At 39.5% G+C, this 72,089-nt stretch overlaps 2 protein-coding genes and 1 pseudogene across 3 annotated transcripts in view; 2 read left to right on the top strand and 1 right to left on the bottom strand.

Moving 5' to 3' along the window:
- The first annotated feature begins 19,075 nt into the window (after window positions 1-19,075).
- LOC309640265 (non-histone chromosomal protein HMG-17 pseudogene) lies at window positions 19,076-40,674 on the top strand (annotated as a pseudogene). The gene is made up of 2 exons: window positions 19,076-19,153; window positions 23,861-40,674. The product of its transcript is annotated as a non-histone chromosomal protein HMG-17 pseudogene (transcript).
- Window positions 40,675-53,275: 12,601 nt separating this feature from the next.
- KLF17 (KLF transcription factor 17) lies at window positions 53,276-59,298 on the top strand. The gene is made up of 2 exons (XM_082455819.1): window positions 53,276-56,393; window positions 56,724-59,298. The coding sequence occupies exons 1-2, from the start codon at window positions 55,547-55,549 to the stop codon at window positions 56,969-56,971; spliced, it is 1,095 nt and encodes a 364-aa protein (XP_082311945.1). The 5' UTR covers window positions 53,276-55,546; the 3' UTR covers window positions 56,972-59,298.
- A 9,900-nt stretch (window positions 59,299-69,198) lies between these two features.
- Window positions 69,199-72,089, bottom strand: part of LOC309642091 (uncharacterized protein) — a 20,648-nt gene continuing 17,757 nt past the window's right edge. Inside the window, exon 4 of the mRNA XM_082423045.1 lies at window positions 69,199-72,089. This exon is cut by the window's right edge and continues 5,596 nt beyond it. The gene's annotated coding sequence lies outside the window, so the exon portion shown is untranslated.

Here is a 72,089-nt window from a genome sequence, read left to right as displayed (position 1 = left end):
ATCTCATAGTCTTGGGAATTATGGGCAGGACAGCTAACCATTTTGGCCAATTTACTTTTTAAAATCTCCTTTTGGCTTTCTACCATTCTGAATTAATTGTGGGTGAGATGTGAACAGTGAAAGCATTAGTGTTGGTAGGCTTTATACATTTCCATTACAATTTGGCCTGAAACCTGAGGGCCCTGATCACTGTTGAAGCATAAAGTTGCCTAAACCTGGAAGTGAAGCTCTTTAGAAGTCTTTGATGAATGGTAACTGTGTAAGTCTTTGCTCATTGCTAAAATTCTCTCTGTTCTAAATACATACATGAGTACCAAGTTCATAATCAAATGAACAACATTTCTTTGCCTGGGTAGAAAAAAATCTAAATATTTACAAACGTCTTTGTGGTAGAGGATGAGCTACTCATATTTATGGGAAGTTGGTGTTACTGTTTTTTTAAAAAAATTACTTTATTGACATATAGTTGATTTACAATGTTGTGTTAATTTCTGCTGTACAACAAAGTGATTCAGTTATACATACACACATATATATATTCTTTTTCATATTCTTTTCCATTATGGTTTATCACAGGATATTGAATATAGTTTCCTGTGCTATATAGTAGGACCTTGTTGTTTAGCCATTCTGTATATAATAGTTTGCATCTGCTAATTCCATATCCCCAATCCATCCCTCCCCCATCCCCCACTTGGCAACCACAAGTCTGTTCTCTGTGTCTGTGAGTCTGTTTCTGTTTCGTAGATAAGTACATTTGTGTCATATTTTAGATTCCACATATAAGTGATATCATTTGATATTTGTCTTTCTCTTTCTAACTTCACTTAGCATGATAATCTCTAGGTCCATCCATGTTTCTGCAAATGGCATTATTTCATTCTTTTTTTATGGCTGAGTAGTATTCCATTGCATGAAACCAGAGTGGTGTTACTGTTTATTCATTCAATGAATATTTATTGAGCACCTACTATATGCCAGGCACTGTTCTGTATGCTGGGGATAAAGTGGTGACCAAAGAAGGCAAAGATTCCTTCCCTCAAAGAGCTCACATTCTAATGGGAAGACAGAAAACAAGGTACGGAAGTAACGTGTATATTATGTTGGTAGTACTTAGTGCTAATGAGAAAAATAAAGTGAAGAAAGGGAATAGAAAGTACATATGTGGTCAGTGGTAAGAGGATTGCAATTTTAGATAGGGCGGCCAGGGCAAGGCTTCACTGGGAAGGGGACATTTGAATAAAGCCAGAAGGAAGTAAAAGGAAGCCATGTGGCTATCTGAGGGATGGAAACTCCAAGATTATGAGTAGTAAATACTATACACCTAAGTTCCGCTTGAAAAGAGAGATGGCTGGGTGCACTCCTGTTACTGGAGGTCTGGGAGATGAGGAGGAACCAGTAAAAATTTCACTGAGGTAGAAGGATGAATAGGAGATTAGGTTGTTCTGGAAGCCCAACGAAAAAAATGCTTTCAAGAAGGAGAGGGTGACCAAGTCTGTCTCTTCTCATCTTGGGTAAGTTGAGGAGAGAGAGTGGGCCAGCTCTGGAGGAGCAACAGGGGTGAGAACCCGATTGAAGTGGCTTCAGATGACGAGAAACTGGAGATGGTGAGCACAGACAATTATTTTGAGGGATTTTGCTTTAAAGGGGAGCAGAGAAACAGTACAATAGCTGGAAGGGGACTTAGGTAAAGGGAAGTCTTTGCCTTTTTGTTTTCTGGTTTTGGGGGTTGGGCGATCATATAGCATCTTTGAATGTTGGTGACGATTATCCACTGGAAAGAGGCTATATCCATGCTATAGGAGAGCTAAGAAAATTACAGGAGCAAAGTGAGGGCACAGATAGCCCAGGAGAGAAGGCAGAGGCCTGTGGAGAGATGCTGGTAGACTGGCGGATTTGATAGTGGGAGCTGTGGAAATTCCCTCTCAGTGGCCTCTGTTAGTGAAATAAGAAGCGAGGTCGTCAGCAGGGAGTGAGAATGAACCTGTATGAAGAGGGAGGAAAGGATGTGAAATAATTAACTGAGAGAGTTAATGGACAAGAAAAATGTAGCATAATTGCTAGGAAGTTAAGTGCCCACTGGAGGTAAGCGGTCATGATTTTAAAGTAGTCTAGTCAACAGAATTGCTTTTCTTCAGCCATATTTGGCAGCATTGACGCAGACATGGAGTAGCTGAGAGAACTGGATTTCATCAAGGTTTGGGTTTTGCTAAGCAAGGGACACAAATTTAGATCTGGCCAAGGGAGTTGAGGGTGTTTGCAGTGGTTGATTTTGATTGATCATGGAATTTAAACTGGGTAAGGAAGTGTCTTAGCTCAGGCTGCCATAACAAGATACCACCGACCAAGGGGCTTAAACAACAGACATTAATTTTCTCACAGTTCTGGAGGCTGAAAGGTCAAGATCAAGGTGTGGACAGATCTGGTTTATGGTGAAGCCTCTCTTCTTGGCTTGTAGGCAGTTGCCTTCTTGCTGTGTTCTCACATGGCTTTTCTTATGCTTGTGGAGAGAGAGAGAGAGACCTCTGGTGTCTCTTCCTTTTCTGATGAAGACACCAACCTCATGACCTCATTTTTTAACAATTGAAGTATAGCTGATTTACAATGTTGTGTTTGTTTCTGATGTACAGCAAAGTGATTTGGATATATATATAGGTAGATAGATATAGATATAGATAGAAAGATAGATATTCTTTTCATATTCTTTTCCATTATGGTCTATCGAATATAACTATATATTCACTATAACTATTGAATATAGTTCCCTGTGCTATATAGCAGGACCTTGTTGTTTATCCATTCTATACATAATAGTTTGCATCTGCTAGTCTCAAACTCCCAATCCAACCCTCCTCCCACCCCCCTTGGCAACCACAAGTCTGTTCTCTATGTCTGTGAGTCTGTTTCTGTTTCATAGATAAGTTCATCTGTGTTACTCTAGATTCCACATGTAAGTGATATCATATGGTACTTGCCTTTCTCCTTCTGACTTACTTCACTTAGTATGATAATCTCTAGGTCCATCCATGTTGCTGCAAATGGCATCATTTCATTCTTTTTTTTAGGGCTGAGTAATATTCCATTGTATATTATGTACCAATCTTCTTTATCCATTCATCTGTTGATGGACATTTAGGTTGTTTCCATGTCTTGGCTATTGTAAATAGTGCTGCTATGAACATAGGTGTGCATGTAACTTTTTGAATTATAGTTTTGTCTAGATATATGTCTAGGATTGGGATTGCTGGATCATATGGCAGCTCTATTTTTAGGTTTTTGAGGAACCTCCATACTGTTCTCCACAGTGGCTGCACCTAGTTACATTTGCACCAACAGTGTAAGAGGGTTCCCTTTTCTCCATACCCTCTCCAGCATTTGTTGTTTGTAGACTTTTTAATGATGGCCATTCTGACCAGTGTGAAGTGTTACCTCATTGTAGTTTTGACTTGCATTTCTCTAATAATTAGCAGTGTTGAGCATCTTTTCATGTGCCTATTGGCCATCTCTATGTCTTCTTTGGAGAAATGTTTATTTAGGTCTTCTGCCCATTTTTTTGATTGGGTTGTTTTTTTTTGCTATGGATCTGCAAGAGATGTTTGTATATTTTGGAATTAAGCCCTTGTCGGCTTATGACCTCATTTAATCTTAATTATCTCCTTAAAGGCCCTATCTCCAAATGCAGTCACATTGGAGGTTGGGGCTTCAAAATATGAAGTTTCTTTTTTGTTTTTTGGTTTTTTTGGCGACACCATGTGGCTTATGGGATCTTAGTTCCCTGACTAGGGATTTAACCTGGGCCCTCGGCAGTGAAAGCACCAAGTCTTAACCACTGGACTGCCAGGGAATTTCCAATATATGAATTTTGGAGGAACACAAATTGTCCATAACAGGAAGGAAAGAAGTATATAAGGGGATCTAGGACAATGAAAAGGTGGTAAGATTAATGGATTGTAGGTAATGGTGAGACCAAAGGATCACTCGAGTTGGAGCATTAGAAGGTGTGAGCTGGAAATACAGGAGGAGTTGACTGGAGAGTGGGATATATGAAATTGAGATGATAGAGGGGTTGCAGTCATTTGTAATGACAAGACCTAGGGTATGACTGTGGGAATGAATGGCTGAGGTAGAGATAGATGAATAAAAAGACCACTGGAGGAGAGGATGCAAAGGAACTGTGAGACCAAGTCATTAGAAGGACCATCTCTGTGCATACTGAAATTACCAGGAATTACCACAGGAGTAGCATTGCAGAGAGAGACAGCAAACCAGGTGTTAAATCTTTAAGGAAGGAGAGAGAACAACTTAAGGTAAATAGATGATAGTGGTAAAGTTGGACTATATTGGGGGGAAATGTAGCATAACCAATCATAAGTCACAGAGGAAGATATTTGCAATCCATATAACCAACAGGGGTGTCACAGATTGGATTTTCCAGAAGCAGATGAGAAGGAATTTGAGGTGCAAGAAGTTTACTAGAGATCAACACTTGTGAAAGGAATGGGGAGGAAGCAGGATTGGGCAGAGAAAGAACTTGAACTATGATGTAGGTCCTACAAAGCCAGCAGGGAGCTCTGGAACATATAATGCACATCAAAGTGTTCAATGTTAGGCCAAATAGCTGGGTCTTTAGATCCCACAGCCCCCTTCAATCACCAGATATGGATTGCACTGGAATGTGTCCGACCTTGGGCAGACAGCCCCCTGCAGATGTGGCAGATCCTGAAATAGCTGACAGCTGGAAGCTGTCTGCTTAATGCATTCCCTGCAGCTGGAAAACAAGTCCTGCCTGAAAGGGCATCTGGGCAGTGCATCTCTATGTCTACCACAGAAAGACTCTTATTTTGCATATGTAAAGAACCCCTATAAAGCAATGTGAACAACTGTGTTGCAAAGGATAATAGTGGCTACCTAAATATGAATCTCTTTACATTCCAGATATCATTATAAAAGAGGAGTCAGCAAATGATGTCCTAGGGGCTGAGCAACTGTCTTTGTAAATAAAGATTTACTGGAACACAGCTATACCCGTTCATTTAGACATTGTCTTTATGGCTGCTGTCATGCTGCAATGGCAGGGTTGAGTGGTTGTGATAGAGATAGTATGGCTTGCAAGCTTAAAATTTTATTATCTGGACCTTTAAGAAAAAGTTTCCTGACTCCTGATATAGAACAAGAAAACAATAAGACAAAACCTATACTCTCAGCATAACTAGATGACAGAGAATGCCCTAACTTCAAATTACCTATAATTAGAAAAGCAAAAGCAAATCCTAGTGAGATCTTTCATGATCCTACTGCAAATCTTTGTGGAGAGCAAGGGCAGCCCAGGAAAAACTGCAGAAGAGGGGACAGATAACAGCAGGTCAAAGATTGATCTAAAATCGCTATTAAGGGGAAAAATACTGAAAAAGAATCCTGGTAGATCAGAGTCCTGACCATGGGAAGGGATATAAAAAGGCATTGCAGGACTAGGGAGACAATCTCAGAGAAGTAATGCTTCCGGGGGAAGAGAGTGCAAAAAAGGAAGGGAGAGGCACCCTTTGAAGATTAGATGTTGAAGAGGAAAATAATCAAAAGAGAAAAATGATGAACCATGCCACACAAAACAGAGCACAAAAAATTGCAGAATAAAAAACTACTATCACACACACACACACACACACACACACATTCAAGTATCTGTTCTCAAATTTTTTGGTCTCAGGACTTTGTTACACTTTTAAAATTTGAGAACCTTGAAGACCTTTTGTATTTGTGGGTTATGTCTACTACTATTTACTATATTTGATATTAAAACTGAGAATTTAAAAATATTTTAGAAATTAATTTAAAAGCAACAGTAATAAACTTATTGTATGTTAACATAACTAATATTTTTATGAAAAACAACTATATTTTTCAAAACAAAAAATTTCATGAGAAGAGTGGCATTGTTTGTTTGTTTGTTTGTTTTTGGCCATACCGTGCAGCATGCGGGATCTTAGTTCCCTGACAAGGGATGGAACAAATGTCCCCTGCATTGGGAGCATGGGGTCTTAACCACTGCACCACCAGGGAAGTCCCAGAGTGGCATTATTTTTACATTAAAAAATCTCTTTAATGGCTGGCTTAAGAGAAGACAGCTGATTCTCTTATCTCTATATCTGCATTCAATCTGTTGAAATATCACATTGTGTAGCTTCTAGAAAACTTCAGATACTAGTGAGAGAATCAGAGTGAAAGAGGCAAATATTTGTACTATTATGGAAATAGTTTTGACTTTGTAGCTACCTGAAAGATATTGAGGACCCTTAGGGGTCCCTGAACCACACTTTGAGAATTGCTACATATAAAAAACTGTACATCACTACTCTGACAGACGGGAGTACCATTGAACTAACAGTCTTAGACCACCCTTAGACCAATCCAAAAAATGAATAGGTGAAGATAGATTAAATTGATCAAAGTATCTGTAAGAAACAAAAAATTAGAATCAAAATAGCTCTGGTGATGAACATTTCCACATCTTTCCCTCCTCACCCTCCAAAGAAAAGCAGCCTTGAAGTAGAAGAAAACTGTAACACCACACACCAAACTGAATTAATTATCTTTGCAGAAGCATTTGAGGATATGAAAAATCACTCTGAAATAGAAATACAAAAATTAAAAACAGAAATGGACACACACCCCTCCAAAGAAATAAATGAAAAGAATTGATTGAACTCAGTAAAGAAGAAAAAGACAAAATCATTTCAAAAATGAAGACTAAATTACAAGGTGCCCAAGGGGAAATAAGCTCAAATGGAAATGTTATAAGAGGCATTGAAGAAAGGAAAAACCAAGAGGGTGAAAATGAAATAGAGAGAGAAGCATTGGAAGGAAAAACTTCTCTACCGACTTAGGTTTGACTAGTCGAGGGCCTGCAAATGAACTGGCAATAGATTAAGAGGGGAAACCTTTATTATGCATGCATGCATACCCTATGGAGAGACTAGCTCCCTGAACAGCTAGAGATAGAGGTTTATATACCAGCCTAATAAGGGGGTAGATGAGAGGGTTAGGCCTTCAAAAGATGGAAGGTTCTAAGTCTTATTTACACAGTTTTTTTTTAGGAATGTCCTGGTGCCCAAGGTCAGTGCCCGCCTGAATGGAGACCTCTCTCTAGGGGGGCTTTGTGGTAGCTGTCTCTCTTAAAGCTCTGCTTTAGTCAGATAAGGGAAGTTCACATAAGATTTCTTTCTGCATCTGCTGTAGCTCAGATGTCTTCACTTGGAGGTAATCTGTATACCAGTTTGGTGGGTTGTTGCTCTCTTTAAAAGTAAAAAGGGTCGGAGAGAAAGTAGTTGAAATGGAAGACAGAAAGGGAAGAAACAATGTACATATAATTAGAATCCTTGAAGAAGAAAATAAATAAAACAGTTGCACAGAGCTAGTGTTTAAAATTATAATCCACAAAAATGTCTGGAAAGAGAAGACCTGATTCTACAAACTGTATAGGCCAGGGAAAATCAACTTAGAATGATCAACTATAGGACATATCCTAGTAAAACTACTATGCTTTCTTTATTTATTTATTTTTAAAATAAATTTATTTATTTATTTATTTTTGGCTGTGTTGTGTCTTCGTTGCTGCATGCGGACTTTCTCTAGTTGCAGTGAGTGGGGGCTACTCTTCGTTGCAGTGCGTGGGCTTCTCATTGTGGTGGCTTCTCTTGTTGTAGAGCATGAGCTCTAGACGTGCAGGCTTCAGTAATTGTGGCATGGGCTCAGTAGTTGTGGCTCACGGGCTCAAGAGTGCAGGCTCAGTAGTTGTGGCGCACAGGCTTAGTTGCTCCACGGCATGTGGGATCTTCCCAGACCAGGGTTTGAACCTGTGTCCCCTGCATTGGCAGGCGGATTCTTAACCACTGAGCCACCAGGGAAGTCCCTACTATGCTTTAAACATAAAGAAAAAAACCTCAAAGACTCCAAGCAAAAAGATAAAATAACATGCAAGCCAATAGAATTAGACTAACATCAGGCTTCTCAAAAACAACATATAAAACAAAGCAACAATAAAGCAAACTCAAGGAAATTGATTATGAAGCAAGAATCTTCTTCCTCATTTTGTTCATATTTTTCCTTGAGCATCTTCATAATGTTTGTAGTACCTCTTTTTACAGTAGTTGTCTGTTAATTCCATCATCTCTGCCACTTCTGGATTTATTCTATTGACTGATTTTTCTCTTGGTCATAGGCCACATTCTTCTGCTTCTTCATATGTCTAAATTTGATTAGTATGACTTTTACATTGTTGAGTAACTGGATTTTGTTATATTCCTTCAAAGAGTCTTGAGTTTTGTTCTGGCAAGTAGAAAAATGATCTGTAGATCATCATAATGCTTCTGAGTCTTATTTTAAACTGTTTTAAGGTGGGTCTAGAGTAAACTTTATTCTAGGGCATACATTCTCAACAGGGATAATATTGCCCCCAAAGGGGCAAAAATTGGTTTGGAGGGGGGTGAAAAAATCTTATTCTTTTTATGTATAAAGCACAGATATACATACTGTACATCACAGTTATACAGCATATCTGTGGTATTAAAATTTCACAGGGTGGGAAAAATAGAAAAAAATGTCTACTTCTTTAGGACAACCAGGTGAAAGGCTCTTTTGGTGGAGGAGGTGGATGGTAATACTAAAAAAAAAACTTGTTCAGACACATTCCTCTAGAGCTCTCTCTGAGAAGCTCCCTCCTCTTCAGTGCTTTGTGCCATGAATTTCATCTGCTTCATTTTTAAAAATTTCAACTCAGCAAGATTATCATGCTTTGTTTGGGCTTACCATCCTTGAAGGTAGAAAACTGGAATGATCATAGTGCTTACTAAGTTTGTTTTTTTCCTCTTAGGGATCACAATCTCATCCTGTCTATTGACTGAAAACCATTGCAAAATATATTTTCTTCAGTTTTCTAGTTGTTTATGGAAAGAGGTCATATCTAGTTACAATTATTCCATTACAGCCAGAAGTGGAAGTTCTAATGGATGTTCTTCTTTAAAAGTGAAGTATAACCTACTGTATAGCACAGTGAACTCTACTCAATACTCTGTAATGACCCATATGGGAAAAGAATCTATGTATAACTGATTCACTTTGCTGTACAGCAGAAACTAACACAATATTGTAAATCAACTATACTCCAATAAAAATTAATTTGAAAAAAAGAAGTATAGTTGATTTACAATATTGTGTTAGTTTCAGGTGTACAGCATAGTGATTTGGTTTTTTTGCAGATTATGTTCCATTATAGATTATTACAAGATATTTGGTATAATTCCTGTGCTGTACAGTAAATCCTTGTTGCTTATCTATTTTATGTATAGTAATTTGTATCTGTTAATCCCATACTCCTAATTTGTCCCTTATCCCCCTTTTGGTAACTATAAGTTTGTTTTCTATGTCTGTGAGTTTGTTTCTGTTTTTTTTTAAATTTTTATTTTATATTAGAGCATAGTTGATTAACAATGTTGTGTTAGTTTCAGGTGTACAGCAAAGTTATTCAATTATACATATACATGTATCTATTCTTTTTCAAATTCTTTTCACATTTAGGATATTACAGAATATTGAGCAGGGTTCCCTGTTATGTTTTGTATATAGATTAATTTCTATTACTTTTTAGATTACACATATAAGTGATATCATATAGTATTTTCCCTTTTCTGTCTCACTTATTTGACTAAGTATAATATTCTCTAGGTTCATCCAGGTTGCTGCAAAGGGCAATATTTCATTCTTTTTTATGGCTGAGTAATATTCCATTATATATATTGGAGTATTATATATATAATTATATAATATATATACCACATCTTCTTAAGCCAATCATCTGTTAATGGACCCTTGGGTTGCTTCCATGTCTTGGCCATTGTAAATAGTGCTGCTGTGAACATTGGGGTGTATGTATCTTTTTGAATTAGAGTTTTTGCTTTTTTCTAGATATATACCTTGTAGTGGATTTGCTGGATCATATGGTAGTTCTGTTTTTGGTTTTTTAAGGAACCTTCATACTATTTTCCATAGTGGCTGCACCACTTTATATTCCCTCCAACAGTGTAGGAGGGTTCTCTTTTTTCCACACCCACTCAAGCATTTATTATTTGTAGACTTTTTGATACTAGCCATTCTGACCGGTGTGAGATGATACCTCATTTTGGTTTTAATTTTCATTTCTCTAGTAGTTAGCAATTTTCAGCATCTTTTCAGGTGCCTGTTAGCCATCTGTTTGTCTTCTCTGGAAAAATGTCTATTTAGGTCTTCTGCCCATTTTTTGATTGGGTTGTTTGTTTTCTCAATATTGAGTTGTATGAGCTGTTTGTATATTTTGGATGTTAACCCTTTTTCAGTTGCATTGTTTGCAAATATTTTCTCCCATTCTGTAGGTTGTCTTTTCGTTTTGTTGATGGTTTTTTTTGCTGTGCAAAAGCTTTTAAGTTTGATTAGTCCCATTTGTTTATTTTTGCTTTTATTTCTTCTGCCTTGGGAGACTGATCTAAGAAAATATTGCTACAATTTATGTCAGAGAATGTTTTGCCTATGTTCTGTTCTAAGAGTTTTATGGTGTCGGGTCTTACATTTAGGTCTTTAGACCATTTTGTGTTTATTTTTGTACATGGTGTGAGGAAATGTTCTAATTTCATTGTTTTACATGTAGTTGCCCAGCTTTCCCAACACCACTTGAAGAGACTGTCTTTTCTCCATATTCTTGCGTCCTTTGTTGTAGATTAATTGACTGTAGGTATGTGGGTTTATTTCTGGGCTCTCTATTCTGTTCCATTGAACTATGTGTCGCTTTTGTGCTAATACCATAGGAGTGGTGAGAGAGAAATCATTGTCTTGTTCTTGATTTTAGAAGGAAGGCTTTCAGCTTTTCAACATTATGTTGGCTGTGGGTTTGTCATAAATGGCCTTTGTTATGTTGAGATATGTTCCCCCTAAACCCACTTTGATGAGAGTTTTTATCCTGGATGGATGTGGAATTTTGTCAAAGGCTTTTTCTGTATCTATTGAATGATTATGTGGTTTTTGTCTTTCCTTTTGTTAATGTGGTGTATCACATTGATTGATTTGTGTATGTTGAACTATCCTTGTGACCCTGGAATGAATTCAGCTTGATCATGGTGAATGATCCTTTTTATATACTGTTGGATTCAGTTTGCTAATATTTTTTTGAAGATTTTTGCATCTATATTCATGAAAGATATTGGCCCAAAATTTCCCTTTTTGGTAGTGTCTTTGTCTTGTTTTGGTATCAGGGTAATGGTGGCCTCCATAGAATGAATTTGGGAGTGTTCCCACTTCAGTTTGGGGGAATAATTTATGAAGGATAGGTATAAGTTCTTTATATGTTTGGTAGAATTTCCCCAGTGAAGCTGTCTGGTCCTGGACTTTTGTTTGCTGTTTTGTTTTGTTTTGTTTTTTAAATTACAGATTTTAAGTATTTCCATGTTTTGACTACTGTGAATAATGCTGTAGAAAACATGCATGTGTAGATATCCCTTCAAGATACTGATTTCAATTCCTTCAGATATATACCCAGGAGTGGGATTGCTGGACCATTTGGTAGTTCGATTTTTAATTTCTTGAGGAACCTCCATACTGTTATCCATAATGGTTGTACCAATTTACATGCCCACCAACAGTGTATAAATGTTCCCTTTTCTCCACGTCCTCACCAATGTTTGTTATCTCTGGTCTTTTTGATAAAAGGCTTCCTAACAGGTGTGAGGAGATATCTCATTGTTTTGATTTGCATTTCCCTGATGATTAGTGATGCTGAGCACCTTTTCATATACCTATTGGCCATTTGTATGTCCTCTTTGGAAAAATTCTATTCAGATCCTTTGCCCATTTAAAAAATGGATTGTTTTCTTTTTTTGCTATTGAGCTGTATGAGTTCTTTACATATAGTTCTATATGTATATATATATATATATAATATATATATAGTATAGTTCTAATATTTTGGATATTAGTCCCTTATGAGATATATGATTTGCAAATATTTTCTCCCATTCTGTAGGTTTTTTCAATTTACTGATTATTTCCTTTGTTGTGCAGAAACTCTTTAATGTAGTCTCACCTGTTTATTTTAGTTTTTGTTGCCTGTGCTGTTGGTGACTTATCCAAGAAATCAGCAATGAGTAATTTTTAAAATCAATAAGATATGTAATTCTTTGACTTATTTTGTATGTGTCTTTCCTAGTGACATTCCTGTGATTTCAAAATATGGGTTTGAGAACCTGACAAGATAGCTTTAGCTTATGTATTTTATTTGCTTGAGCAAATCATTTCTGAATTTTAGTTGTGATAGATAAACCAGAGTTTTATGTGAAATGTCGTAGCATCTGGAGATGTTGAAGTACCACATATAGATGAAATTAATGCAGAGCAACTCCAGTAGATTATTGAGGTAGTCATAGTTTTACCTGTCTGTGCCAAGCATAATTCTTTAAAAGAACAGGCAAAAATCATGTTATCAAAATTTCCAGCTGCTTTGGTAGTCATGTGCAAGTCCTTGTATTAAGTCATTTGTACTATTCTTTGAAAGTATCAAAACACTTAAAGACCATAGCCCGCCCATGACTGACAGTAGGGCACTCACAATATTGGGAGAATTTAGCAAGTCAAGTTGTAAAGAAGACATAAAAGACATTGGCAAACAGCACTGGTTAAGTCTACGAGTTTTCTTTTGAAGCCTTTTGTAATCAAAATGAAGAATAGAAAATTGTTATTAAGGCAGTGTGTGTGCATGTATGTGTATTCTTTTTTTATTTTATTTTTTAACATTTCTCTCTTTCTAATATCTATATATGTATATATATGTTAGATATGCTGTTATTTGAAAGAATGACTGGTTTGCACTAAAGAACTCTCTCACTGCATTGAATGAGTCTTTCAGTGGTCATTACTTTCCAACCGTTTTCCTCCAATCATTTTTAAATGTTTTCTTTTTTTTGGTCACGTGGCTACCATGGATTGAACCTGGGCCCCCTGCAGTGGAAACGCAGAATCCTAACCACTGGACCACCAGGGAATTTCCTTAAAATGGTTTTTTTAATAATGAAATGATTGAGGGAATTTCCTGGCCTTCCAGTGGTTAGGACTCCGAGCTTTCACTGCCAAGGGTGTGGGTACGATCCCTCGCTGGGGAACTAAGATCCCGCAAGCCACAGGGTGCGACCAAAAATTTTTTTAAAAACGAAATATTTGATAGATTTAAGTTGGAAATTGCTATTTTAATTTTGTAAAAACAATTTTCTAAATTTGAAATTTTATATACACTTTCATCTAAAGTGAAATGAAAATGAATCAGAGAAGAAATATTGGTTTAAATGATAGTTGTTATTAACATCTTTTAAAGAAGTATATGCATTTTTTTCTGAAAAAGAATTGAAGGAAATAAGAACAAAACCTGTTAGAAATACGAGCAAAACACACAAAAAGACAATTCACAAAAAATATTAAAATGCCCTTAAACATACGAAAAGATATTCAACCTTACTCATAATAACAGAAAATGCAAAGTAAACCTACTCTGAGATACCATTTCTCACCCATCAGACTGGTCAAAATTAAAACTCATGACACGTTTCTGTTGGTGAGGCTGTAGGGGAACAGACATCCTTATACACTGCTGACGGAAATGCAAATTGGGACAGCCCTACAGAGGGGAATTTGGCAATATCTATCAAAACTGCATATGCATTTATCTCTTGACCCATTTATCTCACTTACAGAAGATATGCCTCAAACAATACAAAGATACTTATGGACTAGTTTATTCATTGCAGGATTGTTTGTAATTGCAAAATATTGAAAGCACCATAAATGCCATAAATTATGGTATATCCACACACACGAATACTATGCTACTGTAAGAAAGAATGTATATGAACAAATACAGAATAATTTCCAGAATATATTGTTAAGTGGAAAAAGCAAAGTGCAAAAGAGTATCTACAGTATACTACCTTTTGTGTAAGAAAGAGTGAAAACAAGAAAATATGCATGCATCTGTTTATTTGTGCGAAAGAAGCATAGCATGGAGAGAACAGAAATAAATGAGACTGGTGACCGACACTCGGTGGGTAGGATGGGGTGGAAAGAATGTGGGGAGGCAAGTAGGGTACAGAGAATGGGAAAGGGGAGAGATGCTTTGCTGAGTGGGCCTATTGGTACAGTTCTGAGTTTTGGAATCATCCTAATGTTTTATATACTAAAAACAGAAACAAACAAACAACCAAAAATAGGGGAAACCTACAATGGAATACAAAGAAACAAATGAAATTAAATGCATTTTAAATGAAAAACATAACCACACTGAAGAAGAAAAATAGAGCTAATTCAGATGGCTTTTGAACACAGAATTATATGTACAAACTCTCCAGTCAAAGAAAAACAGAAATATGGAGTTCTGTTTAATATCGAGATCTGGTTTGTTTTTTTGCAATGGTATGGGCTAGAGATTTTGAAACTTCTCTTTCTGTGTATTCCAGGATTGAATATATAAGCCAGGTTTCTCACTGTTGGAGAAGGAAGTTACAAAGGTGAAAAGAAGAAAGGCTAGAATGAACGCTGTGTTATTGGATTAAAGTTGGAAGTGTTAATATGAATTCACGGTTTGGACATGTGTGTATATATATACATATTTCTTAGCTTGGTCCACTAAGAGGGTCTAAAAACAGTAACACCTTAGTAGCAAGGAGCTCCTCTAGTGTTTAGATCTTGCTTTAGATCCACACTAAGAGAAACCAACACTTGAAGGCTGGGATTGGGAAAACACACATGAACTTGGACAATCTTTTTGTGGCAGAAATTAAGAACGTACTTAAGGAAGGATGGTGACATGTCAAAAGGACACAGGAGCTAGATTAAAGTGGCTCCCTCTGGCCAAATATGGGACATTTCAAGCATCAAAATAAGTGAGAGTATGGATTAGAATGCATTGAGTAAAATAGGAATTCATGAGTTGGTACTGTTATACATAAATAAATAAACAAAGGAGAAGGAGAAACTATTCCTTTCAGTAGAATGCCAACTAATAAATGTAGAAGGATGATTTAATTAGGAATTACTATCTGGCAACCATAATAGTAATAATTGATTCAGGCAAGAATCCTCAAAAGATACTAAAACTAATGGGCAAACTTAACATAGTCTCAAAGATTCTCCCCACAAAGTACTGATTGATCGTGAAAAGAAAAACTGTAACTTTAACCTCCAAGTATTTTGGAATTCTCCAGCTATCTTTCTGTTATTGATTTCTAGTTTAAATCCATTGTTGTCTGAGAGCAGACATTGTATGATCTCTAGTCTCTTACATTTGTTAAGGTGTGTTTTATGGCCCAGAATGTGGTCTGTCTTGTTCCATGTGAGCTTATGAAAAATGTGTTTTGTGTTAATGTTGGATGAAATAGTCTATAGATGTCAATTACATGCAGTTGATTGATGGTGCTATAGAGTTCACCTATGTCCTTACTGATTTGCCTGCTGGATCTGTCCATTTCTAATGGAGAAGTATTGAAGTCTCCAACTATAAAAGTGGATTCATTTATTTCAAACGTTGTAGTTCTATCAGTTTTGACTCACATATTTTGATGCTCTGTTGTTAGGTGCATACACAAGAAGGACTGTTACGTCTTCATGGAGAATTGACCCTTTTATTGTTATGTAATGGCCCTCTTTATGCCTGATAATTTTCCTTGCTTGGAAGTTTGCTATGTCTTAAATTAATACAGCTACTCCAGCTTTCTTTTGATTAGTGTTAGCATGGTATATCTTCCTCTACACCTTTACTTTTAATCTATATGTGTCTTTATATTTAGAGTGGGTTTCTTAATCCCACCCAGTTGGAAAAATCAAGTTGGAGTATGGAACATAACTTCTGATCTCCTTCAAGTGTCTTCATACTCCTTCTCTCTTGCTAAAATGAAAGTATTTTATACCAAGAAAAATTAAAGTGGGTTTCTTGTAGAAACATATAATTATGTTCTTTTATCTATGCTGACAATCTCTATCTCTTAATTGGTGTATTTAGACCATTGAAATTTAAAATGATTATTGATATAGTTGGATTAATATCTACCATATTTATTACTATTTTCTATTTGTTGCCCTTGTTCTTTTTTCCTGTTTTTGCCTTCTCCTCTTTTTCTGCCTTTTGTGGTTTTATTGAGCATTTAATATGATTTCATTTTCTCTTTCTTAGCATATCAATAAAAATATTTTTAGCATATCAATAAAATTATATTTTTATTTTTTATCTTTATAGTGAAGAAATTTGTGGTGAAAGTTAATATCATCAGTAAAAGGACACCAGATATCATACATCTTCTGATACAATGCACTGAGAAGGGCACATCACTTACCCTGTTTTCCTGCCAAAAAATGCATAACCTTAATTAGTCATGAGGAAACATCATAACAAACCCAAATTAAAAGACATTTCAAAATGTACTCTTCAAAAATGTCAAGATCATAAAGGACAAGGAACGACTGAGGAATTGTTCCAGAATAAAGAAGAATTGAGATATGACAACTGAATGTAACTCATGGTCTTAGATTTTCTTTGCTTATAATGAATGTTATTAGTATAATTGGCAAAGAATAAAGCCATTTAGTATTGTATCAGTATTAATTTCCTGATTATGATACTTATATTGCAGTTATAAAAGAGAATGTCCTTGTTTGCAGGAAATCTGCACTATTTAGGGGTAGATAAACAGATAAAGCAAATGTGGTAAAATGTTAACATTTGAGGAGTCTGAAGGGTATAGAGGATTCTTTGTACTATTCTTGCAAATTTTCTGTAAATCTGAAGTTATTTCAAAATAAAAAGTTTAAAAATTGTGATGGTATTTAGATTCTTGGTATTTAGATAGTATTAGAGAAGAGTGCTATAATAGTTTTATTTTTAAATGTCAATGTTTATAGTACTTCAGAAATTAAATCCTTTGCAACTATTCAACCTACAAGGAAAGTTTTAGATATCAACTTAAACATGCGTGACAGTTTTTAGGATAGTGAAACTATTCTGTATACCGTAGTTGGTGGTTACATGTCAATATACATTCATCAAAACTGATAGACTGTGCCATGGGAGGAGTGAACCCTAACGTAAGCTATGGACTGCGGGAGATAATGATGCGTCAGTGTAGGTTCATCAGTCGGAACAAATGCACCACTCTGGTGTGGGATGTTGACTGTAGGGGAGGCTGTGCATGTGTTGGGGGCTGGAGGTATATGGGAACTCTGTACTTTCTGTACAATTTTGCTGGGAACCTAAAACTGCCCTGAAATATGAAGTCTATTTAAAAGAAATGTATGAGATAATATATACTTTTTCAAAGTCTTTTAGGGATAAGTGAGCCAAAAAATTTGAGATAACTTCCCAGGAGGATTTGTGCACGTGTTCACCAGAATAATTGTGTAGGACCAATAATAGCAGCATTTTTACAATAACCTCAGCAATCCTATTGTCCATCCACAGCAGAATAGATAAATATATTGTAACATTTCGTGAGATGGAAAACTATTCAGCAATGAAAATGAATGAACTACAACACCACAAATGAATCCTGTCCCCTGAGTGCATGAAGCAAGATACAAATGATAACATTTGTATAAAGTTCAAAAAAACAAGCCAAAATAACTATATTGTTTAGAGACATATATATGTGATAAAACTACAAAGAAAAACAAACAAGTAATTAACATAAAATTCAGGATCATAGTTACCTCTAGGGATAGAAAGGGCCATGTGATCTGGAGGAAAGTCTTGTATGGGTGAGAGGCTGCCTTGGGGGTGCTAGCTAGTTCTATTTTTTGATCTGGGTGGTGGTTAAATGAATGTTCACATTAGAATTAGTCATTGTATATCAAAAAGACAACAAATAAGAGAAAAGGGACCCCTCATGCACTGTTGGTGGGAAAGTAAATTGGTGGTTGCCCTAGGGAAAACAGTATGGAGGTTCCTCAAAAAATTAAAAATAGAATTACCATATGATCCAGCAATTCCACTTCTGAGTATTTACCCAAAGAAAACAAAAACACTAATTCAAAAAGATACATACAAACCAATGTTCATTGCACCATTATTTACAATAGCCAAGATGTGGAAGCAACCTAAGTGCCCATCAATAGATGAATGGCTAAAGAAGATGTGGTATATATATACAATGGAATATTAGCCATAAAAAATGAAATCTTGCCATTTGTGACAACATGGATGTATCTAGAGGGTATTATGCTAAGTGAAATAAGTCGGACAGAGAAGGACAAATAACACATGATCTCACTTATATGTGGAATCTAAAAAACAAGCAAACAAAACAAAATGAAAGCAGGCTCATAGATACAAAGAACAAATGGCTGGTTGCCAGAGGGGAGGGGTGGAGTGGGGGAGAAATAGGTGACGGGGATTAAGAAATACAAACCTTCAGTTAGAAAATAAATACGCCACAGGGATGTAATAAACAGCATAAGGAATATGGTCAATAATATTGTAATAACTTTGTATGGGGACAGATGGTAACTAGACTTATCCTGGTGACCATTTAATAATGTACAAAAATGTCAAATCACTATGTAGTACACCTGAAACAAATATAATATTGTATATCAACAATATCTCTATTTTAAAAAATGCTGAAAGACTACAAAAATGCATTTTGATTACAAAAAAGAATTAGTTGTACTTTACATTTATATTTTATGCACTTTAACATGTGTTATATTTCACAATAAAAGAGTTCTTAAAATAAATAGTGCTTTTATAAGGGATTAAAAAAAAAACCCACAAAGCACAATGTCAAATTTTCATGACAGCAGTCTCCTGGTGTCCTTTCCTGAATTTGGCAGACAGGATTGTCAGAGGAAAAGCATTGATGGGGGGTGGGGGACAAAAGCAGTAGTATGACCTGGCAAAGGTAAAGGGCCATGGCATCAGCTAAAGCAGCGGTCCGCAACATTTTGGCACCAGGGACCGGTTTCGTGGAAGACAATTTTTCCATGGACGGGGGTGGGAGTGGGGGTGGTTCACGTGGTAACGCGAGCGATGGGGAGCGATGGGGAGCAGCAGATGAATCTTCGCTCGCTCATCCGCCGCTCACCTCCTGCAGTGCGGCTGGTGGAGGTGGGGAGCAGTTGCGGACCCCTGAGCTAGAGCACTTAAACTTTAGTGTGCTCACAGACCCCTGGGCATCTTGCTAAAATGCAGACTCTGAATCCATAGGTCTGGGGATTCTGCATTTCTTATTTATATATTTATTTATTTTTGGCTGCTTTGGATCTTGGTGCTGCGCATGGGCTTTCCCTAGTTACGGTGAGCAGTGGCTACTCTTCATTGCGGTGTGCGGGCTTCTCACTGCAATGGCTTCTCTTGTTGTGGAGCACGGGCTGTAGGCACACAGGCTTCTGTAGTTGTGGCACACGGGCTCAGTAGTTGTGGCGCACAGGCTTAGTTGCTCCGCGGCATGTGGGATCTTCCCAGGCTAGAATCCTTGTCTGCTGCATTGGCAGGCGGATTCTTAACCACGGTGCCACCAGGGAAGTCCATGGGATTCTGCATTTCTAAGAAGCTCCTGGGTAACACCCATGCTGCTGGGTTCACAAACCACATTCTGAGTAGCATTTCTACACAGAAAGTCAGTATAAGATTTTTAAAGAATAGTACATTTTTGGGGTGGGGGCAGAGGGGGTGGCTACAGCAAAAGGTAAGGCATATACAGAGCATAAAGGACCATAGAAAATTTTACTCCTCCAGAGGTGAAAAATTCCTGTTTTTCCACAATGGTCTACAATTATGCCTCACACCAAGTAGAATAAGGAATAAATATAACAGATTCATGAGCAGCAAAGGAATAAGCTGGAACAAGAGCAATAAGTTCATCCTCTTGTGTGCAGTATGTGACAGGCAGAGGGACCCTCTTTACATCCTCCTGCTGAAACCGGAACTTCCTGAGGGGAGCTTTCCTTGAGAATCTCACTGACCTGTTGGTATTTTAGGAGGGGTTAACATAGAGTGGTGTTAGCTTTAATAACTGCAAAGCCATCATGAGCTTCTCTCTTTGTTGGAATTGGAAATAGGCTGGATTTAACAACGACAATAATCATATGACCAGAAGAAGTGACATTTCATATCCGCTTTGCTGGGTGCTAGTGAATATCATTGTTTGTTTTCACAGGATGTGAAAGAGCTGCTGTAGGAGGAATGCTCCATCAGTGCTAACCAAACAGAAGTCAGATGGCAGATTGACTGCCACTGGTCAGTTCCATCCCACATCCAAGGAAGACATGATTCTAATCTCACACAAATGTTTCCAGAGAACTAATGAAGAGGGAACACTTTCCATGTGATTTTATGAGGCCATCATAACCTTGATGCCAAAACCTGACAAGGACACTTTCCAATTTTAGTATATGTGCTGCCGAAGCGAGCACGACAAGGACACTTTGAGGAAGGAAGATTATAGGCTGGCCAATCTTACCCCTAAATATAAATACAAAAATCTTAAACATAGCATTAGCACACTATGTCATTGGTCTCAATTATTTGTTGCCCCATCCTATGGGAGAATTATACTTCTAATTCTCTTTGGGCATCAGGCGTGGTCAAAGGACTTGCTTAAGCCAATAAAATGTGAGCAAAAGTGACCCACGCCCTTTTCAAGCAGAAGCTTTAGGAGCCATTGTGTGGTTCTACCATTGATCCTTCTGTGATATGAGTAGAGTGTCCAAGGTAAGGACTGCTCTACCCTTTTGGGTTCCAGAATGAAGAAAATGTGAATACTGCAGCCAAAATTTAACCTGAGCACAAAATAAACCCTTTTGCTCCAAACCACTGAGATCTGCGCATTGTTTGTTACTGCAGAAATGGAGAAAGTGTAAGAGGATCAGCTGCTTAGCCTGGTGGTCATTGGTCTGGTTGATGATGTCATTGATGGGCCATTTGCTGCTTCTGGGTAATATAAACGAAAGAAGTATGCACAGGTATAAATAGCAGTCTAAAAAGGCTGGCAAATCTTTGTTCACATAATGCGCAGTCTCAGATGACACAAGCAAAGACAGGGAAAAGGAAGTAGTGATCGATATTGACATGATAAAGTAGGAAACCAAATTATGACATTAATGGACACTCCAGGCCATAAGGATTTCACCCCAGATATAATTAGAGGAGCTATCCAGGCTGAGGTAGCTGAGATGTGGATACTGGCAGGAAAGGAGTTTGAAGATGTATCATGACCTCCCGATTCATCCCTTAAAGAAACACAGATCCATCTACCCCAAAGAATCTGTTCAAGCTTACACTCAGCAAAGAGCTCAACTCATCTTTAGTAATGAAACTCCTACCCCTAATGGATTTCCTGTGCTGTTATACTGTTAAGCTGTAAGTGCAGCTGTCATTATTTAAAGATTGAGTAGTGTCTTTTAAAAAAAATACTGATGATGCCACAAAGGAAAAAGAAAACTGATTTGTTAACTAATAGCCAGATGCAATGATACAGATATAGACTCTATGTTTTTTGTTTTGTTTTTATTTTTAATTAGGGTAAAACATAACATAAAATTTACCATTTTCATTATTTTTAAGTGTACAGTTCAGTAGTGTTAAGTATATTCACATTGTTGTGCAAGCGGAACTTTTTCATCTTGCAAAACTGAAACTCTGTACTCATAAAACAACTCCCCATTTCTTCTTCCCACCCAGCCCCTGGCAACCAACATTCTACTTTTTGTCTCTATGGATTTGACTACTCTAGGTGCCTCATAGAAGTGAAATCATGTACTTTTTGTCTTTTTGTGACCAGTTTATTTCACTAGAATAATGTCCTCAAGTTTCGCCCATGTTATAGCACGTGTCAGACTTTCCTTCCTTTTAAAATTTAGTTTAATATTTTGCCCTTTATTGAGATATAATGGACATATAGCACTGAATAAGTTTAAGGTGTACAGCATAATGACTTGACATACATATACTGTGAAATGATCACCACAATAAGTTAGCATCCACTACCTCATATAGTTACCAAAAAAATTTTTTCCTTGTGCTGAGAACTTTTAGGATCTAGTTTCTTAGCAACTTTCAAATATGCCATACAACAGCATTAACTATAGTCACCATGTTGTACATTACATGCCCAGTACTCATTTATCTTATAACTAGAATTTGTACCTTTTGACCACCTTTATTCAATTCCCCCACCCTTTTCCTTCCTTTCTAAGGCTGAACAATAGTCCACTCTATGTATATACCACATTTTATTTACCCCTTCAAAGACTCAAAACTTTTGAGATATACAAAGTCTTTCAAAAGCTAGAGAGATACAGGCTGTTTCAGTGTCTGTGTAACAGCTGCTGGGTGTGGTTGCTGGATATAAGAATGAGAGGTCAGGATTTCTGCCAATTCACCTAAACACCCAGAAGGTTTAATCTCTGCTTGCAAAAATTCTGTTTACTTAAACTAAAGAAACAATGTACACTTGAGATTTTTTTTTAATGAGAGAGGAAAAAAGCTATGATAATTGCTAGAAATTATTAATAACTATTCTTTTAGAAAATTAAAAAGTGCTAACAGATAAAGAAGAAGTAAGATTGACCTTTCTGCTCAAAAACTGGATTTTCCTATGAAATTTTCGTAAGTGGAATTAAGTTGTTGAGATTTATGGAAACTCTGCCAAATATGTATTAAAAGACATTGCATCAAGGTGAAATAAGCTCTATTTCCAACCAAACTGTAAATGGTTCCAGTTTTCTCTTTTGATTTGCAATTTTACTGCATACTTTTAAAGGAAACAACTAAAGTGGATTTAATTGTTAAAGTAGTGGAACATTGACCTGTACCCTTTTGTTCAGGTAACTGTAGGAGAAGACTGGCTGGAGGTTTCAGAAAAGAGATTTTGGTGTTGAATTTAAGAGAGTTCCTCCTCTAACACATACGTTAAAAAAAATTAATCTGAAATTTGTGGACGCTGTTCCAGTAGTAACCAAGATTTAGAATTTCAGATGTGTAAATCCAACTAATAAAATACCTTTAGTTTGAACATTCAAAATATCAATCAACTTGATTCACCACATTCACAAATCATAAGAGAAAAATCATATGACTGTTTCAATAGACATAGAAAAAGCATTTGATAACATTTAATATCTATTCCCAAAAACTCCTAACAAACTAAGAATAGAATGACATTTCCTTAGTCTGATAAAAGCTGTTTACAAAAACCCTGTAGCAAGCAACAAAGCTTTCCTTTTGAGATTGGAACAAGACATGAATGCCTGCAATCATCACTTCTATTCAACGTTGTCCTTGAGGTCATAGCCTGTGATGTATGAAAAGGAAAAAAATTAAAAGATAAAGGACTGGAAAGGAAGAAACAAAACTGGCATTATTTGCAGATCCTATGATTATATGTATTTAAAAACCTTAAGTAATGTAAAGATAAATAATTAAAACTTAGCACAGTTGCTAGATATAAAACCAACACTAAAAAATCAATTGTATTTCTATATACATTCCTGTAAGAAAGCAAAAATTGAAATTAAAAATAAATTCACAATGGCATAAAAAAAAAATGAAGTCCTAGGAATAAGTCTACCAAAATATGTGCAAGACATCTTCAGGGAAAATGATAAAACTTTAATGAGAGACATTATAGAAGACCTAAATAGATGGAAAGATACGTTTATGTATTGGAAGAGTAACATATTTAGTTTCTTCAAATAGATTTATAGATTCAATGCAATACCAAAGAAAATGCCAGCATGACAATAATGTCATAAAATATTTGTGGGAATGTAAGTGGATAAGAATTACCAATTACCGGAGCAGTGAAGAAGAGAGGCAAAAGTGACCCCTGGACTGACTAAAGCTGGTGCACCACTGCATCCCCATGTCCAGAGTCTATGTCCCGTCTCAACCAGGCCCAAGAGAAAGTCTGAAGGGGATGCTAGAGATAAAGCCAAGGTGAAGGACAAACCACAGAGAAGATCTGCAAGGTTATCTGCTAAACCTGTTCCTCCAAAGCCAGAGTCCAAGCCTAAAAAGGCCCCTGCAAAGAAGAGAGAGAAGGTACCCAAAGGGAAAAAAGGGAAAGCTGATATTGGTAAGGATGGGAATAACCCTGCAGAAAATGGAGATGCCAAAACAGACCAGGCACAGAAAGCTGAAGGTGCTGGAGATACCAAGTAAAGTGTGTGCATTTTTGATAACTGTGTACTTCTGGTGAGTGTACACTTTGAAATACTATTTTTTTAAATCAAGTTTTATAAAAATGCAAAACAAAAAAAAAAGAATTACCAATTACCTCCTGAAAAAAACCGAGACAGTAGGACCCACACTACTAGGGAGTAGTATTTATTACAAACCTATCATAATTAAGATAGTGTGGTATTACCAATGTTCATAGCAGCATTATTTACAATTGCCAAGATATGGAAGCAACCTAAGTCTCCATCAGCAGATGAATGGATAAAGAAGATGTGGTATATATACCATGGAATACTACTCAGCCATAAAAAAGAAAGAAATTTTTGCCATTTGCAGCAACATGGATGGACTTGGAGGGCATTATGCTAAGTGAAATAAGTCAGACAGAGAAAGACAAGTACTGTATGATATCACTTATATGCAGAATATAAAAATACAGCAAACTAGTAAATATAACAAAAAAGAAGCAGACTCACAGATGTCGAGGACAAACTGGTGATTACCAATGGGGAGGCGGGAGGGGCAATATAGTGGTGGGGGAGTGGGAGGTACAAATTATTGGGTGTAAGATAGGCTACAAGCATGTATTGTACAACACAGGGAATATAGCCAAAATTTTGTAATAACTGTAAATGGGGTGTAACCTTTCAAAATTGTATAAAAAGTAAAAAGTAATTTTTAAAAAGATAGTGTGGTATTAGTGTAGAAACTGGCCAATGGAAAAGTATGGGTTTGGACAAAGGAAGCCCATACCTACCTGCTATCCAAGAGGACTGTCCAGCCCTGGGTACCTCCTCATATAGACCAGTACCTTCCTTGGAAATGTTATTCTCTAAAGTCTGGAGCCAAAGTCTCCTTCAAGAAGTATGGCAAGGGCTGGAATAAATGCCCATAATGAGAGCAGGAAGACTGCCTCAGGCTACAAGCATTTGGGGACATTCTCCTAGGAGATTTTGTAACTTAGTTTATACAAGGAGCACATTCAAATAGAGTCAATATAGAGCTTCCACCATCCATGATTGTACCTCATAAGAACATACCTTGTTCTGATAATTCTCAGTTCATACTGGGAAAAACCACTCACATCTGTACCTGGAGGAGAGAACAACTTCTCAGTTAAATCTGGTCTGACCCTCTCTTAGCTCGATCAATTCAATGACAATGGTTATAAAAAGGTGTTGAAATGGACTTCTTCCTGTTATTCTAGAAGGTTCATTACGACCAAAGCTGAGAACAAGGCAGCATCAGGTGTTCTGATAATTAAGGGCTGGCCACCCCTTTGAGGACTTAAGAGGTAACCCACTAGCTCTGCTACCCCTAACCACCATTCCAAAACCCCTCTCAAAGAAAGCAGAAAAAAAAGGAGGAAGGAGAGAGGGAATGAGGGGGGTTATTAGACATATGAGTCTTTGGCCTAGGGAGAAGAGCTATGGCTTTTCTTTTCCCTTCATGCTGGGGAGGAGGAGATTTCATGCCCCTCCCCAAGAAAGGGTGGTCCAAGAGAATCACTTGTAGGGATATTGGAGGTAATCACACAAGGAGACTGGCATCTCATGCCCATGCTGGACATGAAATGGACTTGGTCTACCTTCTGTGTCTGGTTGAGCAGGAAGAAAGGAAACTGGATAGAGATGGCAGGGTAGCAAGAGCGTACTACCATGGAGCAGCCTGTACTCCTATGATTTGGAGTTTCCTATAGGTCAGCGGCTACCAGCTGAGTTTACACTATGCTGCCAGTTCCCTACTCAAGAGTACTGGATGAGAAGACCCCACCAACTGGAGGCTATGGAGTGTACTACTCCCATCCTGACTTCATAAGAATCATCATCTCCAACCTGATGCCACACATTTTATGATTCCATCCTATTCCAATTTCCACTCCCATTCTACCTCCACTCGTATCCCCATCTCTATACCCCTCTCCTCATCTCCATTCCCCCATCCCTACAGATCCATCTTCCCATCTTCATTTTCATTCCCATCCTTCTCCTCCTCTATCCCCCTCTCTATCCTCAGATTCTACCCCATCCCCATCCCTATCTGGTCTCCATTCCACCCACATCTCCATCTTCATTTTTATCTTCAGTTTCATCCATCTTTATCACCAGCTCCTGCTTCTTCCAGGGTTCGTTCCTATCCCATTCCAGTACTCATCCTTGGTGAATCTCAATCTTCATTGCTATCTCCATCCAATCTCCAATGCACCCCATCCCTATTCTTACATATTTCCTTTCCATCCTCACTTCATCCAAGGTGACAATTGAGAAAGATTCATGAAGAAGTCTAAAAGTTTGGAGGAATGTTTGGGACTATGAAAGTTGATGATCCCTCCATACAAAATTTCCTCCCCAGATTCCAAGTGAGAAACTTCAAAAGAAATCACTCACATTAGATTTCAGATAGAACTTCTCCACTGTTCATGGTGCGTGTAGGGCAGGGCAGGGATTGGGATAGGAAGTTGGAGGGAGTAGAAGGGAGGTAAGGCAGCCTGAGAGAGATACAAAGACACAAAGAGAGAAGCTAGGATAAGTCAGAGACCAGAAGAGGCAAAAGAGAAAGAAACATATGGAGTAAGAGATCTCAAGTCTGATTTAATCTGAACCTCTTTCCATTCCTTCCCCCTCTTTTCCACAGGTTAGGCTTTGATACAAGGAATTTAGAGAAGGGAAAATTGTGGTCTGCCTTTTCATTCAATCCTTCGTCTGTTCAGCATTTTTGTTGTTGTTGTTTTGTTTTGTTTTTTTCCCAAATGAATATGAAAGGAGCTGGAAATGGACAATTATCTGGCTGCAGAGATGATCCTGTTTGGGATGGAAACGGAGAAGTTGGGGGTGGGGTGGAGATGAGAATAGAAGTGGCACTGTAATGATGATGATGAGTTGACGAACATGCGACTAGAGTTTTAAATTATATTGAATGACTAGAAAGCTAACGAGCCTGCCCAAGACATTAAGGCACTGGAAAGGGAAAGGTGACAAAACCGAGTTGAAGGCAGTGATTAGAGAATAATAACGGTTTTATGTTTGTACCCCAACCGAGTTTTAGACCATTCAACAAGCCAGTTACCTGCTGTGTAGAGTCTCTTCCTCTTCCTAAGACTTTGCTATGAGTTCTCCTGACCTTACCTGATAGTGAGCTGGGAGGTTTCAAAAGACAGATAAACCCATACAAAGAAAGCCTGGCTTAGCGATTCTGAAAGGTTTCTTCCCTTATGTTAGAGCTAGGAATTCAGAAGTGGAAGCTCTGTCCAGTTACCTTCTGATAAGATTCGCGGTAGAATCTCAAGGGTTGTTTAAGCAATGTCTTTTCTTGACTCCTGGAATGAATCTTAAGAAGTACTGGGCCATTACTTCTGCTAACTCTGCTTCTTCCTTTTTCCTTTTGATTCTTTGTTTTGGTTTCTGGTTATTGGTCAGGTCTGTTTGTGACTTGTCTAACTTGTCTTTTGGGCTGTGTCCCTTTCCATAGCCGGTCCATGAAAGGAGGGCACCAGACCACTAGGCCAGGCTGGACTGCATTGGCTGAGAGGGCAGTCTAGGTACACAAGAATTTAACTGGGGTGGTCCAATGGTGGTCCAATGGTTAGGACTCCACGTTCTCGCTGCCTGGGGCCCAGGTTCAAATCCATGGTGGGGGAACTAGCTTCGGTGCAGCCAAAAAAAAAAAAGAACTTAATTGTGCAGGGGTGATGAGTTTTTCCCATGGGTAGCAGCAATGGTCAGGAATCTAGTTTTATGATTTGACATTTGGTGATCTCTGCCAGGTGGATGATGAGATCTCTCTGTTGGGTGAGGAAAGATGACAGAGATTTTTTTTGGTTCATTGGTTCTTTTTATTTGTCTGATTGTTTATTTGTGAGATCAAGTCACTTAAAATATTTTGTGCCCAGCGGAAAGGAGAAGAGCCCTTTGAGATCTGGACTGGTGAGTTTTTGTGATTCTGTGTCTACTCTGACTAGTGGCTCAAGTTGTAGAACTGAAGCTGCAAACTCCAGACAGTCTGTAGGCTGATAAATGAGAAAAGCCTTAAATCTCATTATTCCAGCTTGGAATATTTTCCTACCTCCTAAGGGTGTTAACAAATTAGATTATAAAGACTCTCAAATTAAGGGAGATATGTTCTGATTGGTTTATAGAGACTAACAAGAGCTTACATAAATCCAATATTGCCCAAACTCCCAGACCACAAAGAAGCTGAACTTCTAATACTTTAAATGGGTTAAACAAAACAAAACAAAAACCACTTTCTCATAGAAACTACTAGCTTAGAAGCAATTTTATACAGAATCCAAGTTCATGTCATCAAGCAAGCTTTAATCCTTAGTCAGAATCATCTGAAAATTTTGTCTTTAAAAACAAACATATCATTTTCCAGATTTTACCAGTGTAGAGTATAATACAAATATACAGTTTAGTTTATTTGATTTTTTAAGTTTGCTCTTGTTTTCTCATGAAGAGAAAAGTTGATATGAACATTCTGATATACAATATACTCCTCTAACACTGTTGCTAGATCACCTTTATTATAACTTTTACCAAAGTGACTAGGTTCTGCTTCAGAGAGAGAACACTGAGAACTGTCTATCATGAACAAATATTTTATCAAAACTTTTAGGTTCCTGGACCCAATTCCATGTGTGTGTGTGTGTGTCTGTATAGACTTCCCCACAACAACAAATAATTCTCGGACAGCAGGTGGGTGTCCTACAATTCAACTCAATTCTGACACTATCTACCCGGAGGCAGCATCAGATCCCACACGTTAAGGGTTCAGACCCATAAGCCCCCCACCCCACCCTGCTCTTCTCTAGGGGTTGTTACCTGTGCTTCTGACCGACTGGCTACAGATTGGAAGTTCTCGTGACCCACTCCTTCTCTGGGTTTGAGTAATTTCCTGGAAAGGCTCACAGAATTCAGAGAAATATTTTATTTACTAGATTACTGGTTTATTACAAAAGGATATAACTCAGAACAGCCAGATGGAAGAGATGTATAGGGCAACGCAAGGGTAAGGGCGCAGAGCTGCCATTTCCTTTCCAGGCACTTCCAGAACCTACCAGAATCTCCATGTAACCCAGAAGCTCTCTGAACCCCATCCTTTTGGGTTTTTATGGACACTTTATTACATAGGCATGATTGGTTAAATCATTGGCCATTGCTCCTCACCCCCTCCCAGAAACCAGAGGGGTGGGACTGAAAGTTCCAACCCTCTAATCACATGATTGGTTCCTCTGGTGACCAGCTCCCATCCTTAGGTGATCACAGGCATTCTAAAAGTTACTTCATTAACATAACAAAAGACACCTTTATTACTCTCATCACTTAGGAAATTCCAAGGGTTTTAGGAGCCAGAAACAAGGGGAAGACAAAATATATATTTCTTATTATAAATCACAATTTATAATATTTCTTGTTATAAATCACAAAGTCACAAACCAAAAGAGTTTATAAGAACACATGAAATAATCCCCACTGCTATACACATCACTTTTATACCTTCTTAAGTGGCAATTTGACTGACACAGATCTAACTACTTCATAACATATAAAAATAAGAAGCAGGGGCTTCCCTGGTGGCGCAGTGGTTGAGAGTCTGCCTGCCAATGCAGGGGACACGGGTTCGAGCCCTGGTCCGGGAAGATCCCACATGCCGCGGAGCAACTGGGCCCGTGCGCCACCATTACTGAGCCTGCGCGTCTGGAGCCTGTGCTCCGCAACAAGAGAGGCCACGACAGTGAGAAGCCCGCGCACCGTGATGAAGAGTGGCCCCCGTTTGCCACAACTAGAGAAAAGCCCCCACACAGAAACGAAGACCCAACACAGCCATAAATAAATTAATTAATTAATTTAAAAAAACAAAACAAAACAAAACCCGTGTTTAAAAAAAAAAGAAAATAAGAAGCAAAGCTAGATATAAGCTATACCTCATGACCAATGTTTGAGCATCCTATCTCACTTAGAAATTACCCAGATATACAAAATTATACTTACCATTTATACTATATTTTAAAGTTAACTAAGGATCTTGGGAATTATATATAAGCTGACATATTACAGAACCTAATTAATGTTGCTATCAAAAAGTTTGTCAGAATTATACTTCAGTTTAATTAAACACATAATTTTATGTTTTTCTAATCTTTTGTTTCAAAACAGCTTTGTTGATACCATACAACTCACACATTTAAGGTGTATGATTCAATGCTTTTGGTATATTTCATTATTAATTTTTAAAAATTGTGGTAAAAGAAAACAAAACTCTAATTCAAAAAGATATATGCACCCCTCTGTTCACTGCAGCATTATTTACGATAACCAAGACATGGAAACAATCTAAGTGTCCATCAACAGATAAATGGATAAAAAAGGTGTGGTATGTATATATACATACACACACACACACATATATATATACATACATACACAATGGAATACTACTCAGCCACAAAAACGTTGAAATCTTGCCATTTGTGACAACATGGATGGATCTTGAGGGTATTATGCTAAATGAAATAAGCCAGACAAAGACAGATACTGTATGATTTCACTCCTATGTGGAATATAAAAAACAAACAAAAAAACCGAAATAAATGAATAAAACAAACCAAGCAAAAATAAACATGTTGATACAGAGAACAGAGTAGTAGTTTGACCAGGGGATAAGGGTAGTGACAGGCAGGAAGGAGGAATGGGTAAAGGGGATAAACTGTGTGGTGATGGATGAAAACTAAATTTTTGGTTGTGAGCACACTGTAGTCTACATAGAAGTATAATGTTGTACACATGAAGCTTATATAATGTTACCAACTAGTATTACCTCAATAAAAAATAAATTTAAAAAATTTCCCTGATATGAAAAAAAATTGTGGTAAAATAGATGTTCAGTAAAAATTTCCATTTTAACCATTTTAAAGTGTACAATTCAGTGGCATTAATTGCATTCACAATGTTGTTCAATCATCAGCACTAATTCTTTCCAAAATTTTTCGTTGTCCCAAACAAAAACTCTGTAATCACTAAGCAATAACTTCGCATCCAACCCAAGCCCCAGCCCAGGTAACTGCTAGTCTACTTTCTGTCTATATGAATTTGCCTATTTATTTATTTATTTTATTTTTTGGCCATGCCATGCGGCATGCAGGATCTTAGTTCCCTGACCAGGGATCGAATGCAGGCCTCCTGCAGTGGAAACACAGAGTCTTCACCACTGGACCACCAGGGAAGACCCTGAATTTGCCTATTCTAGATATTTCATATAAGTGGGATCATAGAATATTTGTCCTTTTGTGCACGGCTTCTTTGACTTATCATAATGTTTTCAAGGTTTATTCATGTTGTAGCTTGTGTCAGAACCTCATTCTTTTTTATGGCTGAATAATATTTCATTGTTTGATAGATCACATTGCTTATCCATTCATCTGTTGATGGACACTTGGGTTGTTTCCATCTTTTGGCTATTGTGAATAATGCTGCTGTGAACATTGGTGTGCAAGTCCTGCTTTTCTTAATCTTAAACATTATATGGAAGTGACGTTAGCAGGGGTTCAATAAGTATCCATCCTCCTTTTTACCAGTATGAAATTGGAAAAATCTATTCTGCAGTCATGCCCATTCCTGGAATATCATATTTGAGAATACATCTCATTCAGTCTGGCAAACCTGATTAAGGAGAGAGGGTTTCAATTCATATGTGGAATCAAATCCCACAAAGCCCTTCCAGGAACCTGAAGTGGCATCTTACCTGTTCTGTGGTATAGCATTGCAGACTTTCAGGTAGTAGTAAGGAAGGTCCTTCCTGGCATGCCAAACCTCAGCAGATTTGGGGAATCTTGAGAAAGGATTCTTTATAGCTGCTGTAGGTGAAACATGGTGGAAATAATTTTTGGGGGCTTTCTGAGCCATAGGATTGAAGGGCAGATAATAAAAGTCTTTAAAAGTCTAAATCCTGGATTCCTTATGAAATCTCTGGACAAAGGTTACTTCTCTGGCCTTAGTAGTTGTTCATCAGCATGTCACTCTAGCTCTGCTGCTTGATATAAATGAATCAGGCCAAACACTGTGAGGTCAGCCTTACTTTGTGATCAAGAATAATCTTTGGAGAATATGATCACAGTGGGGGACTATTAAGAAAAATTGTATAAAACTGGTAATAAGGCAAAAGGATGACTACATGTCCTTTCTTTTAAAGTTTTTAAAAAAACTTATTTTGAAACAATTTTCAATTTTCAGAAGAATTACAATGATAGTACAGAGTGTTTCCATATACCTGTCACCCAGCATCTCACATCTTATGTAACCATGTACTTGTTTTTTTTTTTAAGTTTTTCAAAGTTAGTATTTTATTCATTAAAGCTATAATGGTAAAAAGCCCAGTTATTGTGTCTGGAGCCTGTGCTCTGCAACAAGAGAGGCCGCGATAGGGAGAGGCCCGCGCACCGTGATGAAGAGTGGCCCCCACTTGCCGCAACTAGAGAAAGCCCTCGCACAGAAACGAAGACCCAACACAGCCATAAATAAATAAATAAATAAATAAATAAATAAATAAATAAATAAAGTTTAAAAAATAAAAAGCCCAGTTATTCCTTAAGCTTTTATTTCATATGGTGATCATATTATTCTTTAAAGACATAATTTGTATTTGTTTATATTCATATAATTTAATACAAATTTTATATAAACTCAAACTTATACAATTCTAATATTTCATATTATTCTATTTTTATGTCCAGGAAATTTTATTAATCATTTTAATGTGGCTTTTATAATTTTCTTACATTTCCTTAAGTTTTCATTGCATGCACAAAATAACATATTCAGTTATCTTTTCTTGATTGGTTTTTCTAAGGGTTTATCAATTTTATTAATCATTTCAAAACATCAATTTGGGCTTGTTGCTTTTCTTTATTTTATGCTTGTTTTCTGTTTCATTATTTCTGCCTTTATCACTATTTCTTTTCTTCTACTTTCTTTTTAAATTTTTTTGCCCCAGCTTTATTAAGATACAATTGACATATAACATTGTGTAAGTTTAAGGTGTGCACAACCTGATGACTTGATACATGCTGTGAAATATTATGATTACCACAGTAAGATTAGTTAACACCTCCATCACCTCACATAATTAGCTGTGTGTGTGTGTGTGGTGAAAACAGTAAGATTTACTCACGTAGCAACCTTCAAGTACACAATACAATAGTGTTAAGTATATTCACCACAGTGTACATTGGATCCCCAGAACTTTTTCATCTTAAAACTGAAACTTTTTACCCTTGGACTAACTTCTCCCATCTTTCCCCACCCCCTAGCCCCTGACAACAACCATTCTACTGTCTGTTTCTATGAATTCAGCTTTTTTAGATTTCACATGTAAGTGAGATCATATGATATTTGTTTTTCTCTGTCTCTATTTTTATGATATAGTATAGCTACCTTGTTTCTCTTTTGGTTTCCATTTGCATGGAATGTATTTTTTCATCTTTTTACTTTCAGCCTATGTGTGTCCTTAAAGATGAAGTGAGTCTCTTTCAGGCAGCATATACTTGGGTCTTGTTTGTTTTTTTTAAAAATCCATTCAGCCACTCTCTGTCTTTTGCTTGGAGAATTTAATACACTTACATTTAAAGTAATTATTGATAGGAAAGGACTTACTATTGCCATCTTGTTAATTGTTTCTGGCTGTTTTATAGTTCCATTTTTCCTTTCTTTCTCTCCTGTTGTCTTCCTTTGTGGTTTGATGATTTTCCATAGTGGTATGCCTTGATTCCTTTCTTTTATCTTTTGTGTATCTATTTAGGTTTTTGCTTTGTGGTTACCCTGAGGCTTACATAAAACTTCATATAGTTATATCAGTTTTATTTAAGCTGATAACTGTGATTACAAAAACCTCTACTCTTTTACTGCTCCCCCTCTCTTTTATGGTTTTGATGTCACAATTTACATCTTTTTATATTGTGTATTTGTTAAAAATTATTGTAGCTATAGTTATATTTAATACTTCTGTCCTTTAACCTTTATACTAGAGTTAAGTGGTTAACACACCACCACATTAAAGAGTAGTATTCTGAATTTGACTATCTATTTACCTTTATCTGTGAGTTTTATACTTTCAGATGTTTTCATGTTATTAATTTGTGTCCTTTCATTCCAGCTTGAAGAACTCCTAGTTCTTAGAACAAGTAGGTCTAATGGTGATGAACTCCCTCAGCTTTTGTTTGTCTGGGAAAGTCATTATCTCTTCTTCATTTCTAAAGGACAAATTTGCCAGCTAAAGTATTCTTGGTGGGCAGTTGTTTTCTTTTAGCACTTTGTATATATCATTCCACTCTCTCCTTGCCTGCAAGATTTCTGCTGAGAAATTCAGATAGCCTTATGGGGGTTCTCTCGCATGAAATGAGGCGGTTTTTTAAAACATTTTTATTGGGGTATAATTGTTTTACAATGTTGTGTTAGTTTCTGCTGTATAACAAAGTGAATCAGCTATATGTATACATATATCCCCATATCCTCCCCCCTTGCATCCTCCCACCCTCCCTATCCCACCCCTCTAGGTGGTCACAAAGCACTGAGCTGATCTCCCTGTGTTATACAGCTGCTTCCCACTAGCTATCTATTTTACATTTGGTAGTGTATATATGTCAATGCTACTCTCTCGTTTCACCCCAGCTTACCCTTCCCCTCCCCGTGTCCTCAAGTCCATTCTCTACGTCTGTGTCTTTATTCCTGTCCTGCCCCTAGGTTGATGAGAACCTTTTTTTTTTTCTGGATTCCATATATATGTGTTGGCATACGGTATTTGTTTTTCTCTTTCAGGCTTACTTCACTCTGTGCGACAGACTCTAGGTCCACCCACTTCACTACAAATAACTCAATTTCATTTCTTTTTATGGCTGAGTAATATTCTGTTGTATATATGTGCTACATCTTCTTTATCCATTCAATGAGATGAGTTTAAAAAAAATTTTTTTTCTGCTTTCAGAACTGTATCTTTGTTTTTGTTGTTTGACAGTTTTATTATAATGTGTCTCAGTGAAGTGTTCCTTGGGCTGAATCTGTATGGGGACCTATGAGCTTCGTGTATTTGGATGTCCATATCTCCTCCCAGATTTGGAAAGTTTTCAGCTCTTATTTCTTTAAATAAGCTTTCAGCCATTTTCTCTCCCTCTTCTCTCTCTGGGACTCTCATAATGCACATATTGTTTGCTTGTTAGTGTCTTAAAATTCATGTAGGCTTTCTTCATTCTTTTTCGTTTAGTAAGAATGTTCAAGAATGTTCTTTGTTCTCCTCTGATTGGTTAATTTCAAGGGTCCTGTCCTCTACTTTACAGATTCTTTCTTTTGCTTTATCCAGTCTGCTGTTTATGCTCTCTATTGCATTTTTCATATCACTCATTGTATTCCTTAGCTCCAGAATTTCTGTTTGGTTTTTTTTTTTTTAATTCCTATCTCTCTATTGAACTTATTTTGTTCATGTATTGTCTTTCTGATTATATCGAATTGCCTTTTTTTGTGTGTTTTCTTTTAGTTCACTGAACTTCCTTAAAACAGCTATTTTTAATTCCTTATTGGGAAAATTGCAGATCTCTATTTCTTTGGGGTTGGTTACTGAAAAATTATTTTGTTCCTTTGGTGGTGTCATGTTTCCTTGATTTTTCATATACCTTGAAGCCTTGCATTGCTATCTTCTCGTTTGAAGTAGCAATCACTTTTTTCATTCTTTATTGACTGGCTTTAGGAGAGAAATACTTTCTGTCACCCTTGCTAGGGATTCTGAGGCTTTCTTGGACCTTTCCTAAGGGTATGCTGCTTCACACTTGTTCCCTCCTGTGGCAGAATTAAGATTGCATGCTTTCTCTTGATCTTGCAAAGCCAGACCAAGTGCTGACAGCCTCCCTTTTGCTTTCCCTGTGACGGTACTGAATGCTCAAGTCTGTGATTTCTCCCAGACCTGCAGAGTTGGGCTGTTTTTTTCTGTGTGCTCACTAACCATCTGCAAAAGTTCACTCTTGCCACCACTGCGAGCATAGAAAGCCAGTCATGAGGTGGGGATGTGTGTGGGTGAGGCATGTGGAGTGCTGGGGGAGCTGTGAGCCAGTTGGGGGGATTTGCAGGTGAGGCATCTCCAGTGGCTCGTGGGCAGCCTTCCTGATGGAGTTTGTGACACAGTTAGTAGTATCTATGTTCCTCTGCTGCCCTCTTTGTGCTCTATCTGCTGCTCCCCATCTTCCTGTTTTGCAGCACACCTTAGTATTCCGGATGGGGCAACAAAGAAGCGGGAGTCTTTGGCAGTGGAAGGCACAACTGGGGATGCTGGGCACTCATTCACAAGCTCATTTTCCCCCATGGGAGAAATCATGGGCCAAAACAGTCTCCCTTGGCACTGAGCTGTGCCTTCTTGGGGGAGGGGTGATTCAGGTAAAGTGAAATTGTTCCTCTTACGCTCTTTAATTTGTCTGATCTCAAAATTGCCTAAATTGGTGCTCTTTGGGAGGAAGATGGTAGAAAGCTCTTATTCTGCCATGATGATGACATCACTCTCTTGAATCCTTTCAATGTTATAGTGGAGTATGGTCCCATAGGCTTATTTATTATTTGATTCTCTAGGGTGGGTACCTTTGTTTGACTTGCTATTACTACTAATTAGGGCCTAGATTCTCTGAAGTTACGTGTTGACTTGGAGATTTTTGCCTAGTAAAGATCTAAATGATATCTATCCAGTAGAGAAGATAACTCCAAAGCTTATAGTTTTAATGCCCTGTAGTACATTAACTAGTTTCATTTTGTCTTAGTCAGTTCAGGCTGCTATAACAAAGTACCATAGACTGGGTGACTTATGAACAATAAAAATTTATTTTTCACAGTTTTGAAAGCTGGAAGTCCAAGATCCGGGTGCCAGCATGGTCAGTTTCTGGTGAGAGCCCTCTTCTGTGTTGTAGACTGCCATCTTCTCATTATATCCTTACGTGGCAGAAAGAGAGTGAGAGAGCTCTTTGGGGTCCCTTTCATAATGGCACTAGTCCCCTTCATGAGGGTTTCAGTCTTGTTACCTAATTATTTCCTATTACCATCACATTTCAACATATGAATTTTGGGGAACACAAACTTTCAGTCCATAAGCCTCTAATTCAGCAAACTTATTTAAGCATTCCTTTCCCATGTAATTATGTAAATCTCTGTTCTTTAAACGCCCTTTGAATCCGCTTTCCCAACTTTCTGAGTTAAGCTTTAAAAAATTCTACTTCGACAGAGTTAGTGTGAGCCTCGTTCTGAGGGTTGAGATGACATTACTGAGAAATTAAGATCTTCTCTATAGTTATATAATTTGACAATTCAGAAAACCCTTATAGTTTTTTTTCTTTCCTGGAAAAAAATTTAAACATACCCCAGGTTTGTCAGATCTTAGCATTTACAACATATGCCCCAGATTCCTTTAAAGAGAAAGAAACAGTACAGATATGTTTAAAACTCCTTAACTACTTCTCTTGGATCTGCTTCTTTCCTTTCCTCCCTCCTGCCCCTTGAAACCACTGTCTTAAATTTGGTTTTGATCATTCTCATGAATTTTTAAAATCTTTATTATGTATGTATATATCCATAAATAATATTTGGTATTATTTTGTATGTTTTAAAACTATTTATATAAGTTATCATATTGCATGATTCCTTTTTTTCTATGAGCTTACATTTTTATAAATAAACTCTATTTGGGAATCATTTTAGATTTACAGAAGAGCTGCAAATGTAGTACAGAGAATTACCCTTCACTCAGCTTCCCGTAATGTTAATGTCAGACATAACTGTGGGACATTTGTCAAAAACCAAGAAACAAATACAGGTACAATACAGGTAACTAAACTACAGACTTTATTCAGATTTCACCAGTTTTTCCATTAATGTCCTTTTCCTGTTCTAGGATCCAACCCAGGATACTACATTACATTTATCAGATTGCATTTTTGAGATTTATAATGATACATGGCATTCTTATTTATTCATTCTAACTGAAGATAGAATTCCATTGTTTGACTGTAACCAAGGTATGTATTCTCCTATTGGTAGATATTTAGGTTGTTTCCAAATTTCTTTTACTATTATAAACTGGGGCAATCCTTGTACCTTTGTCCTTATTTCTTTACCCTGTCAGGAAACAGAAAACATCTATCTGTTGCATCTATCTGTAACTTATAATGAAGTCCTAGCCTATACCCTTCAAAATCTGGCTCTGACTTTCTGTTCTAGCCTCATCTTAACTCCCAGACAACCTTTCAAGTTCACTACTGACTTCTCCAGCTCTCTAATGTTTTCTAATTCTGCCCAGTGCTTTCCTGTTTCCCAGACTTGTCGTTTCTGGTCATCTTCCTCACCCTACCATCAGCCTCAGCGGTATCTGTTAGAACGCTGTGCGGATCAAGAGCAGAATGGTATTAGTAAGTAGGTTGTAAGAAATAATTATGTTCTTAAAATGTTGTTGTTGTTTTTTTTAATGATCAGCATGGATATGGAATAACACCACATAGAGGCATATGAAAGTTCTGTCTATTCTATTACCTTAGGATAAACACATTTGTCAACTTCATTCACTTTTTATTCATTTTTGCATTTATTCAATGCCTTTTTATGCCAGAACCTGTCCTGGGTTCTGGGAAACAAAAATAAACCAGTGCTTCTCAAACTGTCTTAGTGAAGGACCATTTCTTTTCTTTTTTCTTTTCCCGATCAGTCAAGAATGGATTCTTTTGTAGAATACAATGAAAATCAATTACTAGAAAAATAAAATGAAAAAAAGGACAGACAAAATACAAGTCTCAGTTTTTCATTATTAGATTCAATAAACAAAAATTACTTGCCAAATTACTATAAAAGTCTATAAATGTTTCTCTCGATTTCTGTACCTATCTCATTGCAGACTGGTTAAGTCTGCAAACTGGTGTCATCCACGGACCACACCCTGAGTAGCATACAGGAGAGAGAGGTAAACACAGGATGGGGTATGTATATGTGGGCCTCAGAGTGGGAGGGAGGAAGGCAGAAAAGGAAGACTCTTAAGCAAGTAAAAACTAACCACGTGCTCAACAAAAAAAGCAATTAGCTATTTGTGCCAAGATGTGGGTAACCCAAGGCAGTGGGAGCACAGAGGAGGCACCTAACCAGCCTGAGTATCAGGGAAGTCTACCTTATAGGAGGTGCGAGACAGGTAGGAGTTAGTCAGCTTGCGGATGCTCTAATGACGAGCGGGAAGGATACTCCTGGCAGAGAAACAAGTTCTGGAGACATTAAGTAGCATACGGCTTGCAGAATTACCTTTCCTATGATTTGATGGACTGACTGCTTTTCTCTGAGCCTCAGCATGCATAAATGGATGTGATAATCCTCTCTTTGAATGATGAAAGAAGAGAAGGATGAAAATGTAACAATGTAACAATGCCTGGTGCTTGGTACCACTGCTTTTTTGTGTGTGAGGAATACTCACAGGAATCAGAGCTACCTTGGATGGTGGGGTAGAGTGGGTGGAGGGACAGCTCATTGACCCAAGACTGGTGTCCAGAATGACCCGGGCTTTTGGGGGGGTGACAGGGGAAACAGGGGGACATGCCTGTCCCTGAGTCATTCCCAGGCCTGAGACATGTTTCTTTTAGGACAGTCAGCAGACAATGGGGTGTAGTTTTATGCTGGGGCAGGAGGCAGGACCCCAGAGTAAGCTCCTCTTCCCCTCCAGTCCCTGGTGTTCCAGATGTCCACAACAAAAATAGGCTCTAAATTAAAAGGCTGAAGGGTGGGGCTGGCTCTGTCTTGTGCCTTGCCCTGGGGAATCTGATGAAATAAAGACATTAATGGGTTGTTCATAAATCACAAAGTTAATCCTCTCAGGTTCTGGTTGCTAATAAAGAAAGTGAGAATCAGGAAGATTAAATCAGTGATCCTCAAATCTCAAAACCAGAGTGATATGAAATTAATTAATATGAAATGTGATTTGTGAAATAATTTTATCCTATAGAGGAATAAGGTGTTAAAAAATGATCTAATATGTCAAATACGATTCATTTCACAAATATTTTCTAAGTTTCATGTTGGAAGAAACACTAGGTGTATGGTAACTGGAAGAGGCATCAAATGAGAATCAGAGGGACTTCCCTGGTGGTCCAGTGGTTAAGACTCCGTGCTGCCAATGCAGGGGGCGTGGACTCGATACCTGGTCGGGGAACTAAGATCCCACATGCTGTGAGGTGTGGCCTAAAAAAAAAAAAAAATTAACAAACGCGAGTCATTGATGGCCCAGGAAGAGGTGATACTGGAGCTGATACCTGAGCTGGTGTTAGTCATGGAAGCATTGCCACTATTTCTCAAGGGCCTGCTCTCAGCCCCACCCCATGCTAGTAGCTGGAGACACTAAGATTCTTAAGACTTGTTATCTCACCTGTTACCATAGAGCAAAAGTCCCTGCTCTCACCAAAAGCTCTCTTGTCTCTTTGTACCCTGTGTTCTGTCTTTTCTTCACTTATCATAGTTGCTTCTATAATTTAGCCCTCTCTCTGCTTCAATGTCAGTTTCAAACTCCTTCAAAAAAGTTGTTTATTGGGGCTTCCCTGGTGGCGCAGTGGTTGGGAATCTGCCTGCCAATGCAGGGGACACGGGTTCGAGCCCTGGTCTGGGAAGATTCCACATGCCGCGGAGTGACTAAGCCCGTGAGCCACAGCTGCTGAGCCTGCACGTCTGGAGCCTGTGCTCTGCAACAAGAGAGGCTGCGATGAGGCCCGCGCACCGCGATGAAGGGTGGCCCCCGCTCGCCGCAGCTGGAGAGGGCCCTCGCGCAGAGACGAAGACCCAACGCAGCCATAAATAAATTAATTAATTAATTAAATTTATTAAAAAAAAAAAAAAAGTTGTTTACCAGGCAGTGTCTCAGTGTCTCTACATCATCAGTGCCTGTTCCCTTCTCACCCACTCCAATCGGGCTTCTATATCCTCTATAACTGCTTTTGTCAAAGTCACTAAGGACCTCCACCTTGTCAAATCTAATAGGCACTTACCTGTTTCTTATCTCAGCAACATTTGGTGCAGTCGAACATTCCCTCTTTTAAATACGTGCTTCTCTTGGCTTTTTTGTTTTGTTTTGGCCGTGCTGCATGGCTTGCAGGATCCCAGTTCCCCGATCAGGGATCAAACCTGGGCCCCCTGCAATGGAAGCGTGGAGTCCTAATCACTGGACCGCCAGGGAATTCCCTCTCTTGGCTTCTTGAAATATAATTTCCTGACTTTTCCTCTACTTTTCTGGCTGCTACTTCTCAGTGTCTTTGGATGACCTCACTGTTCTACCAGATCTTAAATGTAGAGGGAACTTGGGTTCTGTCCTCAGTTTTTCTCTATCTCCCTAATTGATATCATCCACTCTTAGGGACTTAAAACCACCATCTCTATGCTGACAACACCTAAATTTACATTTACATCCTTGACCTCTCCCTGAGCATATTTAATAGCCATCTCAAAATCGACATGTCTAAAATGGAATTCTTGTTTCAGCTGCTTCCAAATCTTCTCAGATTTCCATCTTTGCATGTTACTAAATTGTGCAGTCATCTCTTGGTTGCTTCCCCAATAATCTAGGGGTCATCTTTGATTCCTCTTTTCCTCCCAGCCCTTTACCATTCCAATCCATTACCAAGTCCTGACTTTTTAAATTCTAAAATATTCTCTAATGACCACCCCCACCCCCCCACCAAACACTGACTTCTCTTTCTTGGAGACCTCCTTTAGCTTTCAAACTGGTGTCCCTGCTGCCATCTTGTCCATAAGCCTCAAAGGAATGGAATGATTATTTTCTTTTTATTGAGGTAGAGTTAATTTACAATGTTGTATTAGTTTCAAGTGTACAGCAAAGAGTTTCAGATTCTTTTTCAGATTCTTTTCCATTACAGGTTTTTACAAGATATTGAGTATAGTTCCATGTGCTATACAGTAGGTCCCTGTCAGATGATTATCTTAAAAACTTAGGTCATATCTATTTCCTGCTTAAAATCCTTCAGTGGTTTCCCATCACACTTAGAATAAAATCCAAACTACTTTCCATGGCCTCCAAGACCCTGCCCATCTCTGCCCTCATGTCATTCCACTCTCTCCCTATACTCACATCACTGAGGTCACCTGGCTCTCCCATTTCCCCTCTGGCCTGCCAAGCTCTTTCTTGCCCCAGATTCCTCCAATCTTCCTATGTCTGGTTCATTTCAGGCACTTGGTTCTCAGGTGAGCTGTGTCCTGTTTTGTTTTCTCCTCAGTACTCACCACCATCTAAAATTATGTTAACTATTATTACATTCATTTCTTGTCTGCCCATTTAGGATGAAAATTCCCTGAGCGAAAGAACCTTGTTCTGTCTTATTTGCCAGTGTATCCCTAATTCTAAAAAATAGTGCCCAACACACAGTAGGAACTCCCGAAGTATCCTTGAAAAAAGACTGCTCCCCGGAGCTCCCAGTCTCCAGTTTGTACGCACAAGGACATCGGTACGTGGCCTGTAGTGGCGGATATCCAGCTTATGGCAAGAACCCCGACCTGGTGGGTTGGTGTTGGAAGGTCTCCTGTCTGCAGAGGCCCTACACCCCGATCTTCTGCTCTCTCCAGCCTCTTTCCCTTGTTCCTCCACTCGGAGGTCAACAACGGCTGGCCAAAGTCTGAAACCTCGGTGTTCCCCACCCTCACTTGGGCCAATTAAAGATGCTCAGACTGAAGGGTGGTTGGGGTAGGTAGGGTGGCGAAGACGTGAGATATAATAAGTGATGAACGTCTTGAGGTCCCCTATTAGAGAACCTGCTGCGTTTGGGCAGGATCAGCGCGAGGCTGAAGCCCCGCAGGGTGGGGCAGCGGCTGCTGGGTGGGTCGGTGGGTGCGGCCCTTGGCTCCGCCCCCCCTGCGCCGTGAGAAGCTGAGAGCGGTGATTGTGGCGTGGTGGTGCCGCGACACCAGACTGCGACGCTCGCTGAGCCTGAGCTCTGTTCAGGTGTGGGCCTGGACCCTCGCGCAGGCTCGATGTGCAACCGATCCCAGGTTGGGATGGAGCAGAGAGCCGAGGACCGAAGCCAGTGGCATGGGGCTCCGCACCAGTTCACAGAGGTGAGTCAGGGCGTCAGCCCCAGGGCCCCGCGTGGGAGCTGAGGGCATGGAAGCTGGGGGAGTGGAGGGAAATAGCAATCTGGAGGATTAGAGGTCCGAGGGGCAGGTTGGGAAGGGAGGGGATGGAAGATCAAGAACCTAAATCACGTGTCGTTTATTCAGTTAATATTCTTAGCATTGGGTGCTGGGGGTAAAGAAGTTCCAGGTAACTTCTGATAGAGACTTTTGAATACTCAGGAAAGAAGACAAAGTTAGAAAGTCAGCGGGAAGCAGACAGGGAGGAAAAAATTACTAATTGGCAGGCCTTTGACAGACCCTGGGAATACAATGGTGAGTTTACCATAAGATAGTTTACCATTTTATTAATAAGTAGCTAAAAGATCGGAAGTGTATACATTACTGTAAAGAAGAAATACAGGGGCCACAGAAACGAATAGTAGAGGTGTTTGATCTGATTTAGGAGGTGGAGAAGACAGCTGAGGATTCTGTCTGGAACAAGAGACAACTGGTTAGGTGAAGGGTTAGCAGATCCTGAGACCAGAGACAGAATGCCTCCACCTTGGAGGTAATGAAAGATGGACTGTGAGACCAAGGCCAAGAGACTGATGGGAGAGTGGTCAAGCGGAGGGGAGGCAGGGACCCCAGAACCACCTAAGTCATGCGGGGCTTGAGTTGGTTATTCCAAGAGCAGGGGGAAGCCATTGATGAGTTTAAGCATGATCGATCACAATTAGATTTTTTTTAAAAGAGTGCCCCGGGGGGCATGGGCAGAAGTCAAGGAAATAATTAGAAAGCTATCGTGATAATCCAATCAAAATGGTGGCCTAACTAGAGAGATGGAGAAAACGGAATGGATCTTGGAGATGTGTTGGAGGTAGACATCACAACAATTGGTAATTACTTGGATCTAGGTGGTGAAGGAAGCTTCCAGGACAATTGACCAGATTTCTGGTTTATAAAACTGGATAAGAATAGTGGTGACATTTTCTGACAGCAAAGGATGAGAAGGAAGAGGATTAATAGTTTTTTCCCCTGGGGGTATGTTGAGGGGTGGGTGTGTGAGTAAAGATGATCATGAGTTTTGGACATAGTCGGATGAAGTGCCTTTGGGCTATCCAAATGGACTGAGCACTAGGCAGCTTGAAGATTCAGAAAAGGTCTGCCCTGGAGCTATTGATTTAAGAATAATTGACTATAAACAGAAATGGATTCATTAACATGAGAAAGATTGCCCAGAGAGTAGCATAATGCAAAGGGGACTGAGAAGGAGGAAGCCCAGAGAGAAGGGAAGGAGAAAAACCAGGCTAGTGTGTCAATGTGTTCCAGAGACCAAGGGAAGGAAACATTTAAAGAACAATGGCCACTATATGGGAAAAGAATCTAAAAAAGAGTGGATATACGTATATGTATAACAGATTCACTTTGCTGTACAGCAGAAACTCATACAACATTGTAAATCAACTATACTTCAAGAAAAATTAAAAAAAAAAAAATAAAGAACAATGGCCAGTAGTCTCAGAAACTTATGAGAGGTCAGACAGGGAGGAATCTGACATGGGTTTGGGCTTAATATCATGGAGATCATCGGTGACCTTTATGAAAGCTGTTTCTGTGGAGAGATGGGGGCCAGACTGAACTTGGAGGCGAGATAGTGGTAAAGATGTGTTTAGACATCTCCAAAGAAGTTTGCCTGTGAAGAATCAGGAAAGTAAAAGGGAGGGAAAAGTGGCTGAGTACCCGCAGAAATACCCATCCAATAGACAGTTATCTGGCACCTATTATGTGCCTAGTTTATGCTAGTTACTGAGCATATAGTGGTGAATAAAATGGACTGTGGTTTTTTTTTGTTTTTTAAAAAATTAATTTATTTTTATTTTTGGCTGCGTTGGGTCTTCATTGCTATACGCCAGCTTTCTCTAGTTGCGGCAAGGGGGGGCTACTCTTCATTGTGGTGTGCAGGCTTCTCATTGCGGTGGCTTCTCTTGTTGTGGAGCATGGGTTCTAGGTGCGCGGGCTTCAGTAGTTGTGGCTCACGGGCTTAGTTGCTCCATGGCATGTGGGATCTTCCCGGACCAGGGCTTGAACCCATGTCCCCTGAATTGGCAGGCAGATTCTTAACCACTGAACCACCAGAAAGTCCCGATAATTTCTTAATATCATCTATTTGGTTCCCCTAGTTGTCCCTAAAATGTCCTTTCCAGCTGGTATGTCCAAACCAGGATCCAATTTTAAGACCACATGCTGTATCTGGTTATTATGTCTCTTGAGTCTCTTTGAAATTAGAAAAGTTTTCTTTTTTCCTGACTGACTTTCCATTTTTCATCATCTTAACTTTTGTCTTGTAAAATATTCCTCCTCGTGGATTTATCAGATTGCTTTCTCGTGGTATGATTTAGCTTGATCTATCTCTTGTATTCCCTCTGAATCGAAGTTAGATCTTAAAGCTAATTGGATTCCTGATTTGGGGTAAGGATGTCTCATAGGTATGATAGGATTCATCTTGCATTACATCAGGAGACACATTTGGCTCCCCACATTTTGTGACATTAGGCGTGGCCCTTGAATTAGGGTAGCGAAAAGCCTCATTGATCTCTCTATTCAAACTTATATTTTAGCCTTGTGGTCAGAAAGTAATCTGTGTAATGTTACCTTGGATACATGCAAATGTCCAGTTCCCCACTAATCATTCACTTACAGGTTTGAACCAAATATTAATTTTTCCTTAATCAGAAGTTTCCTTAGAGGTTGTAAAATGATTTTCAATTCCTTCATTCCTTCTACATGTATTTGTGTTCTTCTGTAAAGTAGAATTTTTCTTAAACAACTGGAATCATTGGGTGAATTTGAAATAACAGTTTCCTATTGGACAGAATAAATACTTCTTTCACTTTAATTCACAATGTTCAAAGCTGGAATAATAGCTGACCCTTTGTCACTTTTGGCTCATGAATTTTCATAGATTCAATCTATTAAAATCAACAATCATTCTTTTTGATTCTCAAATTGTCACAAATTTGGCCAGTGGGAACCCCTTCTGTACCCCCCCTTTTTTATACAATTAGTTTGTCTTTCTTTTTTTTACTTATTCTATTTATTTTTGGCTGCATCAGATTTTAGTTGCACGGGCTCTTTGTTGCGGTGTGCAGGCTTCTCTCTAGTTGTGGCGTGCGGGTTCCAGAGTGTGTGGGCTCTGTAGTTTGCAGCACACAGGCTCTCTAGTTGAGGCGCGCGAGCTCAGTAGTTGCGGCACACCGGCTTAGTTGCCCCGCAGCATGTGGGATCTTAGTTCCCTGACCAGGGATTGAACCCACATCCCCTGCACTGTAAGGCGGATTCTTTACCACTGGACCACCAGGGAAGTCCCTCTGTGCCCCTTTTTAAACATTTTAAAAATTGTGGTAAAATCTGTATAACATAAAAATATCAGTATAGCTATGTTTAAGTGTATAGTTCAGTGGCATTAAACACATTCACATTATTGTGCAACCATTGCCACCACCCATCTCCAGAACTTTTCTCATCTTCCCAAACTGAAATTTCCGTAATCATTAAAATAGTAACTTCTCAGTTTTCCCTCCGCCCACCCTCCACCCAGTCCCTGGCAATCACCATCCTACGTTCTGTCTCCTTGAATTTGACTTCCTTAAGTATCTCATAAATAGTATCATACATTATTTGTTTATTTTGACCGGCTTATTTCACTTGGCTTAATGTCTTAATGTTGAAGCATGTGTCGGAATTTCCTTCCATTTTAAGGCTGAATGATACTCTACTGTAGGTATATACCAGATTTTGTTTATCTGTTGATGGACACTTGGGTTGCTTCCACATTTTGGCTATTGTGAATAATGCTCTCTGAACATGTGTGTACAAATGTCTCTTCCAGTCCCTGCTTTCAGTTCTTGTAGGTATATACCCAGAAGTGGGAGTGCTGGGCATATAGTAATTCTATTTTAGTCTGTTGAGGCAGCACCACGCTGTTTCTATAGCAGCACACCATTTTAACATTCCCACCAGCAGTGCAAGGGTTCCAATTTCTCCACATCTTGCCAACACTTTTTTAAAAAATAATAATCATTTTCGTGGGTGTGAAGTGATATTTCATTGTGGTTTTGATTTGCCTTTCCCTAATGGTTAATGATGTTGAGCATCTATGTCTTTGGAGAAAAGTCTATTTAAGTCCTTTGCCCATTTTTGAATTGGGTTTTTATGGTAAATTTTAGGAGTTCTCTATATAGTTTAGATATTAATCCCTTACCAGATATGCGATTTGCAAGTGTTTTCTCCCATTCTGTGTGTTGCCTTTACACTCTGTTGGTAGTGTCTTTTGATGCACAAAAGTTTTAAATGTTGATGAAGTCAATTTTGTCTATTTTTTCTTTTGTTACCTGTGCCTTATAGTAAGTTTTGAATCAGGAAGTGTGAATTTTCCAATTTTGTTCTTCCTTTTCAGGACTGCTTTTGGCTATTTGGGATTCCATATGAATTTCAGGGTGGATTTTTCTAGTTTTGCAAAAAATGAATTTTGATAGGGATTGCATTGAAACTGGATATTGCTTTGGGCAGATTATTTCTTCCCATTTTTAAAAAATGTCTTTAATTTCCTTCAGCAGTGTTTTATAGTTTTCAGTGATATAGTTTCAGTTAAACTCTGGTTATTTCTGAGTGATTATTTTTGATGCTATTGTAAATTGAGTTGTTTTCCTATTTTCCTTTTTGGATTGTTCATTGCAGTGTATAGAAACACAATGGATTTTTGTCTCTTGAATTTGTATCCTGCTACTTTGCTTAATTTGTTTATTAGTTCTAACAGATCTGTGGGTCTGTGTATGTAATCTTTAGGATTTTCTACATATGAGTGTATCATCTGGGAACAGAGACAGTTTTACTTCTTTTCCAATTTGGAAGCCTTGTACTTGTTTTTCTTGCCTAGTTGCTCTGGCTAGAACTTCCAATGCAATGTGAATAGAAGTTGTGGAGGCAGGCATCCTTGTCTTTTTTCTGATCTTAGATGAAAAGCATTCAGTCTTTCACCATTGAGTGTGATGTTAGCAGTGGGTTTTTCATAAATGTCCTTTATCATGTTGGAAATTTCTTTCCATTCCTATGTTTTTTAGTGTTTTTTTTTAATCATGAAAAGGTATTGGATTTTTCAAATGTTTTTTTCTGCATCAATTGAGATGACGTGTTTTTTCACCTTTATTTTTCTTATGTAGTATGTTACATTGATTTTTTTTTTACATCTTTTTTTTTTGTTTTTTGGTTTTTTTTTGTTTTAAACATCTTTATTGAAGTATAGTTGCTTTACAATGGTGTGTTAGTTTCTGCTTTATAACAAAGTGAATCAGTTATACATATACATATGTTCCCATATCTCTTCCCTCTTGCATCTCCCTCCCTCCCACCCTCCCTATCCCACCCCTCTAGGTGGTCACAAAGCACCGAGCTGATCTCCCTGTGCTATGCGGCTGCTTCCCACTAGCTATCTATTTTACGTTTGGTAGTGTATATATGTCCATGACACTCTCTCACCCTGTCACATCTCATCCCTCCCCCTCCCCATATCCTCAAGTCCATTCTCTAGTAGGTCTGTGTCTTTATTCCCGTCTTGCCACTAGGTTCTTCATGACCTTTTTTTTTTTTTTTCCTTAGATTCCATATATATGTGTGATTTTTGTAGTTGAATCAGCCTTGCATTCCTGGGATAAATCTTACTTGGTCATGTTGTATAATCTGCTTAATATGCTGGTGGATCTGGTTTGCTACTTTTTTTTTTTTAAGGATTTTTGCATCTATATTCATAAAAGATGTTGGTCTATAGTTTTCTTTACTTGTGATGTCTTTGTCTGGCTTTGGTATCAGGGCAATGCCCAGCTCATGGAATGGATTAGGGAGTGTTCCCTTCTCTTCGATTTTTTTGTTAGAATTCAAGAAGCATTGACATTCTTCTTTTAAGAGTTTAGTAGGATTCAACATGAAGCCATCAAGTAAAGAAACTTTCTCTGTCCTGGAAGCTTTTGATTACTGATTCAGACTCCTTACTAGTTGTGGGTCTATTCAGATTTTCTATTTTTTCATGATTCAGTGTTGGCAGATATTGTCTTTCAATGATTTTATCCATTTCATTTAGGTTATCCAATTTGTTGGCATGCAACTGTTCATAGTACTCTCTTATAATTCTTTTCATTTCTATAGAATTGGTAGTAATGTCTTCACTTTCATTTCTGCTGTTAGTAATTTGAGTCCTCTTTTTCTTGGTCAGTCTAGCTAAAGGTTTGGCAATTTTGTTAATCTTTCCAAAGAACCAACTTTTGGTTTCATTAATATTTCTCTAATATTTCTTTCTGCTAACTTTGGGTTAGTTTGGTTTTTTTTCCTAGCTCCTTAAGGTGTAAAGCTAGGTCGTTGGTTTGAGATCTTTTTAAATTATAAGCATTTACAGTTATAAATTCCCTCAGCCCTACTTTTGCTGTACCTGGTAAGTTTTTTAATGTTGTTTTCATTTTCATTTGTCTCAAGTATTTTCTAATTTCCCTTGTGATTTCTTTTTTGACCTATTGGTTGTTTTATTATTATTTTTTTTGAGCTATTGGTTGTTTAAGAGTATGTTGTTTAATTCCACAGATTTGGAGATTTTCCAGCTTTCCTGCCATTATTGATTTTTAACTATCTTTCAAAATCTCTTAAGCCTTAATTTGTGACCTAACATATGATCTATTCTGGAGAAGAATGTACCATGTGCACTTGAGAAGAATGTGTATCCTGGTATTGTTGAGTACAGTGTTCTGTATATGTTTGTTATATCTAGTTGGTTTATGTGTGTTCAAGTTCTCTGTTTCCCTACTTATCTTCTGTGTGGTTGTTCTAGTCTTTATTTAAAGTGGGGTATTGACATCTCCAACTCTTACTTAGAACTGTTTATCTGTCCCTTCAATTCTGTCAGTTTTGGCTTCAGATATTTTGATGGTCTATTATTATGTGTAAATGTTTATAATTGTTTATCTTTTTGCTGTATTGAACCTTTTATTAATATATAATATCCTTTGTCTCTTGCAACTTTTTTTGATTTAAAGTCTGTTATGTTTGATAGCCACTACTATAGCCACGCCCACTCTTTTGTTTACTATTTCCATGGAATATCTTTTCACTTTCAGCCTATTTTTGTCTCTGGATCTAAAGTAATCTCTTGTAAACAACATATAATTAGATAATGTTTCTTTTACTCCATTCTTCCAATCTCTGTCTTGATTGAAGAGTTTAAACCATTTATATTTGAAGTAATTAATGATAAGGAGAGACTTCTGTCATTTTGCTCTTTGTTTTCAATATGGCTTTTAGCTTTTCTTGTCCCTTGTTTCCTGTATTATATCTTTTGTGTTTAGTTGATTTGTTTTTTTTGTAGTGAAACTTTATTTCCCTTCTCATTTCCTTTTGTATATATTCTATAACTATTTTCTTTGTGTTTACTATGGGGATTACATTTAACATTCCCAAATTATAATATTCTAATTTGAATTTATACCACTTTAATAAGATAAAAAAATTCCCCATCCAGTTCTGTCCCCACTCCATTTCAGTTATTAATGTCACAAAATTACATCTTTATGCATTGAGTGTCCAAAAATATAGACTAATAATAGTTTTTTTAAATGCATTAGTGTCTAAGAAAACTGTTTTCCTTCATTCTCACACTCACACACTTAGGACATCATATATGTGGGTTTTCTGCACCAAGAAACTCTGACACTAACTGCTTGGAATTAGTGCCCAATCCCACGGGTTAAGGGCTTAATCCCACAGACTGCCCCCTACCCCCTGCTTCAGACGCCAATCATAAGTCCAGGTTGTCACCTGGGCTTCTGACCAACTAGCTGTAAATCGGGGCCAGTTTCTATGACCTCCTCCCCAGATTTGATAATTTTCTAGAGCAGCTCACAGAACCCAGGAAAAGTTTACTTACTATTGCTGATTTATTACAAATGATATTTTAAAGAATACAATTGAACAGCCAGATAAAGAGATACATAGGGGGTGAGATATGGGAAAGGGGCACAGAGCTTCCATTCCATCTCTGGGCACAGCACCCTCCTAGCACCTCCATGTGTTCAACAACCCAGAAGCTCTCTGAACTCTGTACTTTGGGGATTTTTAGGGAGGCTTTATCATGTAGACATGATCAATTATTTTTTTTTTTTAACTTTGGGTTTATTTATTTATTTATTTATTTATTTATTTATTTATGGCTGTGTTGAGTCTTCGTTTCTGTGCGAGGGCTTTCTCTAGTTGCAGCAAGTGGGGGCCACTCTTCATCGCGGTGCGCGGGCCTCTCATTATCACGGCCTCTCTTGTTGCGGAGCACAGGCTCCAGACGCGCAGGCTCATTAATTGTGGCTCACGGGCCTAGTTGCTGATAATCTTATTTGGGATCCCATATATGTGATGAGTTACTTCTTTCTTGCTGCCCTCAAGATTCTTTTTGTCTTTGGACAGTTTTGATTATAATGTGTCTCAGTGTGGATTTCTTTGATTTTATCCTATTTGAAGTTCATTGAGCTCCTTGGAGGTCTATATTCATGTCTTTCATCACATTTGAGATGTTTTCACCCACTATTTTTTCAAGCAATCTCTGCCCCTTTCTCTCTCTCTTCTAGGACTCCCACAGTGCATATGTTGGTCTGCTTGAAGTTGTCCCACAGGTCATTTAAGCACTCTGTTCAGTTTTCTTCAATCTTTTTTCTTCTTGTTCCTTAGCTTGACAACTTCAATTGTCCTTTCTTCATATTAGCTGATTCTTCTGTCTACTCAATCTGCTTTTGAATCCCTCTAGTCAGTTTTTCATTTTAGTTATTATATTTTTCAGCTCCAGAATTTCTTTTTTTTTTTTAATAAATTTATTTATTTATTTTTGGCTGCATTCGGTCTTCATTGCTACACGCGGGCTTTCTCTAGTTGTGGCGAGTGGGGGTTACTCTTCGTTGTGGTGTGCTAACTTCTCATTGCGGTGGCTTCTCTTGTCATGGAGCACAGGATCTAGGCACACAGGCTTCAGTAGTTGTGGCACATGGGCTCAGTAGTTGTGGCTCGCGGGCTGTAGAGTGCAGGCTCAGCAGTTGTGGTGCACAGGTTTAGTTGCTCTGCAGCATGTGGGATCTTCCCAGACCAGGGCTCGAACCCGTGTCCCCTGCATTGGCAGGCGGATTCTTAACCACTCTGCCACCAGGGGAGCCCCCAGAATTTCTTTTTAGTTTCTTTTTAGGTTTTCTATCTCTTTATTAAAATTTCCATTTTGTTCATACATCATTTTTGTGACTTTGTCCACATCTTCTTTTAGCTGTTTGAGCATCTTTAAGACAGACAGTTGTTTTAAATTCTTTGTGAAGTAAGTTCATCATTTGGTCTTTCTTAGACATTTCTGTTTATTTTTTTTCCCCTTGAATGGGCCATACATTCCTGTCTTTTTATGACTTGTGATTTTTTTGTTGTTGTTGAAAACTGGACACTTGAATCTTATAATGTAGAAACTCTGGAAATCCAATTCTTCCTCTTCCTCAGGGTTTGCTGTTTTTGTTTTTTGTTTGTTTATAGCTTATTTAAATTGATGTATGTTGTCTCTGTGCCAGCATCAGCCTGAGAGGTAAACTTAAGGTTTTCTTAGATCTTTTATGAGCCTGCATCTTTTCTTGGGTATGTGTGGTGACTTTCCAAATTTTCTAGTATATGTGATTGCTTTTGAATATACTAGTTCTTAAATGTCTGGTTCCCAAAAGGTGAAAAAGGATAAATGAAGGGGGAAAGAAACAGGCACCAGGGACTTCCATGGCAGTCCAGTGGTTAAGACTCCGTGCTTCCACTTCAGGGGGCATGTGTTCCATCCCTAGTCAGGGGACTAAGATCCCACATGCCATGCAGCACAGCCAAAAAAGAGAGAGAGAGAGAGAGAGAGAGAGAGAGAGAGAGAGAAACAGGTGCTAGTCCTTTTAAATACCCTGGAAGTCCTGTCATTTGGAGGAGGAGAGGTTTGTGACAATGGTAGTGGGAGATGCGACAATGGCTTCCCACCTCTCTCTGCTCATCATGATCAGAAGCAGCAATTAGTGATAACACAGATTACTCAATATTTGGAGCACAAGGTTTTCATTGCCCACTCTGGCTCCCACAGGTCCAGAAATGTGTGCACAGCTTCCTGGTATGGGACCTGGGGTGTCTTGGGATAGCCACTACCTACTTAAGAGCTGAAACCGACTGAAATTAACTGCAGTTTACCTTCCAAGCCTTCCCTTGGAAGTTACAAGCATTTAATTGACTCCATTGTTCCAAAGTAATTACAAAAGGCAAATTCTGCAGGTGTAATTGTTATCTTGGTGGGGACGTGGATTCCTGGTGCTTCCTACTCTATCATATTCCCTGGTGTCACTTCCTGTGTCCTTTTGACACAGTCCTAATAATCCTGGGAAGTTCCCTTATTTTCTGGCACAATAAGATGCACCAGGCTCACTTATTCATTCCTTCTTCCAGACTTGGAGTCAGGAAATACTCCAGGGATGATTCTTCCTTTTAGTAAGGAATGGAATTAAAGGCCAAAATCCGAGCATGAGGGGTTTGTGTTTGTATAAAATATTTCCTATTTAAATATAGTATTATTTTTTTAATATAGCATTATTTTTATTTCTGATTTTTATAATTTCACTTATGCTGAAAATCCTGATTTCTCACAGTATTGTTTTAAAACCATTTAATTATGAAAAATAGCACTCAAACAGAAAAGTGAATATAAGTACACAGCTTAATGGATTATTACAAAATAAAGACCTTTGAAGCATTGTTAGCACTGCAGAAGCCCCTACAGTTTCCCTTATTGCCCCCTTCCCTCCCCTCTAATATTACTCATAGCCTATTGTCTGGACATAACTTCTTTGAATTCCTCTATTTCTGCCCTTTGGTGTTCCTGTAATTGGTAAAAGCCGCAATTGCTTTCTTAAGTTTTGCTTTCTTTTCTTTTTTTTAAATTTGTGTTTGAATGTTGCTAAATTTTTCCTTGATCTTTTTTTAAAATAAATTTATTTATTTATTTGTCTATTTATTTATTTTTGGCTGCGTTGGGTCTTCGTTGCTGTGCTGTCTCTAGTTGTGGCGAGCGGGGGCTACTCTTCGTTGCAGTGCGCGGGCTTCTCATTGCTGTGGCTTCTCTTGTTGCGGAGCACAGGCTCTAGGCACACGGGCTTCAGTAGTTGTGGCTCGTGGGCTCAGTAGTTGTGGCTTGTGGGCTGTAGAGTGCAGGCTCAGTAGTTGTGGTGCATGGGCTTAGTTGCTCAGCGGCATGTGGGATCTTTGATGTTTCAGTATCTTCTATGGATACTGTATTTTACTCATGTTTTGGTTTTCATATTTGAATGGATTGGTCTTTTCTGAATCCTCTCAGATGGGAAATTATAGGGTAGTGTTCCCAGTTTCTCAGCTCAAGAACTCTCTCTCTACTGCTACAGTAATTGACAACTTTAAAAAATATGATTCTTGGATCCTGTCCTGTTTCAAGAAGTTCTACCACCAATCTCTTCTTTTTTCCCTTGACTTCCAAGACAATCCCCCACCCTTTTTAAAAGTGTTTTTAAAAGTATGCCTTTTTCTTTACCTCCTCCAATGTTTGATCTCACACCTGCCCACAACATTCCCACTCAGGTGAGAGCTTCTTCAGTAGGTAAATATTTGTGAATGGTTTTCTAAGTTTTGCCAAAGCCAAGACTGACTGAACCCTCCATTCTTCTTACCTTTATGGCTTTCTGAACCTGTTCTCCTGGTTTGGGATGATCTTTCACCCTCACACTTAAACATAATCTGGAATTTGAGGGTTTTCTCAGTTTTGCTGAAAGTACAGGTTGTAGAATGTTTTATTTGCTCTTTGTGCTTTTTTTGAAATAAAACCAAAAACATGCACTGCTCGGCACGTGGGATCTTAGTTCCCCAACCAGGGATGGAACCTGCACCCCATGCAGTGGAAGCACAGAGTCTTAACCACTGGACAGCCAGGAAAATCCCCCAGGCCTGCATTTTAGAAAGCCCAAACTGGAGAATGGCCTGGAGATAATGGGATATTTAGGCAAGAGATGATAGAGGCCTGGATTAAGGTGGCGTCTGGAAATGGGGAGAAGGGACATGTGGAACTGGAATTTGAGCTATGGTGAATTTCACCTGACTTTTTTTTTCTAAGGATACTGAGAAGTCAATGTCCATCTTGGACGTGTCTTCATCTCCCGGAAGCAGTGGAGTGCACACCTCTTGGAACCATGGCCCATCAGGCATTCAACACGTCCCTCAGTGCATAGAGCTGGAGACGATCTCCTTGGTCTCTGCTGAGCCACCCAGGCAGAACGCCAGTGAAATGGGGCCACACTTCAGTATGTTGCTGCCTGATCACGGTGTGAGCTACTGCCCCCAAGTGACTTTCACTCCTTCCCAGATGATTTACACTGAGGGAATGTCTCCTTCCCAGACAGGAATGATGATGTTCAAGGGGCCCCAGGCGATGCCCTTAGGAGAGCCCAGTATTCCAGGGATGGCCACGACCTTTGGTGGGAATCTAAGGATGTCCCCCAATGGGCCGCCAGTCTCACCTGCCAGTGGAATCCCAATGATGTCCCACGTCAGAATGCGAACAATGCCTTATTCTGACCTCCCAACAGTAACTTCTAATGGAGGCCCTTTAACACCTAAAACATTATTGGATCCAACCATGCCTTCCACTGAGGCCCTGGAAATGCTCCGCTCTTTGGATCAGATGGTGCCCCCTAGAAACCCCCACAACTATGGGATGCCCCCAGCTGGATCGCCATTATTGCTGGCTTTGGAATCCCAGGGCTCTTTTGTGAGCCAGCCAGTCTCCCAGGAAGACCCCTTCCTACCTAAGCAGCCCTTACCTGCTCCACGGAGAGCGGAGCAGTACCCCGGGGCCCAGGAAAGGGCTCCTAGGAGGAGATCCCCAGTTTCAAGGCCTTACCGCTGCGACTATGAGAACTGTGAAAAAGCTTATACTAAGCGCTCCCACCTCGTGAGTCACCAACGCAAACACACAGGTAAATGAGGCGTCAGACGGGTGGGGTGGGTGGAGAAATCTCTGGGCTTTAGATTTGTGGGGGACCCCTGGTTTGTAATGGTTTGGGATTAGCCCATCATCCTTCAAGCTTGGGATCAAGCTCTGTTGGCCCCACCAGCTTGCTTTCCCACAGTCCAGTATGACTGTGCCAAGATGGAGACTGCTGATGGTGCTGTCTCCTCACCACTGTCCTGTGTTTTTCCTTTTGCTTCCTCAACGTTGACTGCTCTGCTTCATAAAGTCAGACCCCTTCCTTCCTACCCGCTGGCCTATCCCTCTAAATTCCTTCTCTCCCTTGTCGTTCCCCCAGGTGAAAGGCCCTATAAATGCATGTGGGAAGCCTGTACTTGGTCCTTCTTCCGTTCTGATGAACTTAGAAGACATACTCGGATACACACCAAATACCGACCACATAAATGTGACCAGTGCGGCCGACAGTTCATGAGATCTGACCATCTCAGGCAACACCAAAGGACTCATATGCGGGTGCCAACATCCCCAGACCCGCTGGCTGACAGTGGACATATCGCTGGTCCTCCTCCTGCTCCTGGTCTTTAAGTCAGTCTGCTCTTCCCCTCATTTTGGCTTCTCTGCCCAGATACTGCCTGCGTCTGACCAGCTAGTCTCTTTGGTAGGTGTAGGTTTAGATGAAGACAGAAAGATTATAAGACAGTGTGGAAGCCCATATGAGCTCTGGACCTAGTCGGGGCCCCTCAAAAACTGTCTTGGATGTCCTCACATCTCTGGGGCCACCTACTTTTGTGCCAAGTTCAGCCACATGGCAAGGTGGAGCAAAGTAGAGATTGTGAGCTTTATAAAAAGCTCTTTATCTTACGTCACTCCCAGCTTGAAACCCTTTAGCGACTCTCCTTTGCCTGCTACATAAAATCAAAGTTCCTTATCTTGGTCTTTGACAGTTTCCAGAGACAGACTATGTTCAAATCCTGAATTTACCACTTACTAGCCATGTGACTTTGGGAAGGGTCTTTGATCATTATGCCAGGTTCCCTCTTCTGGTAAAAGAAAAACAGTATTGGACTGTTGTGAACACATCTTATGTACAAAATCAGATTCTGTCCGGCACTCACCAACCTCATGCCCAGAGTTTGTCTCCTCCCATCATTTCCAGACTTGGGTGGAATGCCCCCACAAGACATGGGATCTGGCACCTCAAGTAGCCACTAGGAACCCAGGAATGTGGAAGAATTAGTGCTCCTGGGGTAACATTTGACTAATGGGAGATGGGAGAAATCCAGGCCAATAAATTCCCTCTTCTTCCCTCCCTTCCCTGAACTGGTCTGGTGCAAGACACCATTTCTCCCAATGGGGAGACCTCCCAAGTAGCCAGCGGACACACCTTCTGTGCCTCTTCCAAGCTTGTCATGAAGCAGACTCAACCTGCTATCACCTGGCATTGCCTCCCATTCTCTTGCGTCGAGTCCCTTTTCTCACTCTCAGTGCCCTGTATTTGCATCACCCAAATAAAACATCGGTACTTAGTTCTTGTTCTAGGCTCTGTTTTCTAGGTAACTTGGGGTTGGAAGACATTAGACTGGGGCAGAGAAGGATGAACCGCACTGTAACCTTCCCTCTTCCCCCCACCAAGCCCAGGTACCTGGACTACTAAATATCAGCTATTAAAAGGCCTGTTCTGTCCTGCCCCTCTCCTAGGATTGAGGGCCTAATGACTCCCCTGGAAACTCAGCCACAGGTAGTTCAGAACCTCATTCCTGGATTTCTCAGCCAGCTGTTTTACTGACCAGCAAACTAATAGAAAGGAACTTGCCTAAGTTCTCAAGTGGCAGAGTTGGGATCCCAACCAGGATCTGTCCACTTCAGAAGTAGATCTCTTACCTTAGAGATAATGTCTTCTACAGGTGTCTCCTGGGCCCAGTCTGGTGCCCAGCACTATCAGGTGATGGCCACAGTGAAATGAATCACATCTGGTTCCTGTGGCCCAGGGACCATCTTGGTCTAGGGGTTGAGAGGTCCACCTTGGTGCAGTGGCCATGGAGAGGAGGAGCACCTGAAGGGGAAGGTCAGAATTTCTGGAGGAGGTGACCCTTGAGCTCAGTAAGCAAGGGTATGTAACATCTAGTAATCCCTTTATGTTGAAATAAACTGAGCAGATGAATCAAGAGAAAAGAGAATTCCAGGCAGAGAGAAGCTGGATCTGGCAGATGCTCCCAGGAGAGTCAGTCTGCAGACTTCCATTCATTCGACAAATGTTCTTCAACCCATGATACAGAGAGCACCATGGCTGTCGGGACAACTCATGGTGAGGGGCACGGAGACAACGAAAGTGTGTGTCGGGGAAGAAAGACTTCTCAAGGAGATGCCTGAGTCAGACCTAACAGGTTTATGGGGGTTAGCTGGACCTCCCATTTCCTGGACATCTACCTTTAGTCATGCCTTGTGCTGGACACTAAACACTCAGAGAGCATGACAGTGCCTTGGGGCACGGCAGAAAGATCACAACAAAAATTCCTGAAAGCGCTCAATGCTGCCAAGGAGAAGAGCCAAACCTCTGTGGACTCAAACTTATTCTGGGTGTCTGGGGGAGTCTCATGGCCTTGGCTGTGCCTGCCCCTCCCACCTCCACCCTGACCCTGTCCTGCAGGGCCACCTTGGTCCATTTCCTTAGTGGCCCCAGCATACCTGGGCCTGGCATCCCGGTGGCTTCCACCCAAATTGTGAGCCAGGGGAGTGGATATGATTAAAAAATGGTGGCAGGGGGCTCTCTTTTGTGACCCAATTACTGGCCCCAGGGACAGCAGTCTGAAGTATCCAAAGTCTCTTTCGTTCCCACCTGAGCACTAGGTCCCTTCTATGGAGCGGGGCATCTTAGGCCCAGTGGGCCAGGGCTGGTCTCTGTCCGCCACCCATCTTGCTCACATGCAGCCCTGCTGGTAGGTCAGGTTGCTTGTTGGGATGCAAGAGGGGTCTGTTGGTGACCCATCACTTTCACTGAGGAATGGAAGTGGGTAGGAACCAGAGTGGCAAGGGTGCGCCATGTATGCTGCAGTGGCAGGCAAAACAGGCCCCCACCCCTTGGAGGTCACAAACTAGTGGAGGAGGGACATAGGAAATGTACAGCATGCTGTGAGGACAAATATATCTATCTGGAGTTTACTATAGTAGGCCAAAAGAGTTAGGAAGGCATTTCTTAGGAAGAGTAATTTGAGCTCAGAGTTAAGGATTACCTAGGAGTTAGGCAGATAAAGGAGGTGAGGAAAGTCAGTCTATCCTTTATCCAGTGATTACCCTATGGCAGGCATGGCTAAACATTTCCCGTGTTATCTTGGTTTCAACACAAGGCAGGATAATGGGTGGGTAAGACATTGGGGGCTCTCAAGACTAGAAGATTTTAATTCTGCCTTTGCCATAAGTGACTGTGTGGCCTTGGGCAAATTAGTTATCTCTGCTTCAGATAGCAGTGGGGCCAGATTAGTAGATTCAAGCTCAAGAGAGAAGATTAGTCCCATTCAAAAATGGTTTCTTTGACTTGTTTAAGGGAGAGGGAGGTGTTTTGGTACTCCAGGTGGGAGTGGAAGGTGGCTTGGACCAGGTTATGGAAGTAGAGGTGGAGGGTAGTAGATTTAGGAGAGACAATTAACCCTAATCCAATGAATTAATCCAGTTAATTCATTGGATTAGGTCCGTGAGGGAGTAGTCAGGATGACACCCAGGTTTCTGGCTTGTGTGATAAATAAGGAGAACCAGATGGAATTCATTAACTTATTTATTTTTATTGTGATATCTAATGTGTGCAAAAAATCTTTTGTATATGTACAACTTAATAATAAAAACACTTATTTGCCTTTTATAACACTTGAGAAGAACTTTGAGTTCCCTTCTCATCACATTCCTTGTCCTCAGCAGAGGTAACCACTATCTTGAATTTTTAATCTTGTCTTTGCTTTTCTTTGTTGTTTTTACCCTATATGTATCTATTCTTTTTTTTTTTTTTTTAATTATTTATCTATTTATTTATTTATGGCTGTGTTGGGTCTTTGTTTCTGTGCGAGGGCTTTTCTCTAGTTGCAGCAAGCGGGGGCCACGCTTCGTCACGGTGCGCGGGCCTCTCACTATTGCGGCCTCTCTTGTTGCAAAGCACAGGCTCCAGACGCGCAGGCTCAGTAGTTGTGGCTCATGGGCCTAGTTGCTCTGCGGCATGTGGGATCTTCCCAGACCAGGGCTCGAACCCGTGTCCCCTGCATTGGCAGGCAGATTCTCAACCACTGTGCCACCAGGGAAGCCCCTATGTATCTATTCTTAAGCATATAATGATTGGTTTTATGTGGTTTTGAATTTTGTGTTTATTCTATTTGGGGTTTGTTGAACTCGTCAATCTGTAGTTTTATAGTCTTAATAAAATTTGGAAAAATTTTGGCCACGTTTTGTCAATTTTTTGTCCCCACCCCTTCTCCTTCTGACACACAATCTGTGCATATAAACAGAGCTCTTGATATTGTCCCATAGATCACTAATACTCAATATTTTTCTATCATTTTTTCCCCTGCTTCATTTTAGATGTCTTCAAGCTAACTGATCTTTTCTTCTGCAGATTAGAATTTGCTATCAGTTCCATCCAGTATGTTTTTCACATACCTATTTTTTTCTCTTCTTCTTCTTTTGGCTGCGCTGCACAGCTTGCAGGATCTTACTTCCCCCACCAGGGATTGAACCCACACCCTTGGCAGTGAAAGCACGGAGTCCTAACCACCCGACCGCCAGGGAATTCCCTCAAATACTGTATTTTTCATTTCTAGAAATTCGATCTGGATCTTTTAAAATATCTTCCATTTCTCTTCTTAACATTCTCATGTTTGCCTCTACTTTCTTGAACATATGAAGCATAGATACAGTAGCTGTTTTAATGCCTTCAGATGTTAATTTCCATTGTGTCTGTCCTTTCTGAGTCTGTATCAGTAGATTGATGTTTCTTCTGGTGACTGTCCTTATTTTTCTACTTCTTTGAATGGTTGATAATTTTTTACTGGGTGCCAGACAATTGTGAATTTACATTGTTGGTTGCTGGATTTTGTTTTATTCCTTTAAGTGGTGTTGGCTTTTATTTCTGGCTTGCATTCTACTTGGAATTAGTTGGATCTCTTTGAGGCTTACTTCCCCGCCCCTCGCCCCCAACTTAGGGAATTTTTATTTGTATGAGGCCTACTTTTAAGCTTTTCTAGGACAGGCCCAGAGCTGCCTTTTTTTTCTAATTTGCCCCACTGCTAAGGCAATATCCCAAGGATTCTACCTTATCTGTATGTTATGTCTTTGCATTCTGGCTAGTGGAAACAAACTATTTCCAGCCCTGTGTGGGCTACAGGAATTGTTCTGCCTACTTTTTTTCAGTGATCTTTTTCTTAGTCTTGGGTAATTTCTTCTCATGATTGATCAGTACTCAGAGACTCAAGGATACACCTTTCCAGCTCTCAAGCACTCTCCGCAAAACTCTTATCCTTTCAGGTACTCTGCCGGACAAACTCTAGATATCTTGGCCTTCCTAAACTTTAGTTTCTGTCTCCTCAGCTCAGACTTCCATGCTCTGTTTCGGTTTCCCTCCCTTGTCTCAGGGGTCACAGTCCTGTGCTGTCTTTGTACTTGGAGAAAACCACTGCTTCATATTTGATCTGATCATCTAGACAAAATCCAGTGTCTGTCACTCCATCTTTAAAATGCATTCAAGTGGAATCATATTTTAACGAAGTCTGAATTTACTTTTTTCTCACATTTATGCTTTTGAGATTTAATCTATGACCTGCATGCAGATGGAGTTTATTTTCACTGTTGTGCAGAATTCTATTATCTGAATATATAATCTGTCTATTCTACTGGGTCATTTCCAGTTGTTTTTTGTTGTTGTTGTTGTTATTAAGAACAGTGCTGCCCTGAATATTCCTGCCTAAATGCTTGCATTTATGATAAATCTCTCTTTGAGGCATTTCCAAAGGGTGGTTGTTAACTCATTAGTGGGTTGTGAGTGGACTAGAGAAACATAGTACAATTAAAGGGCAAGGTTGGCAAGGGCTGAGCTTGGTGACAATTTATTGAAGAGTCAGTCTATCCTGTTATGGAACTTTCTCCTGTGGCATCAGTTGCTTGCATAGTTGAGAAGAGAAGGAGTTGGTTAGAGTCAGCAGCAGTTGGAGCTTTGTCCGTTGAGTGCCACAGCAAGACAAAGGGACAAAGGAGTTTAGGAAAATGGCAGGAGAATCAAGGGGCCCTGGAAGCTAAGACGGGTTTGGGTAGGGGGAATGTCAAGTCTAGAGGAGGCTGAGGAACAGACACAGTAGAGCTACCAACAGGTTCTAATGAAGTCAGATAACTAGTAGATTAGCAATTGTTGAGCGAGGCTGGAAAGAGAAATGGTGGTGGAGATTAGGATGTTGAATAGGTATTTTTGCTGTTAGAATGATGATGAGATCCAGGATGTGGCCAAAGAAGTGGATGGCTGGGGTGGACTAGAGGTGAAGGTTTTTGGAAATGTAGAGAATTCAGGGTGTTATCTGGGTCATCCTTGGATGGTGCCAAGGACTATGGCTAAACCTTGGGTAAAGAAGGAGTACTCAAGGCAGGTGACAAATTCTAGGAGTGAGTGAAAGTGACCAGGGAGGTGAGTGGAAAATAGTGACCAGGAAAAGGATAAGGTATCCAAGGAAACAGGGTTTTGGTGGGGAAGTAGAATAATGATTTTTAAGTAGCAGTGTGGTGAGAGATTCAAAGGTAGGTAGGATGGAGAGAATGAGAGGTCTCCATAAGACAGAGATGTAGCAAGGTGTGAAGGCAAGCAGAAGAGGGAGCTTCTTGGCAGAGGTGGAGGAGGTAGTGGAGTTCTGGATTCTGGAGCAGGAGTTCCAGAGTGTACGGGGGGGTACACTACTACAGTGGGGTAGTTTGGGAGCAAGCTTGGGAGAAGGATGGAAAATAAGACCTAGAAATGGGGAAGGCTTTCCAAAGATCTTTTGGACATTGACCCTGCACAGTGTTGGAACCCTCATTTTATTCATTCTCATTCATCATCAAAAATGTACTGGGTGTCTACTGGGTGCCCAGGGGCCTCGCTGTTTAGGAATACAGTGACCAAGAGGTCAACTGGATCTTAGCTCCTCCTGGAGATCTAAGTGGAGGAAAGGCTGACCCAGAGAGAGATGATTACAATTGCATTTGGGAAGCCCATCTTGGTTGCCTTGTATGGAGGATGGATGGAAGATTCTGGGCTGAAGAGTAGACAACTACTTATGGGGAAGGCAGCAGACAGTGGTCTGCACAGTCAAGTAGATTGTTAGTAGCAGTATTTGGGATGAAGTAGTTGAGCTGAGAAGAATTTCTCGTGTCTTCATTCTATAGGTCCCCTCCCAGCCCCCAGCCATAATCCCTGCTGGTGGGCTGTGCTGGCAACATACCCATGCCCTGTGCATATGATGATGATTGTGTTTTTTCAAGAAAGTGCTGGAGGCGGCTGCCTGGCTTGGGGTTCTGGGGCTGCAGCTAATGTCCTCCTGAAGGCAACTTCCCTGGCCCAGCTGGGGTCCAGAGGAGGACACCCCCTCCTATGTCTGGGCCAGTGTAGAATTCAGCCACCCTCTACAGACTGGAGAAACAGTTCTTTTTTTTTTTTTTTTTTTTTTTAAAGTAGTTAACACGCAGCTATTTATTTTTAAATTAATTAATTATTTATTTATTTTATTTACGGCTGTGTTAGGTCTTCGTTTCTGTGCGAGGGCTTTCTCTAGTTGCGGCAAGTGGGGACAACTCTTCATCGCGGTGCACGGGCCTTTCACTGTCGCGGCCTCTCTTGTTGGGGAGCACAGGCTCCAGACGCGCAGGCTCAGTAATTGTGGCTCACGGGCCTAGTTGCTCTGCGGCATGTGGGATCTTCCCAGACCAGGGCTCGAACCCGTGTGCCCTGCATTGGCAGGCAGATTCTCAACCACTGCGCCACCAGGGAAGCCCGGAGAAACAGTTCTTAAAGAGAATCTTACATTCTGGAGAAACAGGGGCATGGAAGCTGTCTTTAATTTTTATTATTTTTAAAATTTATTTTATTTATTTATTTGGCTGCATTGTGTCTTCATTGCTGCACGTGGGCTTTCTCTAGTTGCGGCAAGTGGGGGCTACTCTTTGTTGCAGTACGCAGGCTTCTCATTATGGTGGCTTCTCTTGTTGTGGAGCACAGGCTCTAGGCGCACAGGCTTCAGTAGTTGTGGCACACAGGCTCAGTAGTTGTGGCCCGTGGACTCTAGAGCGCAGGCTCAGTAGTTGTGGTGCATGGGCTTAGTTGCTCTGCGGCATGTGGGATCTTCCCGGACCAGGGATTGAACCCGTGCCCCCTGCGTTGGCTGATGGATTCTTAAACACTGCACCGCCAGGGAAGTCCCTGGAAGCTGCCTTTAGAATGAAGCCTTGGATGGTTGCAGAAAAGATGGGATGGGGGAGGGATAGGAGGGATGGCATGTCAAAAGGCTCTTAGAAAATACTGGTACATCTATTCCACTCCTACATATACGATAGCAAGGAAATAATGCCCCTTTTCAATGTCTCTCCTCTGTCTTTCAGGTGTTCATTCATTCATTCATTCATTCAGTTCTCACTTGGTGAGAACCTCGGTCTATGAATCTTACTTGTACTGAGTGTTGAGTGTTGAGATAAAAGATAAGCCCTCTAACTTTCAGTTATTCTCTTCTCTCTTTCCTTTCCTTCCTCCTTTTCCTTTGCCTGCTTCATTAAAATCATCTTAAATAGATAATATGTACATATAGTACACAATCCAAAAGGTAGAACATATTGTTCAGTGACAAGTCCTCCTGCCACTCTTGAACTTCTCTCCTTGGAAGTGATGCTACTGTTTGTTATGTGCTTCCAGAACTATCTCTAATATGTAAACAGCATGGTATTCACACCATTGGGTCTCTTGCTGCTTTCACTTATCAGTACATCTTGAAGGCTGTTTTATGTCAGCAAATATAGAGCTACCAGAATCTTTTAAACTGACGCATATAACTCCGTCATATGGATGTACTGTATTTATTTCATCAACCTTCTATTGATGGCCATTCAGTTCATTTGCTATTATCAAAGCTATAATCTTGAGAAAGTTGTTTTTCTTTTAATAGATGAGTTTATTTCCACTGCAGTTATAAATATTTAATCTTATTGATTTATTTTATTGCCTTTTGGGGGGCAGTTAAATAACTATTTTAGAGAAGTTTTGGAAAAATTGGGTTGATAGTACAGAGAGTTCTCATGTACTCCATACCCAATTCCCTTTATTATTAACATCTTACATTAGGATGGTGTATTTGTTACAATTAATAAACCAATATTGATACATTTTTATTAACTTAAGTCTATACTTTATTTAGATTTCCTTAGTTTTTACCTAATGTCCTCTTTCTGTTCCAGGATTCCATCCAGGATAGTACCTTATATTTAGTAATCATGTTTTCTTACTGCCTTTAGAATGAAGGCTCCTCTTGGCTGTGATAATTTCTCACTTTCCTTTTTTTTTTGATGACCTTCACAGTTTTGAGGAGTACTAGTCAGATATTTTGTAGAAAGTCTCTCAGTGGATTTGTCTGATGTTTTTCTCATGATTTGGTTGGAGATATTTCCAGCACATCATACCATAGGTACTACATACTATTCACATGACTTATCATTGTTGATGTTAAGCTTGATTGCTTGGCTGTGGTTGTGTTTGTTAAGTTTCTCCACTGTGAAGTTGCTCCCCCCCCCTTCTTTTTTTTTTTTAATTTTTAAATTTATTTTATTTTTGGCTGTGTTGGGTCTTCGTTGCGGTGCGTGAGCTTCTCATTGCGGTGGCTTCTCTTGTTGCAGAGCACAGGCTCTAGGCATGCAGGCTTCAGTAGTTGTGGCACACAGGCTCAGTAGTTGTGGCTTGTGGGTTCTAGAACTCAGGCTCAGTAGTTGTGGTGCACGGGCTTAGTTGCTCCGCAGCATGTGAGATCTTCCCAGACCAGGGCTTGAACCTGTGTCCCCTGCATTGGCAGGCAGGTTCTTAACCACTGGGCCACCAGGGAAGCCCCCTCCCACCTTCCATACTGTACTCTTTGGAAGGAAGTCACTATGTGCAGCCCACAATTAAGGAGTAGGGACTTGTGTTCCACCTCCCTGAAGGTGGAGTTTCTATGTAAATTATTTGGAATTCTTCTGCTTGAGAGATTTGTCCGTTATTCCCCCCTATTCATTTATTCATTGAATAATTAATTTGTATCTGAATAATATAATAATAATTTACATAACAAAATTCATCTTTTTAAAGTGTATATTCAGCATTTAAAAAGTATATTCATGAAGTTGTGCAATCATTACCACTAATTCCAAGATGTTTTCATCACCCCAGAAAGAAACCCCATACCCACTAATAGTCACCTCCACATTGCCCCCCTTTCTCTACCCCTGGGCAGCCACTTATCTACTCTTGTGTCCTGGATTTGCCTATTCTGGGCCTTTCATGTTAATGAAATCATACTATATGTTGTCTTTTGTGACTGGCTTCTTTCACTTAGCTAAATGTTTTCAAGTTTCATCCACGTTGTAGCATGAATTAGGACTTCATTCCTTTTATGGATGAAGAATATTCCATTGTATGGATATGGCACACTTTGTTTATCCATTCATCAGTTGATGGACACTTGGGTTCTTTCCACTTTTTATTATTATTAATGCTGCTATGAACATTCATATACAGGTTTTTGTGTGGACATATGTTTTCAATTCTCTTAGTGTGAAAATGCTGAGTCACATGGTAACTAGTTTAACGTTTCGAGAAACTGCCAAACTATTTCTAAAGTGACCGTACCATTTTACACTCCCACTGGCAATGCATGAGGGTTCCAATTTCTCCATTTCATTAACACTTGTTATTTTCCATCTTTTTGATTATAGTCATCCTAGTGGGTGTGAAATCATATCTCACTGTGGTTTTAATTTGCATTTCCCTAATGACTAATGAAGTGAATGTCTTTTCATGTGCTTATTGGCATTTGTATATCTCTCTTGTATTTTTCTTACAAATATAGCTAATTGGCCATTTGTATTCTCTCTTTGGAGAAATGTCTTTTCAAATTGCTTGTTCATTTTTAAATTGGGTTATTTGTCTTTTTATTGGTGAATTGTAAGAGTTTTTATGTTCTGGATACTAGACCCTTATCAGATATATGATTTGCAAATACTTTCTCCCACTCTGTGGGTGGAATTTTCATATTCTTGATGGGGTCCTTTGAAGTACAAAAGTTTTAAATTTTGATGAAGTTCAGTTCATTTATTTTTAATTTGGTTGCTTGTGCTTTTGGTGTCATATTTAAGAAACGATTGCCTAATTCATGGTCATAAATTTATTCCCTTATGTTTTCTTCTAGGAGTTTTCTAGTTTTAGCTCCTATATTTAGGTCTTTGATCGTTTTGAGTTAATTTTTGTCTATGCTGTGACTCCTTTCTTCTGCATGTGGATATCCTGTTGTTTTTGCATTATATTCTCCATTTGCTAAGACATCATTTTCATACTCTTTAAAGTTCTTTGGACATATTTAAATTAGCTGATTTGAATTTTTGTTCAGTAAGTCCAATGTCTGGGGTTCCTTAGGGACAGTTTCTATCGACTATTTTTTTCCCTGTGTATGGGCCATACGTTTTTATTTCTTTGCATGTCTCATCATTTTTTGTGTTGTTGAAAACTTGACATTTTAAAAATAATGTGGCAACTCTAGAAATCCAATTCTCCCCCTCCCCAGTGTTGGTTGTTGTATTTGTGGTTGTTATCTGCTTAGTGACTTTTCTGAAATAATTCTACAGAGATTGGATTTTTTGTTGTGTGTGACCAAAGTTTCTGCTTAGCTACTTTAATGGTCAGCTAATGATTGGACAGATATTTCTTTAGATGCCTGGAACCAATAAGTCTTACAGTCTTTGCCATGTGGCTCTGTGTGCACACTGGGGTAGTACATCTTTAATATTCAGCCAGGCACTTGACAACTCCATATTAGCTTTCACTTCCTGCTTGCACAAAACCTCAAAGTTAACCAGAGATGAGAAACTAAGACCTTCTCTTTCCTGAGCATGCATAGAGGCCTGGGCATGAGCCCAGCCCTATGTATGTGTGTGACCTTCTAGAATCCCAGTTATATGTTGGAGCTTTCCAGAGTCTCCTATGGATATCTTATTCCCCAGCTTTTCCATTTAACCTTTTTGGTTTGTTTGCTCCCAACTGTTATCTACTGCCTCAGGCAAGTGTGGTGTTCAACAATTGCCTATGGTCGTTTTGATAAACATCCCTGGAGAAAAGGCTGTTTGCACTGGGCAAGCTCTGAGGTTGGCCAAATATAGTCAGCCTTGCAAGTGGGTTCTTCCAGGGGACCACCAGACAGGTCAAATAATGACAGTTTTCTGGAAACAGTGCTTTACAGTAACTCCAGCCTTGTTCTGTCCCCTGCAGTGGCTGCCAGGCTGCTAGTTTTCACCGTGACTGCAGGCTGTTAGTTTTCAAGGCTACCATGAAGCTGGGGTGGACGGAAATAGGACAAGTTGAAATGTCACAGAGTTCGCTGTTCTTACTGGTATCAGCCATTTTTCTTGAATAAATTCTCCCCAGATAGCTGCAAGCCTTTAACTAATCTCCTGAATTATAAAATTGCTGAATTCTAACCATTTTTTCCAAGGTTCTCGTTGCTTTTATGGAGGAGAGAATTTTTAGAGGTCTTTACCGCACCATTTTCACTGACTTCACTCTTTCATTGTAGTTTTATAATTTTTTTAAAAAATTTATTTATTTTAGGCTTCGTTGGGTCTTCATTGCTGCGTGCGGGGGCTTCTCATTGTGGTAGCTTCTCTTGCTGCAGAGCACGGGCTTCAGTAGTTGTAGCTCGAAGACTCTAGAGCGCAGGCTCAGTAGTTGTGACTCGCGGGCTTAGTTGCTCCGCGGCATGTGGGATCTTCCCGGACCAGGGCTCGAACCCGTGTCCCCTGCATTGGCAGGCGGATTCTTAACCACTGCGCCACCAGGGAAGCCCCATTGTAGTTTTAATTTCTGCCTTTCAAATAATGAATAACAACTAGATTTCTTTTCATATATTTATGGGCAATTGAAGTATTTTTTAGTGTGAATTATCTGTTCATGATTTTGTCTATTTTTTCCTCTCAGTTTTGGTGTATTTTCCCCTCATTTTTAGAGTTTGCCAGTTGCCTTTTGATTTTATCTATCTACCTATCTATCTATCATCTACCTATCTATATATCATCTATCAACAATCTATCTATCTTTCTATATTTTGCCATGTGAAAGATTTTTGTTTTCATGCAATCAATTTTACTACCTCTCTTCTTTTATTGCGTCTGGATTTGGATCATACTTAGAACCCTATGTATAAATTCTGGTTATAGAGGAATTCACCTATTTCTTTTTCTAGTAATTGTATGGTTGCATATTTTACTTTTAGATTTCTGATCCATTTGAGTTTACTTTTACCTATGGAATGAGCTACAGATCTAATTTCAACTTTTGCTAGTAGGTTAAGCAGCTATCCCAGCACAATTTCTTTTTTTTTTTTCCGATCAAGGACCACACATTTCATTTAGTTATTAATATCATCATGTTTCATTCCTTTGTTGCTATTTTTTTTATGTAGGTATTTGCTTCTTTTGTACCCTTTTTGACTTAATTTATTTTTATTTATTTATTTATTTATTTTTAAGTTTTTTTTAGTCAGTCATCAATTTTATACACATCACTGTATACATGTCAATCCCAATCGCTCAATTCAGCACACCACCATCCCCACCCCATCGCAGTTTTCCCCCCTTGGTGTCCATACGTTTGTTCTCTACATCTGTGTCTCAACTTCTGCCCTGCAACCTGGTTCATCTGTACCATTTTTCTAGGCTCCACATACACGTGTTAATATATGATATTTGTTTTTCTCTTTCTGACTTACTTCATTCTGTATGACAGTCTCTAGATCCATCCACGTCTCAACAAATGACTCAATTTCGTTCCTTTTTATGGCTGAGTAATATTCCATTGTATATATGTACCACATCTTCTTTATCCATTCGTCTGTCGATGGGCATTTAGGTTGCTTCCATGACCTGGCTATTGTAAATAGTGCTGCAATGAACATTGGGACCAGCACAATTTCTTAAAGATCATCTTTCTTCCAGTGATTTGTCACTTTTATACTTATTTCCCATATGTCCTTCTGTCTGTTTATGAGCTTTGTATTTTATCCCACTGATCTATCTGTGTCTTCATTCACCGCCTCCACATTAGTATTTGTTGACCTTGCAGCCAGAGCACAGCCTGGTGATCATCCTCCTGCAGCCCTGTCAATGCAGACACTGCACACTGCAGGCCTCCCACCCACACCAGTGTCCTCAGTCCCTCTGCTAACTCTCAAGGTTGTCTCCTCTAACCCTCCCAGCACACAGCCCTCCCACCATGGGCACTGTGTGTTCTGTGCCTCGGGCTCACACTAGCACCTCCATTCCCGCTCATGCACCCAGCACCCGTCTACAGCTCACCTGCACCCTGGAGGGTTCCTTCCTGCTTGAGCAGTGACTGTGGTCCAGCTCTGCTTCCGCAATGACTACAAACCTGCAAACTTCTCTGCCATCCACCTTCTGCAACTATACCTTCTTCAATGAGATCAGAACCCCAACCTCAGAGAGAGGGCCCATCTTCCATGCTTGTCCTTACTCCTGAGCCTGTCCTCTTTCAGCCCTAGGGTCCCATATAATGTTCCCTTACATCTGAGAGTTACTCTTTTATCACAGTTTATTCATTCTGTTTAATGAATGTTTAAATCACTGTGTTTTCTGTCTCCTGATTGGACTCTGAATGATGCAATCACAGAGCATGTTTGCTGTGGTGCAAAAGGAGAATGCAATTAGTATCCCATACTGTACAGTATCATTGCCTACTGCACACTGCCATGTCTACTAGTGAGTTTATTACATTATAAATAAATATGGAATTGGGGGTTTTAATTCTTTATATAATGGGAAATGCTTGGTGGATTAGTATATGAGTGTTTTAGTGAAATTTGAGGAAATTGGCTGAGATTTTCAATGGGGTGGGAATGTGTTACTATTTTGCATATTTAAGTCAGTGTCTAAAAATTCACTGTCCAGGGCTTTCCTGGTGGCGTAGTGGTTAAGAATCCGCCTGCCAATGCAGGAAACAGAGGTTCGAGCCCTGGTCTGGGAAGATCCCACATGCTGCGGAGCAACTAAGCCCGTGCGCCACAGCTACTGAGCCTGTGCTCTAGAGCCTGCGAGCCACAACTACTGAGCCCATGTGCCACAACTACTGAAGCCCGTGCACCTAGAGCCCGTGCTCTGCAACAAGAGAAGCCACTGCAATGAGAAGCCCACGCACCGCAACGAAGAGTAGCCCTCGCTCGCCACAACTAGAGAAAGCCCGCGTGCAGCAACAAAGACCAAAGGCAGCCAAAAATAATAAATAAATTAAATAAATAAATTAAAAAAATTCACTGTCCAGCAGATTAAATTTGGATAATAAGGGACGGCTGTATTATCTTTTCTCTTTCGGTTGGTTGCACTTGACACAAGACCCAAGTGCACTCTCATATCTCTTTGGTCTCCTTCCCACCCCAGTGTGTTGATAAGGCATTGAAATTTTCTTTGGCAGTTG

Source organism: Balaenoptera physalus, assembly GCF_965194825.1.
Source record: "Balaenoptera physalus genome assembly, chromosome: 1".
NCBI classification, from domain to species: domain Eukaryota; kingdom Metazoa; phylum Chordata; class Mammalia; order Artiodactyla; family Balaenopteridae; genus Balaenoptera; species Balaenoptera physalus.
The sequence above is the reverse complement of the archived record's forward strand: the minus strand, read 5'-3'. Positions and strand labels throughout refer to the sequence as shown.

Bases quoted from the DNA above. Each gene is read 5' to 3' on its own strand.
- KLF17 (XM_082455819.1), top strand. From the start codon at position 55,547: ATGTCCATCTTGGACGTGTCTTCATCTCCCGGAAGCAGTGGAGTGCAC. The intron at 56,394-56,723 runs GTAAATGAGGCG...TCGTTCCCCCAG, and splicing joins TCACCAACGCAAACACACAG to GTGAAAGGCCCTATAAATGC.